At 44.2% G+C, this 71,810-nt stretch overlaps 2 protein-coding genes across 3 annotated transcripts; both read right to left on the bottom strand.

Annotated features, from left to right (window-relative positions):
- Positions 1 to 12,549: 12,549 nt before the first annotated feature.
- TMEM170B (transmembrane protein 170B) lies at positions 12,550 to 42,912 on the bottom strand. 2 transcript variants are annotated; one of them, XM_077353203.1, is made up of 3 exons: positions 42,148 to 42,912; positions 33,266 to 33,436; positions 12,550 to 22,856 (listed from the first exon to the last, which is right to left on the bottom strand). In XM_077353203.1, exons 1-3 carry the CDS (start codon positions 42,410 to 42,412, stop codon positions 22,726 to 22,728), a joined length of 567 nt encoding a protein of 188 aa, XP_077209318.1. In that variant the 5' UTR covers positions 42,413 to 42,912; the 3' UTR covers positions 12,550 to 22,725. The 2 variants fall into 2 exon arrangements, with proteins under 2 accessions (XP_077209318.1, XP_077209319.1); XM_077353204.1 differs by lacking the exon at positions 12,550 to 22,856 and adding an exon at positions 28,607 to 31,776.
- A 21,086-nt stretch (positions 42,913 to 63,998) lies between these two features.
- LOC143845118 (uncharacterized) lies at positions 63,999 to 67,680 on the bottom strand. Its single transcript, XM_077353200.1, has 4 exons — positions 65,715 to 67,680; positions 65,164 to 65,247; positions 64,901 to 64,984; positions 63,999 to 64,621 (listed from the first exon to the last, which is right to left on the bottom strand). Exons 1-4 carry the CDS (start codon positions 66,334 to 66,336, stop codon positions 64,068 to 64,070), a joined length of 1,344 nt encoding a protein of 447 aa, XP_077209315.1. The 5' UTR covers positions 66,337 to 67,680; the 3' UTR covers positions 63,999 to 64,067.
- Between the last annotated feature and the right edge of the window lie 4,130 nt (positions 67,681 to 71,810).

Raw genomic sequence — 71,810 nt, 5'->3', positions numbered from 1 at the left:
CAAGACTGGAATTCCATCTAAATGGATTCGACCCCTTTTGCTAAACAGCTAAAACGTGTTTCCATGATTACGATATTCTTTGGCGGGGGGGGGGGGGGAGAGAACAAGGCCTCACGAATTCCCTACTAATAAGCTTGGCAATTAGGTTGGGTTTTTCTGCCAAGGGAATGTTGTTGTTGTTTTTCCTTTTCCTCAGCAGAGCAACAGTGCAGCCGTCTGGTCAGGAGGAAAAGGGGCAGCTTGAGAACTTGATTTCGGTGGCAGGAAAGGATGAAGTCCTGCCTCAGTCAAGTCAGAAAACTTTTCTCCAGTACTGCCCTTATTATGAATCCACTTTCTTCTTCTCAGCTTTCTTCCTCGTCCATCTTTCACACCAATATGTAGTCATGGAGAATACTATGACATGAATTATCTTGATTGTGGTCACCAGTGACCCATTCAGTTTGGTGTAGTGGGTAGGAGTGCGGACTTCTAATCTGGCACACGGGGTTCGATTCTGCACCCCCCCACATGCAGCCAGCTGGTTGACCTTGGGCTCGCCGTGGCACTGATAAAACTATTCTGACTGAGCAGTGATATCAGGACTCTTTCAGCCTCGCCCATCTCAGAGGTCCCCAACCCCCGGGCCGGGGACCGGTACTGGTCCGTGGATCAGTCAGTACCGGGCCGCGGCTCCTCGTCCTCCTCCCCGACTGTTGCCTCGGAGGCTGCCCTGCCACTCTGCTGCCGACTCACCTTTGGTGCTCTCCAGTGGCTGCCAAGGGGCTCCCCCTTGGCGTGGCAGCTGCTGCTGGCAGCACCCCCCCAGCAGGCGGCAGGAAGTCAAGAAAGCAAGTGGAGCAGAGGCTCAGGCGGCGATGTACCTCAGTAAAAGACTACCCCCCGGGCTCCAGTAAAATTGTCAAGCGTAGACCGGTCCCCGGTGATAAAAAGGTTGGGGACTACTGACCCACCTCACAGGGTGTCTGTTGTGGGGTGAGGAAAGGAAAGACGATTGTAAGCCACTTTGAGACTCCTTCGGGTAGAGAAAAGTGGCATATAAGAACCAACTCTTCTTCTTCTTCTTCTTCTTCTTCTTCTTCTTCTTCTTCTTCTTCTTCTTCTTCTTCTTCTTCTTCTTCTTCTTCTTCTTCATCCTTACATTTCTCCTTATCAAGAAGGTCTGTAGTCTTCCCAAAGCTTTTCTACTGTTAGCCAAACACCCAAGCTCCAAGCCCATGGTTTTCTTGAAGTTCTGACCAAAGGTTGCGAAGTCAAACAAGTTAGACTCTCCATCATCCTACGTGCTATGCCCACACCCAAAAGCATTATTTCACTGTCTAGTTGGACCAGGGAGTGTTTTCTTTGGTGCTGCACTGGCCTTTGGTCAGTGCCTTGTAGAAACCCGAATGCAGCTTTATTTCTGTAACATTCCAGTCAGAAAATCTGACAAGACAACCCCAACCGTGAGTTTTTGTAGACCAAACACCGTAGTGTCCAAAGGCGGCCATTATTTCAATTTTTTGGATTGGCGACTCAAACTTTACCTCAGATGGAACCAAACAAAAACAAGAGATAATCAGAAGAGCCTGAGCCTTTTTCTTCTTTTACTCTGCAGAACAGACTTTGATGGGTTTTGAGTCAGCTTTCTCATTCTTGTTGCCAGGGTGAAGTGCAGAACACTGTCTAAGGTTGCCATCTCTGGGCTGGGAAATTCATGGAGATTTTTTTTTGGGGGGGGGGAGCCTGAGGAGAGCAGGATTTGAGAAGGGGATGGGCTTCAATGCGGTACAATTTCATAGACCACACTTCCAAAGCAGCCATTTTCTCCAGGCAAAACAACCCCTGTCACCTGGCCATCAGTCGTAATTTCAGAAGACCTCCAGATATCACCTGGAGGTTAGCAATGCAGACCGTGTAGTTGTCTCTGTTTTGAAATGACTTTACAACTTTGTTGGTTTATTTTTGATGGTTCAACCGACAAGCATAGTCCATTGACAAGAGTAGCCCCATGAAACTGTACTCAGCAGTCAGAAGATCTGTGGCTAGAGCTATCCTAAGCAGAATTCCCCCTTTCTATGCCCATTGAGTTCAATGGACTTAGAAGGGTATGATAACTCTGCTTAGGATCCCACCGTTGATCTCCTCCTGTTTTAATGCAGTTGAATAGCCATGAGGAGATGAACACTAGTGAGGGCTGTGGGTTTATCTCTTCACCTGTGCACAATTTTTGCAATCTCAATTCCCACTCCCCACCACTAGGTCTACTTGCAATGTGGGAATACATGGGGCTCTGTAGGAGCATACGTAAACTCTGACTTGAATAACCCAGGCTAGGCTGATCCTGTTAGATCCCAGAAGCTAAGTGGAGTCTATCTTCATTTGTACTTAGAGGGGAGACTACCACCAACATCTAGGGTTCCTAGGCAGAGGCAAACAATGGCAAACCACCTCTGGCCATCCCTTACTTTGAAAACTCCATGGGGGGTGGGGAGGCCCATCACAAGTGAGCTATGGTTAGATGGCCTTTTGCACTCACACATACAAGCACCTGTATGTTTCCCTCAACAGGGTGAGAGCAAGCAGCAGTCTGATGGGGCAGCAGTCTGATGAGAGCATGAAGATGTTGTGTGGAACAAGCCCCAAACTTCTACTCCCAGCACCTTCAAGGGCTATATACCTTTTTCACTCTGCAGGAAAAGGTCTGGCAGGAAGCAGAAGGCACTGCTTCCTCTTGAACTCAGGGCCATACGCTCTCACAGTAATACATTTGGTCCTCCGCTTTTCCACCTAGGCAACAACAGAGCCACAGAAAGGCCTTCCCTCTGCAATGCCTTGCCTTTGGTGGGTTTTCTAGTAAAATCCCTACCGAGGTAAGGGCCTGCCCTTGTGGATCAGGGGAGGTTGTAAGTGCAGATCATGTTCTCCTTTGCTGTCCATTTTATTCTGATGTTTGCAATAAGCTAATTACTCTTCTCCTGGACAATCGTCACTCAAACCTGGAAAATCCCCAGGTAGTTACTGGAAGATGGAAACCTGCAAATTACAGGGCCGGTAGCAAAGTTTATCTCTTTAGGTTTTAAAACCAGCCGACTGACAGTGAATCCGGAGATAGGATAAAGGTTTTATAATTTTAAACTTACCTGATGATTTCATGGTTTTTATGCTAAATAGAGTTTCTTATATTTCTCTAACACTGTAATGTAAATCTTTGATTGTTGGATCTCATGACTGGATGGTCTTTGACTGTATAAGAAATCTCTATCAACCACCTTCACACAACAAGTGTGAGCCAAGGATGTGTAACCAGGCCAAGACCACCCAGCATAAACAGGGGTTAAACACTGCCTCAAATAAGACACCGTGAGTGGCAGTTTCCAAACAGCCTGGATTTTTAAAAAATGCCCTGTCCCTTTAAGACAGGCAGGATGGAATGTTATTTACAAGAAGATGCTGTTACTATGAAAAGCTGCACCTGTCCATTCCCCCACATTAAGCCTCTATTAAAGGGGGGAAAGCATTTCGCTATAAGAAGTATCTAAGGGACAATTCCCAAGATGGCTTGGAAGTCACCAATCAACACATTAATTTGACTCAAGACAGAGGAGACAGACAGGGCATTGGGGGGAGGGGGGGACTGTGGCTGCATTTATTTCTTCCCAGCAAGATGGTTTCTTTTATTCTGATCGCTTCCCTCTTAATTCAGAGAGTGGAGCCTGAAGAATGTTCAGGTGTTTCTTGCTGGTAAAAAAGTTGAGAAAGGCTTCTTTAGAGTCTGGGTTTGTTCTACAACCCTAATCCTGTTGACTTGTGGATTGAATGTTAAGGTGACCAGATTTTAACATTGGTAAAGTGGGGCACCATTGACGGGGGGGGGGGGGGGTTGATTAAAAATTTGGTCTATATGGAGCAAATAAATTTTTCATAGCTCCTCCCCACAACAACCAACACTAATTGGTTGCCCACAGGGTCCAGTAAGAGTTGAACTGAGGCTCTCACAATTTCTATTTTATGGTGTTATTGTTATGATCTTGTTAAGTTATTATTGTTATAATATTATTGCTGTTACTGTTGCCTGTTACCATGTGTTAATTGTATCCTTCGCTGTTTTCTGTAAACTGCCCTGAGCCCTCGGGGAGGGTGGTATATAAATATAATAATAAATAAATAAAATGAATAGAAGGCATAGAACGCAAAAATAGTATTGTAATATATATATTTTTAATTTCAACACAATTACAATTTGCCAGGTGCCCCAAGATGTCCCTCCAAAAGTGGGACAATCTGGTCACCTCATTGAACGTCCCACCTGTAGGTTGTATTGTTGACTCACTCTGGGTAATCTGCCTGGAGTCCAAGTGAGAAAGGCAGCTTATGAACAATGTTGATAACTTCACATTTTGAAAGTTCGTTTGTTTGCAGAACCTCTCGCTTCACCTCCTAAAATGATAAGCTACTTCATATGGGGAGCCCCTCATCCCCCCTGATGGTGCATCTTTTGCTCTCCCACCCACACTTTTGTTTGGTTTACTATGGAGCCTAAATAAAGGCTCTGTGAAACTTGGAAGCTAGTTGGCGCTTTGGGGTGTGACTAAAGATATGAGTCGACTGCTCCTGTTTGGGTTTTTAAACATGGAGCCTACATTGTAGTGTGCACTAGTAAAGATCTTCTGATTCCGATTCTCCATTATAAAAGTAACCTTGATAACTGGTGAAACGTTGCGTCCCAAACCATTCATGGGCTTGGAGGAGTTCCATGAACAGAAGGGGGGAATTGGGATTTCCCCTCCTACTGAAGCCCCAAACATCCCCTCATGCTGTTCCATGACTTCCCCTAACCCCAAGAAGCTGCAGAAGTTTTGCTCCATCGATGGAAATCCCTTCCATCTGTGGACATTTCCAGGGGATCAAAGCCATTGTTTCTTTTAGCTACCAGGAAAAACAAAGAGACCAGCTGTTAGAAGATGTTAAGTGTAATCCTATGAACATTTTTTTCCAGTAGTAGCCCAATGAGACCAATGAGCTTAGAGTCTGCAGTAAATCCATCTTCGATTTCTCAGAATAATCCTGTTCCTTTTATTCAAAATGCTGTTCAATAAATGTTCCCTAGTGGAAACAAGCATACTGTATGCAGTGGTTCTGTCCAGTCTAGGGTAGCAAAAAATCCTGCATCGATAAAAGACGTCTAAAACAATTCTTTAAAAGTTTAGGTATCTAGTCTCCAAAAGTGCAGTCTGAATTTGTCTGGCATTGTAACCTTTTGGGATGGCTGGCAACATCTTGGCAGGGAAGGCTACCCTTCCCGCTCCTGTCTTTGCTCAAATGTTCTGTGCTGCCATCGCCTTGTGATAAATGGGCTTCTGACACATCCACTGAAGGGGCTAGAGCAACCTGATGGATCCAGTCACCTCCCCATTGACAGATTTGAGGATTTAAAAATCAAAGGGAAGGTCAGTTTTCAGCTCCCCTTCTCTAATGGCCAGGAAGAGATCAATCGGTTTAACCTGGTCATGACCTGCCTCCAGTTTGCCGGAAGTAATTTGGCAGCTAGTGTTCCAGGCGGCCAGACTTCCACACAGGTGCAAAGCCATCTGCCGAGGTCGCTCCCTGGCTGGGGTGCAGCTCTCAGACTCCACTTCAAATTATTCAGGCTGAGAGGCCAATGCAGAGGTGGCTTAGCAAAAGAAAAACCTGAAGATAGCTTCTTTCTTTGCCCAGAACAAAATGATAGGAACAGTACTGGTGAGTGTGTGTAGTTCTTTGATTGTTAATGACAATAGTTACAAAAATGGGGTTTTCATAATTATCATGATTAGTATAAAGCAAAATAGACTCCCGGCCTAGAAAGCTTATGGAGGAAGGGTGTGATTTTCTTTATTTATATTTTGGTTGATATGCTGCCCCTCTCCGGAAGGACTCGGGGTGGCATACATCAATCAATAAAAAACCCTTACAAAATTAAGATTAAAATACAATAAGTCCTATAAAAACCTGATGCTCCTGCAACCTGGCCATTAAGATGTCCCATTATCGGCTAGGCACAGAATGGAGGATGATGGGTGTTCAGCTGTGGGGCCCAATGGATGGTAATGGTAAATCCTGGCATCAACCAAATGCCTGGCCTCACCTGTCAGGTTTCTTCAGTTGCCCAGAAAACACAGTCTTAGACTTGGCACAAAGATAGGTTTATTCTAAAGCAAGAAAGAGAACTCAACATATAAATTGTCAGAACTGGGGTTCTGGAAATTAAACACAGCATATATCCCTTTCTATTCCCACCCCCACCTGTGAGAACCCAGATAACACGGGAAGCTTAAAAGGGAAAATAAACTAGACATCTGGGAGATAACAGGGGAGCCCAAGGACAGAGAGGATAGGGAAGAGTGAGGAGGTGGGGAAAGTGCGAAAAAGGAGGAAAGAGCAGTACATTTTCTAGTCAATCTAAACATCTAACAACAATAAACCAAATAGCATAGGCATTCTGATGAAGAAGAACAAACATTCAAAAGGGTTTGTGATAGTGGCCAGACTCGGAAATCTCCAGGCGAGAACTGGAGGTTTCAAAGCTCTTACAGTCCAGTGCATCAATGATCCCAACAAGATTTACAACACAAACGCAGTTCTCCACAGGAAGGCATGGCAATTAACATATCAGTTGGTTCAAAGATCAGTAGTAGTAACTATATGCAGAATAAGGTGGGTGGTGGGTGGAATGATACACATTGGAACCACAACAATTTGACAGAACCAAACTGGTTCGGACATAAGCACTGTTTCCAGTTTTCTTCATGCAATGACATATTCTTTTTAAATATGAGAAATATTCAAACAGGCAGTCCCCAACTGCTGTTTGAAAAGAAACTGTCCTAGTATGGCAGACTTTGTGATATTCATAGAATGAATGCAGAGTCACAGTTGGGCTAGATTTGTGTTGGTTGGGTAACTATAGGGGTTGCAAATGCTATCTGTAACCATTGAAAGTGCCTACCACCCCATCAGAAAGCTCCGTCATTCAGGTCCATATTGAATTCATGTAGGCCATACTGATTTTAGCAGAGAGTTTATAGGCTAAGAGACTCAGTGTCTTAATGGGCGAAGGGCAGGGTCAGTGGAAGACCTCTTTCTTCAAAAACAAAATGTTCCTTGCATTTAAATGTTTCATCCATTTGTCATAATAAACAGGTGATTTTGCAGGATCTGTCAACTGTCACAACATGGGCCTCCCGGGCAGATCAACGCCACGGACGAGTACATCGAGTTCTTAGGTTTCCCCGAGTACTCAAAGGTTTTATTCTGCAGTTTTATACGAGGTGTCAGCCTTGTTCTGCTGTCATTCTGTTTTCCAGAACTGCCCGTATCTCAATGGGTTTCCCCTGGAAGTTTCCACAGGAAATATTCCTGATGTTTACGAAGTAGATTTTACAGCTTGTCCCTTCCAAAAACTCAAGAACACAGCTTTGGTAATAGATGTGCCTCACGAAATCTTGAAAAAACAATACAAGGTGCCACACCATAGGAGGGGGTGTGCAGCTCAGGAGCAGAGCATGTGCCCAGCATGCAAATTTCACCTTCAATGCCCACTATTTCCAGCTTCAAGGTTCAGGAGGTTGGATGTGAAAGACCGCAGCCTGGGACCCTGCAAAGCTACTGTCAGTCAGAACAGACAATACTGACTGGGACAGATGAACGGTCTGACTGAGTACAAGGTGGCTCCGTGTGTCCCAAACCATCCTGAGAAATAAGATGACTTAGGCAGGAGGAGCAATAATAGTATTTGCTGTGACATGAAGAAACAGATGAAACGAATAAAAAGACAAACTTTCTTCTGCAGGCCAAGAGACACGCTGGGGAGTCTGGACTCAAATTCTGTTCAATTTGTTACAACCTCCCACTGTATTCAGGAGGGACCAATTCACACCTGCACATTCCTGATGCTGACTTTGGCATTAAAGGAGGTTGTCAGTGTGAATAGGTCATCAGAATACAGAACTTCCTCGTTGCCTATCCTATTTACCTTTTATCTGTACCTCATTAGAGGCTGCTTTCATTATGGCCTATGGCTAACAAACAAATCAATTCCAGCCCCTTACTTAGGGAATCTCACTTGAAAAGATGAGGAACAGGATTCTTTCCTGCTCCATTCTGCCCCGCCCATGATTTTCTTATCCATTTCTCTAAAATAATAAGCATCTGACCCGAGGGTGCTGTTTGTGGCACCACTGGACATCCATTTTATGAAGCCACCAGCTGCCTATAATTACTGATTTTAAGTTCACTAGTTACAGTGAGCACACAGGACATTCTTCCATGAAAAGTTTCAGAGGTGCATCTTGGACTGCAGAAGAGGGATTAGGTTCAAGTCCAGGCTGATTTTAAAATGCACACCTTTTGCATGGGCTCTTTAACACAATGGTCCCCAACCTTTTTATCGCCGGGGACCAGTCAACGCTTGACAATTTTACTGAGGCCCGGGGGGGAGGGTTAGTCTTTTGCCGAGGGACGTCGCCACTGCCACCTGAGCGCCTATTCCGCTTGCTTTCCTGCCGGTGCCCCTGACTTCCAGCCGCCCGCTGGGGGGTGGTGCTAGCAGCAGCTGCACAATGCCACGCAGAGGGGGAGCCCCAGCCATGGCAGCCACCGGAGAGCACCAAAGGTGAGCCAGCATCAGAGTGGCAGGCAGCCCCCGAGGCAGCAGCCTTGGAGGAGGAGGAGCCACGGCCCGGTACCGACTGATCCACTAACCGGTACCGGTCTCCAGACCGGGGGTTGGGGAGCACTGCTTTAACACACCATGTAACTCAAGCTCACCCAAACCCAGCTTAAACAAATGTAAGACTGTTGCTCCTGTGCTGCCTTGTCATAGTTCTGCACCCAGATTTCCTTGACAGGAAGATTGTTGTAAGAATCCTGAAATCTTGGAAGGCCTTTTTTTTGGGGGGGGGGGGAGGAGGAAATGGAAGTGCTGTTGTAACCTTGTACATTGCAAGTTTAAGTTATCTCACATGGTCAGAAAGCCCTGGATCCTTCTCCTCCCTCTGCCTTGCGGTGCTTGGCTTTTTGTCAGCAAAAAGAAAGGACTGTACAATCATCTTTTTTAGGGCATCTAGGTCTGCGATTCCCCGAACAGCTTGCAACTTTAATTATACCAACCCAGTTCCCTGTCATCTCAGCACTTCCAAATGTTCCGGATTGGGACCTCAGCACTTTTAAGTGCCCTAAATTGAGATTTTGAAATAGCTCTTATGGTACAAGAGACAGATGGGGGGAAATGCCTGACTTCAGTGGTATTAAAAAATTAAAAACCATATGACCAACAAACAAGCACTAGTGTTGGGTTTATGTGAAATTCATAAGCTAAGTCTGCCACCTAGTGGCCTATTGTCAAACCATAATAGACGATAACAACCCTTCAGATTTTATTTGAAAAATGCCCGCTAAATGAGCTTTGTATCTTTATGAAAACCATCAATGGTCAATGTTGGACCAGATTGTCTGAAACAGCCTAATTTCAGTTTCTGGCTGTTTCAAACACAAGAACATCTCATTGCACGCTTCTGAGAGCGTATGAGATGGTGGAGAAAACGGCAAAGCGCGATTACTTCACTGCAGAAATCGCATTCGCTAGCTCTCGCCCAGCCCAATTGTTTAGGGCAGTTCGGACTCCCAAGGAAGGGCGCCAAAATAGTAGTGAACTGAATTTAGGCGGTGAGGCTTTAGCGGGCTTTTTTGTGGACAAAGCCTTGTCGCTCCGCCATGAACTTACTGCCATGGTTGATACAGAATGTGAAATGGAAGCTCCGTGGCCATCGTGGGGGATTAGGTCTGATGGCTCCAGATGGCTTTCTTTATCCAAACTGGACAAATAGCTGAAGTCAGTGAGGGCGACTACTTGCTCCCTTGATCCCTGTCCGTCTTGGCTGCTCAGATTGGGCGACCAACAGATAGGTGATACCCTGAGATTTTTAACCTCTTGCTTTCTTCGGGAGAGTTCCCTCAGAGGTTGAAGGTAGCAATGGTTCATCATCTTCTGAAAAAAAACTGGATCTGTGGGACCCCGACAACTAACGACTGGTATCGCATCTTGTGTTACTGGGTAAGGTGGCTGAAAGGGGACCAGCTCCTGGCACTTTTTGGAGGAAACTTCGGCCCTGGATCCATACCAGTCTGGCTTCCGTCCTGGCCATGGGGTGGAGACCGTGCCGGTCGCTCTGATGGATCATCTCCAGCACCAACTGAATCGAAAAGGGTCAGCCATTCTCATGCTATTAGATCTATCAGCCGCATTTGATGTGGTCTATCACAGGCTCTCGGTTGGCTGTCTTGCTGAAACAGGGGTGGGGGTACAGCCTTGAATTGGCTGACCTCCTTTCTTAAGAACAGGTCGCAGAGGGTGGTGGTAGGGGTGAAGTCGTTGGATCCCTATGCAATCCCTTGTGGGGTGCCACAGGGGCGATACTCTCCCCTACATTATTTAACATCTATACGTGCCTTTTAGCCCAGTTGGTCCGCAGTTATGGGCTAGGGTGTCATCAGTATGTGGATGATACCCAGCTCTATCTCCTGATGGACAGCCGGCCAGATCTCCCCTTAGAAACATTCGCCAGTTGTTTGGAAGCAGTGGGTGGATCAGGAAGAGACGCCTGAAACCCAACCCTTCCTAAACAGAGGTCCTGTGGGTGAATAGAAGGGGGCATGATCAGAAAGCACGATTACTCTGCCTGAACGGGGAGCAACTTACATCTGCACCACTGGACAGGTATTTGTGAGTGATCTTTGATGCCTCACTATCCATGGAGGCTCAGATCACGAAGGTTGCCCAGATGGCATTTTTTTCACCAGCACCAGGTGCAGATACTAGCACCCTACCTGTCCTCAGAACACCTAGCCACAGCAATCCATGCAATGGTGACTTTTAGATTAGATGTCTGTAACTCACTCTACATGGGTCTATCCTTGTCCTTGACGCAGAGATTACAGTTGATACAGATTGTGGCCGCACAGGCCCTTACTAGATCATCATAGAGGACCCATGTTCAGCCACTGCTGAAGCAAAAATAATGAACTGGGAGAGGTGGGTCCCAGTAAAGAAACAAATATAGAAAAATACAGACACACTAGGAAACCAATATGGCAATAAAATATCCAAATTGGACTTATGTGATCGTCTCTCTTCAGTAATTCTTTTATTCTTATTTCACACAAGTCCCAACGTGTTTGGCCTTACAGCTTTTTCAAGGGACGGTTTTTATATTTAAGGACCAACTTCAACTTATTAAGGAATCTCTTGATAGAGTATAAGGTCATACAATAGCTAAAATTAGCTTGTGGCGCTTCACCCACAACTTCCCCAGCCTCTTCTGGCATCACGTCCATACTCATTTTCATCCTAGGGGCTGCACCAGATGTGTCCCACTTCAAAAATTTTTTAAAAACAATGTAGAAACGTCCTAACATAACCACTGAGGTGTTTTTTCTTAAAAAAAAAAACATGCACTATTGGGGGGGGGTGCTTGCCTCTTAAAACAAAGGTGCAAGCAGGCACCATTTTTCACAAGTTGATTTTGAATTTGCATTCCCCCTGAGAAAAGGGGGAAATAAGCCATGCAGCGTGGGCAACTTTCACACAGGAGGGGAAGGAAGGGAAGGTGAGGACAGCAAGATGCAAGAACAAGTGGGAAGTAAAAGCAGGCATTTTTGTTTTGATTGCATTAGGATGCCATTACATTATTGTGCATGCTTGGAATTTTTTTAAGAAATGGAGGCGAGACAGGAGCCAGTAACACTGACTGTCCTGACGGAAGTGTAAAATGCAAAATACAAACGGACTCTTGGATGGCACCAGAGAAAACCACAAATGTAGAATGCCAGCTGTAAAATTATGGTTGGCATTCAGAAGTCAATGCAGTGAGAACATGTTAGCAAACAACAACTGCAGAAACAACCAGGTTTTAGCAGGGAGTTGAACTAGGTGACCATCAAGGTTTCTTCCAACTCTGCTTCTATGATGTAATGCTCAGAGATAAGCGTTTTGGGAATGCTAGCCTAGAAAACAGGAATACAGAGGTTGCTGTTGCAATTAAATTGAGAAGGCTGTGCGTATATTCTATGGTGTGAACATTCTTTTGTCTACTGAAACTACAACTTCCAGCTCCATATTTAGGAAAAACTGCCACCAGCAACTGGAAAAACATGTACAGTTAAGCTTGCAGCATTTCCAAATGGTCAGCAGACACAGTTCTAGCAAGGATAGGGTCATTCCATTCATCCCCAAGTGGGAGGAAGAAATTGCAGGATCTGATTGCAGTGTCTTTCAGCAGCATGATGGGAAATACAAATCCCCTGTTTAGGTCTCAGGAGAGCAACCTGCAACCACTGGCTGCTCTCCATATTGTTTCATTGAATTTAATTCAAATGTTTCATAATCATCTTTAGTACCAAGTTTCAGAAAGGCAATTCATTTTAAATATGTTTGACAGATATATTTTCAGCAAGAACAGTGAGATTATTTCAAGAAAATCAAAGTGCCATGGAAAATACCAAGGCCTCTCTTCCAAATCACAAAGGCCATCATTTCAATGGAAAACATTTATTTTGTACTAGAAGTTATTTACAGTGAGGTTTGTACATATTTTGAGAAATTAAAAAAGCTGCTTTTATAAAATTAAAAATAGTGTACAATATTTACAGCATATTCTACACACACACAAAAAAACGTCTTAACCCTTTTCAGTAGATCTAAACTATTATACAAAACATGCAATATATACCAGCACATTATTTTGCAACATACATTTTAGGAGGATAATGAAAATATTATCATTGAACAATATATTCTTCTACAAGTACCAAGTCTCACATCAACAGTACAATCTTAAACAGAATTACACCCTTGTAAATTCACTGGCTTTAGTGGGCTTGGGTTATAACTCTGTCTAGGAATGCACTACAAATTATGTTCCCAGATTGGCATAATCTGACTGTAAAGTCTTGAGTGAGATTTCTCAGGGTAAACCAATGTAAGAATGAACACTGCATGCACTTTACTACACATCCTTGTACATGCAGAGTTCTGCATGCACATGGGCACTCCCCGCACACTTCAATGGAGGGAACCCCCTTCAATTGGATCAGAGCTACAGTACTTTATCCTCATTTTCCAAACATGTCTGTAGTTTCATTCACAGAAATGTTGTTGTCCAGACAGCAACTTTCATTCAATTTATTAATCCCTATTAATTACCAGGTTCTCCTGGGAGTTAGGCTTTTCTACTTTTTATGCTTCTCTTGTGGGATGAAGAGGAGCAGTAGAATTAAAAAATGAACTTAAAAGACCCCAACCAACAAAAATAGTTGGGAACACCTTATTGTAAAGAGCATCTTGAATCTCATCAGGCTCTTTGCATAGCCAACAAACTGCTTTATATGTAACTATTCCCTAAGTAGTATCACTTCCCTATAAGCAAAGTGGCAAATGTACATGTGAAGCAGTCCACATAGCATTCCACACAGAAGTAACACATACAAAGAGGAAATGTTCCCATGTAAAGCAATCCTGAGTACTCCAAGTTCCATGAAACACACTGAATAATTGTCCTGCTCTCATTATTTCAGAATCAAGTAGATTGGTTTCTGGACCACAGTGTCAGATACCTTATACAGTATTTGACAAACTTGCCATTTTTAAAAAGCAGCATGTAACAATTGCACTTTTAGAAGTCACTGGAAATTAAACAGTTTCAAAAAGAACACTTGCAAATGATGGAGAATTTTAGCCAGCAATACACTGCCTTAATAAACTTCAGATGCATTATTTAGAAAATTGTCTGTGTAACAGCATCTCAGTTCTCAGTTCTGCTGCAAAGACAGAACTGTACTACCACATAAGCAATATCAGTGGTGAAAAGAATTCTCAAAAGAATTCTACAGCATTTAGTTAACCACATGCTTAATTCTTTTATTTTTAAAGCAAGTGTTATTTTGCTTAAGGGTACAACTGCCCACTCCATTGATAGCAGTTTAGGACAACTGCTAAATAAATTTAAATTTATTTTAGTTAAAAATGAGTGTTCAGACTTATGAAATATCCCAATTATGTTACGTAGTATTTCACAATATATGCATATAGAAATGATCAGGTCCTTTTGTTCGGCATCACTGACGCCCTATTTCAATGGTCACTTTGAATATATCTCTTTGCTTTCTCCCACATATATGAATTCCATTTATTCCAATGTTAAATAAAATGCTGAAGTTGGAAATAATGTTGCATTAAATGCACTACTGCTGATACTGCTCCACTGACAGGAACCTCATTGGGGAACACTATCTGTTTTCACTACACACAGTCCAGGAATTGCAGCAAGAAATTTCCCTTCCATCTATGCACATCCCTTGCCCACTGAAAGGCATTTTACCAGTACTAGAAAGGAAGGGTCTGCCTGCAATACGGGACACACATGCTCCTATCAAAGGCATGGCTCCTTGAAACAACGCTACACAGAGTTTACCCTTTACACTTGTTAACTCTGCAGAATGCAAGAGTCTTTCATCTTACAGGATGAAAGATTACTGTGACTGAACAATTAAAATCAAATTACTGTTCTGATCAACTCTGTGCACAGATAGATTCTTTAAGTTTGCAAACCTGTCAGAAGATGCAACTTTTGAATGAAAAAATACTGCAAGAAACAGATACTTGTCATGGTGCCTCCTACAACTATTTACATGATTTTCTGTACCAGATCATGAAGAACAGCACTGCTCTAAACACTTTTTCCCTAATAAAACCAAGCACTTTTAAAATAGAACTCAAGAGAACTAAAAAAAACTCCAGCATTTCGGCTGCAGTGTGTTTACTAGCAGTGGAGAGATCTTGGTTTAAATGTATGCATTTCAGAAATTGAGTACAAAGTGTAATAGTGGTCCCCCCCCCCGAATATTAATTGCTTATAGATTCACAGTTGTTTCAGAATTCTAACGTGAACTGATCTCTTAAATTATAGGTGTAGGCTTCAATATCATAGGAATACTTTGTATAAATTATATTAAAGCCTCACAGACTTAACAGAACCCTGATTCTAAATACGGAATAACATTACACAGTGATTCTGCCCACAGAGATGTAGGTTATGGTGGACATGGTTCTCCTGTATACCCACCAAGAGGTACCACAACTGAGCATATTTCTTTTGAACTGGAGCATGGTTTGAAAAAATAACCAGGGCCCCTGGACTGGACAGACTGTAGGGAATTCCAGAATGGATGATAAGTTTGAGTAAGTGTGCTTGACTGCAGTCCTAAGGAGTCTCCAACTAAAACCCCCAGTTTTAAAAAACATTATTTAAAGTTAGTGTATATAAAATGAAAAATATCCCAAGGAACAGGAGACCTCAAAGTGTATTTAACAAGTATGTTGTGAATTAAAAACATTAATTCATTTTAACTACAAACCAAAGATGCCATATTCCTCCCAATCCCAGAGGGATATCTGTGATTTATGAACAAAATGATAGATATTACCAGAAAACAGGTAATACTGAAATAATTTTATCATATCAGTTGCCTAGTTTAATTCAAAGTTAGTGGGAAATGAAATCTAGATAGATAATTGAAAGCTTTCAAGTCTCTTTCAGACTATTCGGATAAGCCTCTGAGCCTTGATACACTTTATGTTCATACAGTGGGTCCTCCATTATTGAGTCACTGACTCAGCAGCTTACTGTGTAAACCACAGTATTATCTCCTTACAAATGCAATTTTTTTGAATGGCTGTGTTTGTATGGCAACAGTTTTAATCTCTAAATTAAGCCACTGAATACATTTTGTTTGCTGTGTGGAGGCAGGCACTATGGCGAGGAATTTAAAATTGTCTCCACACAACAGCCTCACGGACTATTACTTCAAAGCAATTTCCCATGATTCCTCGGCACCTGACAAACTTCAGGCATTTAGAATGGTGTATCTTTCTCTTTTCATTCATGGAAAACAGTGATGCTGCCAAAACGAACACATGACTTTAGGGATCTGAAAACAGGTGTACATAAGAAACAAGTAACTGTTTCTTAAATTACACAAAGACCAGTGAGAGAATGACTGCTCTGTGGGGGTAGTATTAATGTAGAAAATATGATAGTTTGCTGGGTTGTTGTTGTTTTTTTTAAAAAAATCAGTTTGGATTTCTTCATTTTGGTCTAAAACACAATCAACTACCCCAAAACCTCCCCCCCCCCCGAGAATTACAAATAAGTCACATGGAACTGGAGTTTTTCAGAATTCATTCTTTCCCATCCCAACTTTGATCAGAAACATGATGAAGCTTGGAGCAGCACTATACAATGAACACATACAGTGGCTTGCATTCACCTCCCTTGGTGTTTGTCTTGTTTTGTCACATAACAGAAGTTGGGTTGTATGTGTGTTTGTTTTTTTATTGTGACACAAACAGTACCCAAGACAAGAAAAACAGAAACCATAACTGTGCGTAAGTGTTCGTCCCCCCCCCCCCCAAGTCAATACTTTGTAGAGTCACCTTTTGCTGCGATTTATAGCTGCAAGTCTCTTGGGACATGCCTCTGTCAGCTGAGCACAACTAGCCACTTTGCCGATTCCTCAAGGCAAAACTGCTCTAATACCTTCAAGTCAGATGGGGTAGTGTCAATATACAGCAATCTTCAAGTCATGCCACAGATTCTCAACTGGACTGAGGTATGGGTTTTGACTCCACTATTTCAGGACATTTAACATTCTTCCCTTTAAACCACTTTAGTGTAGCTTTAGCCATACGTTTAGGGTCACTGTCCTGTTGGAAACGTGAACCTCTGTCCCAGTTTCAAATCTCTGAAACAAGTTTTCTGAAGGAATTGCCCTGTATTTAGTGCCATCCATCTTGCCTTCCTGTCCCTGCCGATGAAAAACATTCTGATATGCCAATTTTTAACCATGCATCACTGTGAGAATGGTGTTCTTGGGGCTGGGTTTGTGCCACACATGGAGCATTTCCGCACATTGAAAAAAATAGTGTTACACCAGCAAAATGGCGTAGCGCTAAAAATTATCGTGCCCCCAGCCATTCCTCACCTTCTGGCTCTCTCGCTTACATCTGTAGCCTTCTCGCGCTTCTTACTCTGCAAGCACTGCTTGAAATGGCAGAAGAGAGCAACATGCTTTACACACTTTTTAATCAAGCCAGGCAGCCAATCCCCTTTCACAATATTTTAAAAGGTCCGCGATGCCCACTAATTTTTTTAAAAGTAAAACTTCTCAATTGAAATACCTACACATCTAATCATAGATGCCTAGTGCTGTTTATAATGCCACCTCTTATGGAATCTTTACAAAATTAATCTCATTCCTGATTTTGGGGGGGGAAGGCTTTAGAGAGGCATGCTTTGTTTGACAACTTTGGGGAAATTTTCTTTTTGGTTTTGCCTGCACAATTGAACACCTATTTGTTGCTCCAGGCAGTTTGCTCTAAAAAAACCAAAACCTGTCCCCAGGAGAAGGGAGAGAGAAACGGCTGCGAGGGCGGGACATTGGAGGGAAAGATAGCACTTCTTCATCTCCATACATTTCTTTAGCATGTGGCCTGCTGGTTGCTCTCCTGTAGCTGGCGCTTTTTACGTTGGGGAATCCACTTTATGCAGTTCCCCAATTAGTGCTTTAAAATGGCGGATGTTGCTTGAGGTTTGCTGGTTGGACAAGGGAGGTTGATGACGTCATGCAAAACACCAAAAATATGGTGTCTTCATAAGGTAAGCATTTCACTATATTTATTGATTGTGGAATTGCTCATGGTGTTACCCAGATTGGCCAAAAAGTTCATTTTTCATCTCATCTGACCAGAAAACATTAATTTATGTGTTTGGGGAGTCATATGTAATTGGGCAAACTCCAAACGTGTCTTCTTATTCTTTTCTTTAAACAATGGCTTTTTTCTCCCATAAAGCCCCACTCCATGGAATATATGGCTTTAAGTGGACAGATACTCCCATCTTCCATGTGGATCTTTGCAGCTTCTTCAGTGTTATCCTTGGTGTCTTTGTTGCAGGTCTGCTAGTGCCCTCCTTGCCTGGTCTGAGTTTCAGAGGATGGCCCTCTCTTGGCAGGTTTTTAGTGGTGCCATATTCTTTCAACTTTGTTATAATGGATTTAATGGTGCTCCATGGGATATACATTTATAATCCTATACTTCTCCACAACTTTGTCTCTGACCAGTTTGGAGTGCTCCTTGGTCATCATGTTGCTTGCTTAGAGGTGCTGCAGAGATAGGGGCCTTCCACAACAGGTCTCTTTATACAGACAACCTATGGCAGATCAAGTGCCAGTCGGAATGCACGGTGATGGATCCTAATTAGCTAATTATGTGACTTCTGAAGTTAAGGGATTGGACCAGATCTTATTAAGGGTGTCATAGCAAGGGGGACCAATACAATATTTTTCTTGTCTTAAGTACTGTTGGTGTCACAATACAAATATTTTGCACCTTCAAAGAGGCAGGCATGTTGTGAGAATCAAATGGTGCTACCCCCCCCCTTCCTTCCAGGTGGTAACATGACAAAACAGGATAAATACCAGGGGGGGGGTGAATATTTTTGCAGCCACTGTAAAAAAAAAAGCTGTAATGAATCAGGGTATCAACTTCTTTTATCATTTTGTGCAATTATGCAAGACTTTGGATTATGGCATGGACAAAAGAAAGAATTTAACAAAATCTGTTCAAATGCATTTGGGGGAAAGAGACCATATAAATGGAGTTATCCAAGAAAAGAGGCTAATAAATTTCAAACATAACTAATTTTAAAAATCAGTTTAATCATACCAAAAGCTGATTGCTTGGTATTACTACAATGCGACAAAAATATGCAAGCTTCAAGTAGAAAGAAGTTCATCATACTAAAACAAAATATAGCAAAGTGCAAAACTGATGAGGAAACACTACTGCTTTCCTCAGATTTACTCAAGAAAAAATATATTTAGGCTGTTATATTACACATAAATACAATGCATACTAACCACCTCTTTGGTCCATATGTTCATAAATGAAAACCAAGTAGATACTATTCGTAGCTCTGAAAAACTAAATAAAAATACCTAGATCTTCATTACTATTTTCTTGAAGCCTAAGATTTTTTTTAAAAGGAAAACCAAAGATTATTTTGAATAGTTCATCTTAAATAGCATGAGATTTTGATCTGTCTTGAAATATCCCTGGCAATTCAGGTTACTGGTTAAACACTAGTACTGCATACATCTTATACTGGATTCCTTTAACAATAAGACAGCTTCTTGAGGAGTTTATTCAATTATTTTCTCAGACTAAATGTCTTAAAGATCAGTATACTAATCTCCATTTCTTTTAGCAGCTAAAGATATCATTTTAATGCCATTCATACAATCATTCTACCCTGACACAAAACGTATTTCTATAATCTTGTAGAAACAAGACTAGTACTGTAAAAGTAACCACTTTCAGCAGATGAAGAACATACTTGAAGACTGAATAAGACTATTGCTATTAGGAACACATTACCTCAGTGATTTTGCTCCTGTTGGATTACAGAGATCAGTTTTAAAATGCCATGTATAATGGAAATATGATGTCTCCCATTCAAAGACTTGAGGCCAGAGACTTCTTCACTACTGGTGCCCATTGTTTCAACATACATTTTAATATCCATTAAAGAACAATGTCTGTAATAGAAAACTTTCCTTACCATCTTTTATAGAAAGCGAGAAGCAATCATAGACATTGATTTATCCTAAAAGTATCTCATGTAATTTGAATGTTACCTGACATGATTGATCTGTGTTAGTTTCCTTTTGTTGCAGTTTCATGTGGAAGGACACTTTTTTTTCATTTTAAAAAGATGCCCATGCCTAGAATCTGTTATACTGTTGGTAACAAATAAATATATTGCAATATTTCAAAACAAAGCATATACTTTGACTATAAATTATTTCCAGCCTAGTCTTAATACTGATGGGACTTCTTTCCTGTGAAAACCATTAGAGCTTTGCCAGGCACTCACAGCTAACATAGGAAGTATCTGACCCTCAGACATAAAAACACATTTCTATTTATAGCCCTAAAGTCAACAGAAATTCACACAGCTTTTATCTTCAGTACTAGGGCCTGAGAAGTGCTCAATCCATCGCATTATTAAAGTACCAGAGTATTATTACACTTAGACATAAAACCACTTCACACATAACATTCACAACAGTGTTGCAAACAGCATGTTCTGATGCTAAAATATGGAAAGCAAACTGCTATTTTCTAACTATAAAGCCCTGAAGATATACAGTGTTTAATATTTGTGCCAAGTAAGAATTAAGAAAGACCTTTCTGCATGGACCTGAACTGGTAGTACTAGAATGAATATGCCAATTTTCATCTTGTCTATTTGTTTTTTTACTATAAACAGCACTCCCACATTGTCCAACAGTGCATCTAACAACAGGGGGCAGAACAGCTATTAGTGGATGGTGAGCTAGAAAACTCCTAATATATACTCAAGGCACTATAAATTAAATATCACTTTATACTACTGTTTATTTATAATGTACCTTGGTATTTACAAAAGGTACCTGATACAAAGATAATGAAATATGTCCATTGTTTCTTTAGGAATCTCAATGTTAATCTGGTCCTCAAAGCTTAATGGCCTTGACTCAGAACATTGGGTAAATACGGAGCTTCCATCAGTGGCTTTGGCAGTCAAAGCTCTGCAAGCTCACAATAAAGCAGCCGCTCCATTTATACACCCACAAAGGCATGCAGGTCCTTAATATGCGGGGGCCTTATCATTATAAAACACGCATCAAGAAGGAATAAAACCCACTTTCTTTTAAAAATGTGATCTCTAAGCAAAGTAAGCAAAATAACATCTAGTGGCAATTTCTTTGTATATGAATATAAATTGCGATGCTTATCACAATATTTAGAAAGGCTGTGGAACAAAGCACTGTGCTGTCAGGAGTATTATTGCTGCAAGTGTGGTTTCTGAAGGCATTAACTTCTGCCTTCATGGCAACATGTGGCCATGACACTGATTTCTTTACAGATGCCTGAATAAGCAGAGTGCCTGTGCTACTTAGGAGCTGATTCACACAATGTCTCTTAGAAAAGGAGCATGGGAAATGAAGCCATCCATCATTACTATTAGCAACCAGCAGGAAACTGCCATTCTTCTGCTGGCAACCAATGGAGGCAATGCTAGCTACAGTTCTCCCCACCCACGCCAGTTTCCACCTCTGCCTTGTTTAGCCCACGCTCCTTTGGTGCTGCCACTCCTCTAGAGAAAAGAAGTCATAGTAAGAGCTAATGAGGTGCTGTTTAAAAGGTGGCTCAGTTTGTGGTAGGTGAGTAGCAGCAGCTTATAAGGATCTGTGGTAAAGGCTGAAGTGGACTTTCCAGTTAGCTTGCTCCCTTCTTCCAGATGATTACATGTGCCCCCACCTAAAGGGCAATATGTGAATCAGCCCAAAGGTATCATTTATTCATTCATTCATTCTCTGCATGCACATCTGCCTATCTAGGTATTGTTCTGTATTTTTTCTCAATTTACTTTTAACATTTAATGTTAAAGACAACAAATTCACACCACCGTTGCCTTTGTTAAAAGAGCAACATACAGAACATATCTACAGGAAGCTAAACATGAAAATCAAATATAACCACTCCAAAGCTATTTAATGGTCAGGAACAGAGACAAGATTCTTAAATTGTGTACTTCTTGATACAAACAAATTTATCAGTCGCTATTTTGTTCTGAATTCTGGTATAATCACATTAACTTTCCCTCCTTTTGAGTTTTCTCAAGTATCCCTTTGGCAGCTTAGATTAGGCCATGTAGTAAACATGTTTTTTCAGCTCTTACTGATCAAAGCATCTTTTTAACAAGAACAATGAAACTGGTTTGCTGAAAGAAAAACAGCAAGTATATTTAGAAAGTCACAGAAGACCTTGGCTAGGGTAAGGGGGGGGGAGCGAATCAAGTTTAAGGATAATGTAGGTTTCATTTTGTAAGCTGTTTTTAATTCATACAGCTGGCGTGTCAATCTATGATGACATTTTGGGATATATCATACATTGACCAAAAAAAATCAACAGCACATAAGCAAATTACTGAAGAGTTCTGTTCTAATGATCTATTTGCCCTTCATAAAGATATCCTGTACTAGGTCAATCACATTCATGTACTTGCACAGTCACTGAATCTTAGCAATGCTCACACACAAATTTAAAACTCAAGTACGTTTTTGCCAGGTACCTTGCTAGTGTACCTGAATTCTTCTGAATTATGTGTGCAGCACTCAATTAATACACATTTAAATTGTCACATTATCTTTTTTAAAAATAAAATCAGTTTCACATTTGGCACATGTATCCATTCTTCAGAAATGCCCCTGTATTTTCTTTCAATATTGTTAAGAACTGTGATCGCATCACCTACCATACGCCTAATTAGCAGCTTCACAAGGTGCTTTTTGTCTTGCAGCTTCACCTAAACTGAACACACCTTGCCTGTGACAGAGGCACATTAGGTGCAGTGCAGTAGTGAATCATTTTTGGACTCTAAAGGAAGTCCTTTCCAAATAGGTGGGACCTCTAGCTTTGCAGGTCACATACCAAGTATTTTCCCTTGCAATCCATCAGCAGTTCGACCCCATCAGTCTCTGAAAGCACTTCTGGGAAACTTCATCACAGACAGTTTCCTGTTTATAAACTAAGTTTTCATAGAATATTCAAAGTGTAGCAAGAATTCTTGAAAAAGAAATAATCAGTGTCAGTACTGTCTGCCCAACTCCGAACACCAGTGCTTCTAATGGCGCCATGCTTTTCCCGGCTACTCTGTAAATTCCAGCTACGGCCGCACCTAAAAAAATCACAAGGGAAAAAAATTACATGATTACAATAATTATTTCTTCAATAGTACTAAATACTTTTACACACATAGCGAAAACCACGAGCTTGCCTTTAAAACTCTGCAACAGCATCATGGGCTAGACCTAGAGGTGCACTATCTACTACTGTAATGCCGCATGCCAAAAAATAGTGCTTCTGTTTTTGAAGGAGGGAGGAAAGGGCTGAAATCTGTGCATACCCCCCCCCGTACCCCCCCCCCCACACAAGATATCCACATGCTTTGCAAAGATCTCCCGATCCAAGGAACAGTAGGGGCTCAGGGTTCTTTAACATGAGGAGGAAGTCGCATTTGGGCAAATACTGTTCTAATCATATTTTCAATTCGAGACAATATAATATTAGTTTCAATGACATACTTCATTAAAGTGTGGCAAAGGCCTCGAAAGTGTGGCAAAAGCCCTGCGGTCTGGGAACCACATACTTGAGGGACCGCCTGGCGCCTTATGCCCCCCACCAGGCGTTACGCTCGGTGGGGGCTAATTTACTGGTGGTTCCTGGCCCCCGGGAGGCGCGTCTGGGCTTGATCAGGGCCAGGGCCTTTTCAGTCCTGGCCCCCGCCTGGTGGAATGAGCTCCCGGAGGAGCTGCAGGCCCTGCAGGATTTACCATCCTTCCGCGGGGCCTGCAAAACGGAGCTCTTCCGCCAGGCTTATGATTGAGGCTGGCGCCTCCCCTTTTTAGATTGCCCCCCCCCTCCCACATCCAGCATTGATCCCTGGTTTCCTCGATAGTTCCGCTGCCATCAGGTGGGGTGAGTTGGGGAGTGTTTTTAGGTGTTTTTATGTATTAGGTGTTTTATGGGGTTTTTACATGTTGTCACCCGCCGCGAGCCTTAGGGGTGTGGTGGGCTAGAAATCCAACAACAACAACATGCTTGCTCACATTATGGACATGACCTGGTCAAAGTTAAGCACTTTTAAGCCAGTGCGATTTCAACTGCTGAGTTAAGTACATGCCTACTTTTTGCCTGTCAGTATAAACCAGAGGTGTACAATCAACTGTATCAAGTTGAAAAAATACCTGGAAAAGATCTCACCAGTATTTTTAGGGTATTTTAAAGCCAAATACAGATCACAGAATCTGACCGGCTACTGGTATAACTGATCCTGAAGGAGCAGTGGCAATTTTGGAAAAAGGATTTTAGGCTAGGGGGAAACACTGCTCTTCAGCCTATCACGGAACATTTTTTTGTGTGTGAAATTCTTCTGTGGATGGGCAAAGAGCCTAAAAGCAAGGACCTGGCTGAGACAGACTCCATTGCTGAAAGAGGTCTGGAGAGTTTGTACTGGCTTTGACTTCAACTGCTACTCTCAGCCTGACTCCTACTGCCTGAGAGACTCTCTGCTATGAACCTCAGACCAGACCCTGACTGACTGGAGAAGAGTGAAGACAGCAGCTGATTTGACGGAATGTTTTTTTATAAGTTTCCTTATTTTACTGTTAAAATTCTGCACTTGACATCAGTCCTGTTGACTGATGTCCATTTGCCACAATGGCACTGGGTTCTGCTGATGAGCACTGGTTCTGCTGACCTTGTAGAAATCCCCCCCTCCTTTTTTTACTGCAGAAATTATCAGATTTGACTGTAGTCCTATTGGGTTTTGGCAATGCCACGGTAGTACTCATTCTGCTGCTGACCTTGCAAAAATGCCCCCCACCATACTTCACTTTCTATAACCAAGATTTTCTGGGACATTCTGCTGGGCTTGTACTAACTTGCTATCCCTCCCCCACAGTGGAAACAACAGAGGACAGTGTTATCTCCTTTTGATGGAATTGGACACTCTGTTCTAATCTTTTTGAAGCTTGGGGGGTTCTTTTGAGGAAAGATTCCAACACTATACTGCAAATTTGGTGCCTCTACCACAACTCCCCTCCCAACCACTGAACAGACCCAGGATAGATTCGCCATTGACTTTAATGAACACACAAAAAAAGATTTCCAAATATTACCAAATCAGAAAACCATACCAATATTGAGATTTGGGAATATCAGGAAATGCCAATATTTTGGGGTTTAATATAATCAACTGTATCAATGTAATTTCAGTGCTTAATTACAGTTGTATTATGCCATAAGAGCTTGTAACACTAACTGGATTTCCATCTTCCTGCCTTACCCTCTGGATTTAAGCAGTAATACTGATTTCCAAGAACTCATTTGCATAATCCAGCCAAAATTAAGCACTTTAAAATTCTAAGGATAAATCTTTTTAGATGCCATCAACTGGGTTATAAGGCTATATATCAGGGGTAGTCAAACTGCGGCCCTCCAGATGTCCATGGACTACAATTCCCAGGAGCCCCCTGCCAGCATTTGCTGGCAGGGGGCTCCTGGGAATTGTAGTCCATGGACATCTGGAGGGCCGCAGTTTGACTACCCCTACTATATATGATTTACGGCTGCTAAATAGTGAAACTGTACATGGAAGACATCACACATATTTTGCAATAAGGAATAGTGAAAATCAGTGACACTAGAATGGCAATTGCACTTTACATAGTGGCCAATTTCAGTTACCTCCAAGATGCCAGAAATAAAGCAATGTGGTTCCTGTCCATGCTGCACTGGCACTGTAATGCAAGAACCCCTAATATTGATTATGAGGAGTTTATGATGCAGCTAATTCTGATACCAATATTGCCCAACCCTGAATTGGCATGGTAACAAGCCACATTGCAGCAGCTTCCATTTAACTGAATGCTTTGCCATCCATCAGAGCTGTGAAATTCCCTTTCCTTTGGATTTCTCTAACAACTATTCCTTCAGTGAAAGAATGTATACATGTTACATTATAATACAAAATGTAAAGATTAATAGCCTGAATTGAAACAAAGGACTTCAGCATAAGAATATGCTTTTAAAGGGTTCCCCAAGGTTCAATATTTGGAAACAATTAGATGTTAAGGTGTTAAAGAACAACTGACTTCAGAGACAATAATGCAAGAGCAGCTATTGAAAACATCTACCGTATTTGCTGGCTATAAGACGACTGGGCGTATAAGACGACCCCCCAACATTTCCACTCAAAATATAGAGTTTGTTACATTACAGTACAGTACTATGGGCCATTATGGGCAGCTATGTCTATCCCAACTGAAGTGCCCCCGGCGTATAGGACAACTCCCCTCACTTGAAGGCATGTTTTTCAGGGGGGAAAAGTAGTCTTATACGCCAGCAAATACTGTACTTCTCAGAAAGAAATGCAAAAGTGCAATGCAATGTTGGTATTTTCATACCCATTGCACACTTAACATTTGTGGGGGTTTCATGCTTCCTTCCGACACTGTATCATGGCATCAAAAAACAGCAACCGGTACAGTTTCATTAAGCATATTATCATACACTAAAAAGTATTTCATATGTATACGTGTATTACAGTATATAACACATAAAAGAACCAGTATTTGGCATGTCTAGCAAGAAAAATTCAAGCTTTATTAAATACTAGACTAGATTCCAAGCCCTTCCCTAAGGACGAGCTTTGAAGGGCTTCTCCCCCCTGCGCTGAGCACAGCCAGCGACCCAGGGAGGGCGTGGGTGTGCTCGGGGGGGGGGGGGGTCCCCAGGCCCCTGCCGGTTTTCTCCTGTTCCCAGGCCCCCTCCCCCCCTGCGGATCTGGCCGTATCCCCAGGCACCGTGGAGTGCACCCACCACCTCCTCGAGGCAGCGGGCATGCTCTGCGGAACATTCTTGGGCCCCACCCCACGAATCTCACCCTGTCCCCAGGCTTCAAGGAGTGCACCCCCCACCTTTGCATGGTGGCGGCCGCAGTCTGTGGGGCCTGGGGAGCGTTCCGTGGCCACCTCCGTCCCTCCCTCCCTGACCCCCCGTGGATTTGCCCCGCTCTGTCAGTGGGGCATAACATTATCTCTGTACCGGCAAGGAAGATAGTCAGCAGCTCCAGTGTTCCTCGTCGTTTCTTGTTCCTTAGGCTGTTAAGGCCAGTGGCGTTGGCACATTTGGTGTGTCCCACTGCAGCCAGCGACGTGAGGGGCCATTGGCAGGCTGACTGGAATTCTGGTGGGTTGGGAGGCACTTTGCACCTCCTGACTGTTTTGTAGTGGAGGCAGTCTGTCGAGGGGCCAATCAGAAGGCGCTTCATGCTTTCCGATTGGCCCCCTCGGTTGTCAGTCAGGGGCCAAGGGGCAAATTGGAAGGTGCCCACTGCGCGTCTTCCGATTGGCCCGTTTCGTATCCCAGATTCAGCTCCCCCCCCTTAAGTGAATTATTGAAACCACTCCCTGAGCAGTTTACAGAAGAGTCCCCTTTTCCAAAAATACTAATTCTATAAAGAACGTGCATAATATATGAACATGTATATATGAAAATAACAGGTTCTATTAACTAGGGATAGGCATGAACTGGTTCATGAGCCAAAACTCAGTACAAACTTGGTTCAGTTTGGAGCCCCTCAATCGATGTTCAGACAAGGTACCTTCCCTGAACATTTACCAAAATTTTGGCCAATTCGCCTCTTAAGACCATTTAAACCTAAAAGCTGAGCACCACAGATCCACAGTTGACTTGGTAGTTTTAAATAGTTATGAGCCATTTCACCACTTGGTTTTGTTTTTCCTGATTTCAAAATGAAGGCATAAGAAAAAGGCCAGAGAAATGGCTGTGAGCTATTTCATTGGTTGGCTTCTTTTCTCCCTGCTTCCCAGCAGAGAGAAACAAAATGGACTGTTGGCTATATTACCAGTCAGTTTTGCTTCCTCCCACTTGGAAGCACGGGGAAGCAAAATGAATGGGTAAAATGGCTGCCAGCCATTTAAAGCCATCTGTTTCATTCCCCCTTGCTTCAAAGTGGGGGGAAGCAAAAAGGATGGGTTAAACAGCTGCCAACCATTTAACGCTCCCCTGGCAATCCACCTGAGTTCATTTGGACCATTTCTGTTTTGGTTCGGGAGCCACCTCAAACCAGTATACATCCATCCTTACTATTTATCACTACTTATTGATATACTCTGAAGACATTCCATTAACAATTTAAAATTGGCACTACATTTCAGCTGGGTGTTGGGCCTGTAATACTAGTATTTTATCCACAAAAGGATCAATTTCTTTTCATGTGTCTAAAGCTCAAGCACAATGTAACATTTAGTGTAAGAGACAGAGCCACACAGTTTTGCCCTGCTGGCAATTCAAAGTTACACCCTACTAATCCCACTGATTTAAACTCACTTAAAAGGATGTACCATCAGAAATCCATTACAAAAAAATGGGGCCCACAGATATTCCATTCCAGGTCTTGCTGGCTCTCAGGAAAATAAACAAAGAACTATTTAAATACTGCCCTCCCTTGCAAGAGCTGAGTCATCAATCCTACTCAAGAGCAGAGAGGAAATATGCTTGCAGCAGCACCAACAGCTGTTCCTATACAGAACTACTGTTCAGCACTATAGTTATACTGCAAATAGGGCTTCCTTTTAAAAGGCTTTAGAGAGACACAGAAGTTTTTATCACATTATGTTCTCTAAATCTGTAAGTACTATCACCATCACCACTCAGATAAAACAAACCTAAGGTAAGAGCCTCTTGTGGCGCAGAGTGGTAAGGCAGCAGACATGCTGTCTGAAGCTCAGTCCATGAGGCTGGGAGTTCAATCCCAGCAGCCAGCTCAAGGTTGACTCATCCTTCCATGGTCGGTAAAATGAGTACCCAGCTTGCTGGGGGGTAAACAGTAATGATTGGGGAAGGGAATGGCAAACCACCCCATATTGAATCTGCCATGAAAACACTAGAGGGCGTCACCCCAAGGGTCAGACATGACCCGGTGCTTGCACAGGGGATACCTTTACCTTTAATGCAAAACACGCTCAGTATCCAAACAAACTCCAAGCCTGAAATTGGGCAAATGGGAAACCTCTGCACTTTCCATTTATATCAGGTTACAATGGTACTGAAGTGTACCATGTTGGCTTACACAATTCCTCGTTTTGACAATGAGATTCTCCCTGCAATTCCTTTCTTTTAACTGACTCAAGTGGCAACACCAACATTACCCTTTAGAGTAGCTTTACAATGAAGGACAAAAACAGTTTTCCCAAGACTGGTTGAGACAAAGAATATAGGAAAATTAACGGTTCCTTCTGAAACAGCCCTCTACATGTCAATAGAAACATTCTGAAACAGTCTGCTGTTAATAGAAAGCTTGGAGGGGAGGGATTTCTGGTTCTCTTCCACAAACCAGATTCTTAAATGGGATTAAACTGATTTTTATCATTCATGTTTGCAAAAAGCAAACTAACTCCAATACAGCCAAGTAGCATCACTCAGACATTGTGGTGAATTAAACCTAGAAGCCTTCAGTCATTCTCTCAGGGAAGTAACATGAGCATAGCAACAAGCTTTTTATTATGATGTCTGAATTAAGCCATAGTGTCTCTGTCAAGTTTAGAAAGAAAAGAAGTACCTAGTGGTGGGAAATACTTATTCCATGTTGACAAACTGTCACCACATAACATGTTGACTCAGCTAAGAACAGTCAACTGCAAGGGAATGCATTTTCCAAAAACACAGGGCCATGATTTGTATTGAAACTGTAATACAGGAAGGAGAGTGGACCACTGGATACTTCTCCTCTGAGGAAAGGAGGACATCTTGGTGGATGATTCCCACCCTCCATTCAGGGAGGCAGGAACAAAATCTTACCACTTCCTGAGTTCTGGTGGGAATCACCCATCAGCTCAGTTCTGGCAACTTCCAAAGCAGTTAACTAACCTAACTATGGAAGAATAACACACATTAAATAAAACAAGAAGAAAACTGAACAATAGCAAGGTAACTAAATAAAAGGAAAGGAAGTGGTCTTGATGGATAGAACGGTGAATACTAACAATGACTTTGGGAGGGATCAAGAAGTCTTCCTTTCCCCAGAGAAGGACCCTTCAGGTAAGTATCCAATGGTCCATTCACCCTCTGAGGCGGAGGACATCTCAGTGGGACCTCCCAAAGCAGTGCCCCACCTGGGTGGGTCAATGTTTTCAGAATGTAGAATCCATTGCAACACTCTTCCAAATGCTGCATCAAGACAACTCTTAGATGTTCATCTTGTGTCTTACAATGACTAGGTGGCTGCCTTGCAGACCTCTTCACCTGTAGCGTTTTTGACAAAAGCTGCATTAGTTGTTATACTTCATACAGAATGGGTGGTAATCCCGGCTGGTATGTTTAGTTTTTGAGTTTTGTAAGCTTCAATAATGTCAGCTATAATGGCATATTTGACATCCTTGATCCATTGTTTAGTGGAGAAACGGAAATGAGTGAGTAATCAGTTTTCCTAATATTTTCTGTCCAATGAATTAAAGTTTTAAGGATGTTTCTTACATCTAATGTTTGACACAATCTTGTTTTGGGATTAGTGGGATTTGAGCAAAACAATGGTAGACAAATCTCCTGAGACCTGCCTTCAAGGCTACTCTGTCACTATGAAACACACATAAATCAGGGTTCACCAATAGCGCTCTCCTTGCCAATGTGATGGCTATAAGAAATAAAGCTTTCTTTCATATATTTGAAGGGATTTCTGCTGAGAGCACAGTGTGTAGCTTCCATCTAGGTAATCTATGTCAATGGTCCCCAACCCCTGGTTCGGGGACCGGTCCCAGTCCGTAGATCAGTCGGTACCAGGCTGTGGCTCCTCCTCATCCTCCTCCCTGGCTGCTGCCTCAGGGGCTGCCCTGCTACTCTGCTGCCGGCTCACCTTTGGTGCTCTCCAGCGGCCACCATGGCTGGGGGCTCCCCCTCGGCATGGCACTGTGCAGCTGCTGCTGGCAGCGCCCTCCAGCAGGCAGCGGGAAGTCAGGGGCACTGGCAGGAAAGCAAGTGGAACAGGGGCTCAGGCGGCGGCGACGTCCCTCGGCAAAAGACTATTCCCCCCTGGGCCTCAGTAAAATTGTCAAGCGTTGACTGGTCCCCGGTGATAAAAAGGTTGGGGACCACTGATCTAAGTAAGGTGGATCTTTTAAAACTGTGATAAAACAATATGTGTGGGAATTTCTGAATAGGCTCATCCCCCAGATTTGAGGTAACACTGTCATCAAAGTTGCAAGCTGACTTCTTAGTGTAGAAGTGCTGAGCCCACTGTCATGTTTGTCTTATAAATATGAAAGAATGGCTTTAATCTATTCTTCTGCACCATCTGACAAACGCCTCCAAAGAAATGTTGTAAATCCTATTAGTAGATTGCTTTCTAGATGCTAGTAGTGCATTTGTCACTTCTGCTGAATTACATAGCTTAAAAAAATTGTGCCTCTCAATCTACACGTAGTTAAATGTAGCCGTTCTAGATGTGGATATCTTATAGGGTCTAGCTGAAGCATGTCTTTCAATTCAGGGAGTGTTAATGATGGTTGAGTCACCGTTTCCTGAAGAGCAGAGAACCATGGACATCAAAGCCAATACTGTGCCACTAATAAAATTTTTGCCTTCTGTTCCTTGATCTTTCTGATTAATTTTGGAAGATTTGGAGCGGAGTGGATATGTGAACAGAAGACCTCTTGGCAACTAGGACATTAGAGTATCTATTGCTTCAGCCTTTGGATAAAAGAATCTGATAGAATGCTCCAGGGGGGTTCTAGTGAATTATATAGAGTACCCTCTGATGACTATCTTGTGCAACTAATTGTCTGTTTGAGAATTCAGCCACATGCCTTGGAACTGAAAAAGATATCTGCCCCACCAGAATCAATTTGTAGTCACACTTTGGATGACTTGTTGCCCAGCGTTGGGTTTTTCAGGTCTGGTACTGAACTGTTTGTTGAATCAATTGGTGAATCTTGGCAGGACACATTGGGAGTGAAAGGAATAATTCTCAAGGCTCTTCTTGTTAGAACAATTCCGTGGCTACCACAGATGCCATGACTCTAGAACAGAAATTTAAGAAGTCAGCCAAAAATAAAGTTGCTTTGAGAATTTTGTTAGCTCCTTCCACCATGTGATGGCTGCTATCTGGAATAAGTTTCCTAATCCAGACTATATCCTTAAACTATTGAAGCTGTGGCAGAAATGTTGATATCCATTGCAGTGGCTTCATGGGCCATTTTCAGTGCAAATCCCCTCCCCCCCAAAAAAAAAAAACTATCACAGATTTTGCCTTCACCATCTTCTGACAGTAGCCCAGATACAATGCTGCTACTGGAGCATCTACTAGAGATATCTGTAAAAATTGGTCAGCAAATCATGGTAAGGCATACAGATATTTATTTATTTGCATTTATATACCACACTCTTTGGGAACTGATGACTGATCACAGGTTTTATCCAATCCATTTTTGGTTGTTTCTCAAAAAATTCAGAGAAAGGAAAAATCCTATCTACTATGCTAGATTCAGAGAATAATTCTTTATTCCCTTCTGACTTCCCTATATTTTCAGAATTAGAAGGATCTGATTCCTCTCTTGAGGTCGTCTTCTATAATTATATGGTTACTATCATATTGGATAAGGGATATTGGTAGTCTTAAGACTTAAAGAAACTTATAGACTATTCTGTAATTTCTATCTGAATATACATCTCTATCCCATGGAGAGATATCCCCCACTTTGTTTTTATTATGAGATTCCTTCCTAGCTGCTTCAGTGGGCTAGCTAGCTCTCTCTTTAATATAATCTGCTCTCCCTGGGTCTCCCTATCTGTAAGGAGAAGGACATGATGGGGAACTAAAGTGTAACCTATTACCGCCTTCCATTACCACCTTGGAAGACATAGGAGACGACCTCAGGAGAGATATACTTTGTTTAATCAATTAAATATCCAAGTTCAGTAGAAGAAGAAATGAAAGAAGAAAGACGAGATGAACACAGTGTATTCTAAGCTGTTCTCCCTGTAGGGGCAGGAAAAGAACTGAGGAGATGGGTGAATCTCAATAGGACACAGGAAGTGTTCCTGCCTCCCTACATGGAGGGTGGGAATCATCCACCAAGATGCCCTCTGCCTCAGAAGAAGAAGGAGTTTCAGTTTCCCCTTCCATGCTGTTTTTATAACCCAAAATGGGTCAGGAGGGCTGCATGCGTAGTCCATATGTATACATGACATCCATTGTAACCGATCAAGTAGCAGCCCCAAGAAATATTTTAGGGAGGAAAGGAATTCCCTTCTTTCTCTGCACCAAGATGAACCATACTTGGAAAATAAGTCATACATCATTAATGTGTGACTGTTGGGGGGATTCAAACACATGTTACAAATTGTAACATGTTGTTTGCTCTTATTCTCAGCCTGCCATCAGCACCCCACCAAAAGCCTCCAAAAACTTAATATTAAGAACAATAAAACAGTATACGAACAGTACCCAGCATAGTTAATAATGACCTTCAAACAGAGTCATGAATGTATTAAAAATTTAAGACTTACTGGTTATCATAGCTCCAGTTACAGAACCCAGAAATCCAATGCTGACCACAATGACAGAGATTACTCTCCCTTGCCTATGCCTCTGCAGCATCACAAACATTAAAACTCCTGCAGCACTGTGGACAAAGAGAGAGGAGAAGAGAGCCCATAGGAAAACCCAGTACCACATTTCTGGAAAAAAAAAGAAAAGGGAAAAAACAATCATGTAGCAGATTAACATTTCTGAAGAATTTTTTCTTGATCAAAACAAAGAAAAAATGCTGACATTGTTTCAGGAACACTCAAATGAAGTAAACATGCACAAAAATCATACTTTAAAAATATTATTTCTATTGCCCTATCCACTATTTCCCGTGTTCTCTAATTTTCCCAATTTTTCCACAGGAAAAACTGAAAAAAATACTAAGACCTTTTCACATTACATATTTTGATTGTGGAAAAACTTTAGCTTAAAAAGGATTTTTCTCACTGTAAAAGAGAAAGTCTATTTCCCCTGTGGTTTGTTAAATTTTCCAGTTTTTTCATTGCAAAAATAAAGAAATAGGGCCTCGGGGAAGCAATGGCACTTCACCTCTCCACTGTCTCCAGACAGGAAGCATAAGCAGCTGAATGTCAGCCAAGGTTTAATTGCATGCAGAAAGACAATCCTCAGTATGTATCAGTGAGACATTACTCAGGTGACAATGAATATTACAAAATTCCTTGACTGGCAGCTATGACAACCCCCATTTTAAGAAAGAACATTGTAGTGATGTCCTCCATGTATCTTAGTAGAAGGAACAACCACTATAAGTCCATCATTCCATTCTCATTCAGAAGTGGAGGGATCTTTGACTGATGGGATGTCAAAAGAAGGGATACACACTCAGAAAAAATTAAGTACTTTTCAGATTTGTGTTTTCCTGATTCGGTGAAACTCAAATCAACCGAATAACTGAATTAGTACATCAATTCGAGTTTGGCCAATTCAGAAAACTTGAATTAATTCAGCTGAATCAGCTACCAGACAGCTGATCCTGTTGTGGAGAGAATCCTCTCTGGAAACAAGCTGTTTGGCGGCTTGGGCGGCATTTAAAGGAACCTCTTTACATGCTTCCAGCCTGCCCTTCCTACACAGCCTGAGTTGTGTGGGAAGGGACAAGTTTGGGGGTCTGCTGAGACCGCCCAACAGGGACAGGGAGAGAGGCTGCCAGGCTGACATGTCAGCTTTGCACCCCCTCGCCCAATCTGAGCCTGCAGGTGATCCCAGCAGAGTTGGGGAGGTTGGGCACAGGACATGTCAGTTCCATGTGCTCTCATCCCTGCTTGCAGCCAGGCAGGGCATGGAACTCTCTGCCCTCTCAGAGGGGTCTGCGGGGAGAAAGACCCCACCAAAATATAATTAAAAAGGGCTTTAAAGGATTTATGTCAAGAAACAAATAGGCAATCAGTGTAGCTCTTCCAGCAAAGTCCCTGTGTACAGTCCCTGTGAAAAAGACAGACTATAAATAGCATAAAGAAAAAATAAATAATAAAAGTATCCTAGTTGCCTTCCATTTAAGCATCTTTATTCAAATTCTGCAGTATCTTATACACTGTTTACAAATTTGTGGCTGTGAAGAATATTGAATATATTCTTGAAAATCTCTTCTGTGATAGAACAGTCTATTGTTTCTGAACATAAACTGGTTGACACCCTGGTATGCAACTCATGCTTGTGAGGTTGCAAAGATGTAAGGAAAGCCAGGAACCAGCTATGGGGCAATAAAAAATACTATGGACCAAACTGGCCTGAGAGGAGCAGATTTCATGGTTCAGATTCAGAGGAAAGGGGTAGAATACATCTTCATCTCCCTCAATGAGCCCGTATCGCTCAGGAGGAGCTGCACAGTCCTGCTTTATGAGGAAATCTCTATGGTAATACTTTAAATAACATTGTGAGAAAAAATATTTTCCTTTTCAGCCTTTTTATTTAAAAGTATTCTCCAAGTTTAGGCATACTTCAGTGTGCATTAAGTTCCATTTCACACCGTGCTAACTCATCAAGTATTTTTCTGGACAGGCTTGTGGAGGTAGAAGGTATTGTCCATAGAAACAGCACCAGTTATTATGAACCTACTTATTTGTGCATCTTCACAGACCATTGGAAGTGAGAGACTGTATCAACAGTTTGGTCCATATTGTTCTTTTATTGTTCCATATCTTGTGCTTTCCTTACATCGTTGCAGCATCACAAGCATGAGTGGGTACTAGGTTCAGTCAACAACTTTATGTTCAGAAGCATGACTCTGTTCTATCACAGAAGAGATTCTTGAGAGTATACTAAATATATAAAGGTAAAGGTAAAGGTATCCCCTGTGCAAGCACCAAGTCATGTCTGACCCTTGGGGTGACGCCCTCTAGCGTTTTCATGGCAGACTCAATACGGGGTGGTTTGCCAGTGCCTTCCCCAGTCATGACCGTTTACCCCCCAGCAAGCTGGGTACTCATTTTACCGACCTCGGAAGGATGGAAGGCTGAGTCAACCTTGAGCCGGCTGCTGGGATTGAACTCCCAGCCTTATGGGCAAAGCTTTCAGACGGCTGCCTTACCACTCTGCGCCACAAGAGGCTCTTCGCCACAAGAGGCTCTTATAAATATAAATTTATAAATATATAAATTTATAATATAAATTTATAACTAAATATATATCCACTAGTTATTAATAAGGTGTTATTTGAAACTCTGTCTCTGTACATGTAGATTTTTTACTTAACAAGAAACCTAAAATGGCTGGGGGTGGGTGGGAATAATCAAGGTTTATATAATGGAGAAAACCCATATAATGGAAAAAAACTGTTTCCTGTACAGGAAAAGAATTGGATGAGGGGGGTGGCCAGAATTCTTTTTTTATGGAAGGCTTGGATTAATAGTGGGATTTTTACACTATGATGATTAATTTTGATGATTTTCTCAGCTGATATCTAGATATGACTTGTCAACTTCTGTTGAATGGTAATATTTACATCCGCAACATCTGTTCATATCTAAATATGGTCCAGCAGCATTAAGTATCTTGGCTCTTGGAAACTTTAACTAAATCAACAAAGAAAATTAATATTTGTCTATACAATATTTGTCTATAAATATTTGATGATGATTAATAACTGTGATATGTTGAGTATCAGGAATGAATTGAATAAGGAATTAGATCACCCTGTTTTGCCAAAGCAATGCAATGATGGCCTTGAACTGTATACCTGCTCTCTCTAAAGATCCTAAATTGTGACTTTTTCAGCAAAAAAAAAAGTTTAGGGTATGCTAGACCCTACAATGATTCTTCAGCAAAATGTCTAACTTCAGGTATGTTGCTCCAGTAAAGTAAGTCTGTGTGTAAGATACCTAATGTACCCTGTAAGATTTAGGGCATGCTGGTTATTGCAGTTCATTCGCCTGTCACTGTGTCAGTCAGGTGACCTTGTTTCCTTTCCTCATTGGAGAGTTTATACTGATGTTCTTTGGCTGCTGATTTAGTGTGGCAAGAGAACTTTACTCTATTGCTAGTTTTGTGCAAGACATGCATCAAGCTGTACCTCTGGGGGAAGTCTTCTTCCAGCATCTTTCCAGAGACTTTGTTTCTAGCTGTATTATACAGAATATGAGTTTTGAGAGTGTCTGTGCTTCTTTATAAAGAATGTCTTAATAAAGTTCTTATCAGAGAAAAAGTTCTACATTAACTAGCTTTCTACTGGGGTGCACTTTTGCCTTAGCACCAAAAATAGCTGGCATTGTGACTCACAGGACATGTCCCTTAAACATGTGCATATCCAGTCATTCAGTTTTTCTACGAAGAAGATATCAGTTCTGTATTAGAATGTTGATTTTAAGGATGGTTCTGCTTGTCTCTTAAAGGCTAACTGATGGTCTATGAAAATGGAAACTCCATGCCCTTACTGCAGCTAAAAGACTCACAATGGTAGATCAATGGACTGAGGACCTTAGAATTCTTTCAATATTTTAACACACGGCATATAGACAACAATTGTGTATGGATTTATTTTTAGATATTTGGAAACTTTTAATACAAACCTAGGTGTAGATTTGCCACTACGGTTGTTATGCATTTCTGTGTAGTTTCTTCCTTTTTCATTCTATTCAGCTGCTGGATTTTGAGTTTTCCCTTGGTGTTTCTTTTCTGGTCTCTTTTTCTCGCTTACACTGAGACCTTTGAATGGACAGCCATTGCATTAGCTTGGCCCAAAACTGAGTGGCTCATCATCTTAGCACTTCATTTGACTGGGATGTCTTTGTTGGTATATTGCTTGTTAAATACTTAAGATGTTGAGGACTATGAGCAGCTGAAGAAAGTCCTGTTCCAAAAGTTTCATTTATGCTCACACTCCTACAGAAAGAGGTTCTGCCTATGCTCCTCCAAAAGCACTATGCTCTGCTGCCACCAACCGGCTAATGATCCCTGGCCCTAAAGAAGCCCGCCTGGCATCAACCAGGGCCAGAGCCTTCTTTGTCCTGGCCCGCACCTGGTGGAATGAGCTCCCATAGATCAGGGCCCTGATGGAGCTAAAACAGTTCCGCAGGGCCTGCAAAAGGGAGCTCTTCCACAAGGCATTTGGTTGAGACCAGGCACAACCAACATCATCTACACAGGGCCCCTGCCCACTCCCTCTCCCCACCCCCAGAAATCCATCAAGGCATTCTGCTGCTAGACCTGTTGTATTACTGTTTAATGTTGTTCTGTTACCCTGTTGTCAGTTAGTATTATTGATGTTACTTTGAGACAGCATATGCCCTGGAAGAACTGGCCTACAAATGGCTAGTGCCTAAAGTCATTAAGTAGTTTCTCTAAGTAATACCAGACAACCAGAGAAACTGGCAAAATTGATGGATGGTTATTGAACTAGTGAGGCAGCATAGAAAGGTGGGCATAGAAAAGGTAATGCCTAAAGCCCAGGGTGAAAGAAAAACCCAGCTAGGGTGATGAGAGGGTCAGCCCCCTGCACATAAGGAGACTATGGACTGATAGCCTGCATGTGCCAATCCCAGGGAACAAATGGGAAGGGACAGGAGTAGATTTTTATACCCTACTTTTATCTACAATAAAGAGTGTCAAAGAAGGAAGTGCCACCAACATGGGTACTGGGTCAGAGCATGCTGCTAGGGTCCTGCCCTGAGCAGGTTGTACAATAAGGTAGCAAGGAGGCTAGAGGCCCTGAACAAACAAAGGGCTCCAGATCCCCAGGGGTTAAAGTGGAGAGCAAAGGCTCCTATTTCTCCTGTGGGCAAGTGTGCTATTATCAAACAGACTGCCCATTTATGGAATATGATGATTAAACCCTTCCAGTTGAATTGTCTTTGAGAAAAACCTATGACCTAGACAAGCCCCTACCGGTAGTGTAGTGCTATATGAGAAAACAATGCAAGCTTTGCTTGACCTCAGTAGTTCACTATCCATCATGCATGTGGAAATCATATCCCTGAGATTCCCCAGATAATTCCCAATTAAGTGTACCCACAGAGGGCTGACCAAGAATGAGGGTGGTACCCTATACCTCCACAGCTACATAACACTTATGCCAAATATACTAATGCATATCCTGATTGGGTAGGGTCTCAGACACTTGGAAATAAACAATATGCTTTCAGATGCAATACTGCAGCCTACTCACTCCTGAGTCAAAGTAAGCTGTTACAGGAGCCACTGCAGCCAATAATGCCAGTGAATTCTCGCTCCCACTGGTAGGAATCTCAGAATGGCTACAAGATCCTGACTTTGAAGCAACAGAGGACCCCACACTAGATAAGGTAGGAACTCACATAGCAATAGAGAAGGGGACAGTAGTGCTACCTCAGCATGGCTATGGCCATTCTTTGAGAGGAAGGTAGCGTAGTACGGAGGGTTACTTGCCTAAAGAAATAGCCCTCAGAAGAAGAATGGCAATTGGTAGTACCAACCCAGTAGTAGGGACAGGTCCTGAGGGAGGACTATGATAGCAACTGGCTATGACATTTGGGGACAGCCAAGACTCTGAGCCCACTGTGAGCAAAGATGTAGCAACTTACTGGCAATGTGCGACAAGACACCCATTGTCTAAGGCATTGTTACAAATCCTGACCATAATCATACCCTTTCTGATATGTTGGAATCAATGTATAGAGCTCTTAGAATAGACTATTGGTGGAAATTGCCTTATTTCAGTGATCATTTACTATGTCTATTGGTTTCCAGAAGTCATGCCACTGAGGTCAATAAGGGATACAACTGCACCCACAGATAAATACATCTAGAAGCCGAGTGAACAGTTACACCAGATACAAAAATGGGTGACAGAGCATTTATAGAAAGATCATAATTATCAGAAACAATGCCATGAACACAAAGCATGGGCTTGGTCCTTCCAGATAGGTGACTATGTATTAGTTAATGGCCAAGTATTGGCGGTAGAGGGGTGGCCTTGGCTGTGGACCATATGAAGAGGAAGAGCACTGGGACCTCAAATTGTATGGGTTATTATCATAAACAGGAAACCCAAGGATTGTCTGGCAACAAGGCAGGGAGATGCCTGGAGGTGGTTTGTCACTGCCTGCCTCTGCATCATGACCCCTAGTGTTCCATGGAGGGACTATCACCCAAATATTTGGAGGTCTCCCATCAAATACTAGCCGGGGTCAGCCTTGTTTAGCTTCCAAGATCTAATGGGATCAGACTTGCTTGGGCTATCTAGGTCAGGTACAAACAGGTAGTTCAGAACATCTACAAAGCGGCTCCATAACAACCATTTGAAAAAAACAATACAAATGTATTATCTGCACTTGAGGAAGAGGAGGGTGAGGAACATTTGGCCAGAGTACCATGAGGAGACAACCCTAAGCAGCAGCACACTTACCAGAAACTTTGCAGTAGGACTTAGTACTGAGGAATCTGAGTCACCTCTTTTTCCAGTACACCTGACCTAACATTATTGATGAAGTAGGACATATGAACTGAACTGGGTAAAGTAATCAAAATTGCTATGAGACCCCTATCACAGAAGTTATGAGAGCTGATTCATCAGGAAAACACTTTTTATTATCGGTGCTGTAGCATTCCCAAGGTCACCCAGCTGGTTGCATGTGGGAATCAAACCCAACTCACCACATTAGAAGTCCGAACTCCTAACCACTACACCTAGCTGGCTCTTAAACAAAAAAAAACTAAACAAAAAAGACCATGTTCCTTGGATAGCCTAGGTTAACAAATGAACTTAGGCAAAGAAAGACTGATCTTGAAGTAGCATACAAGCAAAGATAAAGAGCATTAAAGTCACCCTAATAAATGTCAATGGATTTCTCCCCCAGTTCTTATGCAGATTTTTGATCCTAAGAATTAGCTGATGTGTGTGTGTGTGTGTGTGTGAGGCATAGATCCCTCCAGTACACAGAGGATCCCCCCAGGTATACTTGAAGCTACTTGTTTATCAACTTAATTTATTGCTGTTTTTGATTCTATATGGGAATTTATAGTCCAAAGATGCTCTTAGTATATTTTTGCACCTTGGTGTTTTAAATTTTTGATAGCAATCCTGAATACCTTGGTAGAAGCAGAGAGTATAAATAAGTTTTTAAAACCCTCCTAAGTGCCATGGTTCTAACCCATTTTGGCTGCTCTATGTTTGTTAGAGCCAACACCAAAAAATTCCCATCACTGAACATCTCACATGTTCAATCAGTCACATTAACATATGAATAGAATAGTTCTGAAGAACACTCATGCTGCTATAAACACTATTTCAGATTAAGCATTCCCTCTTTGACATGCAGCAGGAAATGACTCCTAACAAGATGCCAGCTTGGAGTTTTTATAAGTGCTTACATTTAAACAAAAGTCTATTTTTAAAAGTTTGCTACTTAATTGGAGAGGGCACTTTACAGTCAGCCAAGAAGCTTTCAATCAATTACTATTGTGGACCTATGCAGTAATGAACATGGAACAGTAGAAGACTGGGTTCTGCTCCTGTACCTTGCAGCTACATGGCTCTATGTAAGATAAGGCAACATGTAAAATTACAAAGGCAGGGATCACATCCTAGAATGTGAAAAGAATCTCTGGAAAAGACAAGCACCCTTTTCCTACATGACAGTCTAAAAATGAGCACAGAATAGCAACTGCACCATTCCTGTGCAATCCCATCCTTACCTGGTCATCTACATGACCCTACCAAGAACAAGGCACTTTGAAGAGAGACAGGGGGGTGTGGGGGAGAGACCCATCACACTCACCTCTGTTCTTCCTTCAACTAAATCCTTTTCAACTTCTTCACTTGAATGGCGCTCTCTCTCTCTCTACAACCTCATACCTGACTTATGGGGTTTTCAAGGCAAGAGACGTTCAGCTGTGGTTTGCCATTGCCTGCCTCCACTTCATGATCCTGAAATTCCTCAAAAGCCTCCCATTAAATACTAGTCAGGGTTGACTCTGCACAGCTTCCTAGATCTGTGCTGTCCAGGCCAGGGTCCTTAGATCCCAAAATGCAGTGATGAGTAAGAATGCTGCTCCACTCAACACACACCACCTTTACCTGTCCTTGTTGTCCTTTTACGTCCCTCCAGCATCACAACCCATCATGGATGTTTGGATTCAGCTCCCGACTCCTTCATTCTGCACATGTTGGATCATGCACTTTCAATGCACTTTAGAAAAAAATGTCCTGCTTTGCAGAGGGGAATACAGCTGCAAAAGCACGCTGGAAGTGCATGATCCAACATGTGCGGAATGAGTTGTACCATTTACTCCGAGCAGCAGCCTGGCACCTCGGGCATGCATGACTCTCTCAGGGATCTAAGGCTCCCCCGCCCCACCCACCCCCGGCCCGTCTTGAGTCCCCTCTGCAGCGCCCACCGCCCACTTCCCCCCCGGGTGGGCTATGTACCCGTCAGGTGCCGGAGCGAGGTCCCGTGCGCCCACAGACTCAGCACCTGCTGGACCGACAGGTTGATCATGCTGCTGTCTCCCGCCTCCGCCTTCATCTCCGCCGCGGCCTGCCGGGCTCCGTGGCTGTCAGGCCGCTTGGCGGGGAGTCGCGCCTGGCTGCGCCGCCGGTCTCCGAGTAGGGGAGGCCGAGGCCAGGCTGCCGGGAGGCTGCTGCGGGCCGAAGGGGCGAGGATGGGGTGGGTTCCCCGCGGCGGGGGAGACATTGAGGACGGCGGCGCGACGGGCGAGGAGGCGGCGGCGGCGGCGGCGGCGGCGGCGGCGGGGGGGGGGGGGCACTGCTCGCTCTTCGCCTCCCTCCGGCAGCGGTGGGCGCCGGGGCCTTGCTCAGAGTTGGCCGGGGCGAAGCAGGTGGTGCCGGGTGGAAGCGGGGAGAGGAGCCGGAGGCAAGCGCCAGGAGGAAGAGGCGGCGGCAGCAACGGCCATCCCCACCCGCTTGCGAAGCCACCTTCTCATGACTCCCTCAGCCGCCAGCAGCAGCGTGGGGGGCGGGGGAGGGAGAGGAGGCGGCACCCGCGAGACGCCAACGGCCGGCAACCGCCGCTCTCCTCCCAACGGCCACTCCGTCCGTGCGTGCTGGCGCGCGAGCTTGGCCCTCCTCGCGCCCCTCGGACGACGCGCGCGCACGGAAAGCGAGTCGCCGGGGCCGTTGAGGGAAGGAAGGCGCGGACGAGCGACCCCACCCCCGCTCTCGTTAGGCGAACGCTCACGAAGCGCGCGCGGGGCCGGCCACGAGCGGGGTGACGTTGATAGGAAGGGGGCGTGGCCACCTCACCAGAGCGCTTGGTTGTTGTTGTTGGGGGGGGGGGGGGTGTTTGGTCCAGCTTAGTTTTAAAGCAGCCGCTTTCTGTTTGGCCCGGCTGCGGCTGCTGCTGCTGCTGCTGCTGCTGCTGATGATGATTTGCTAGTTGAGTGTCACTCTGCTGAGCACCTATGGTAAAGAGTGGCTATGAAACATTTCTCTGCCAGCAGAGCCAGTTGTGTGTTTGTTTCTGCTTGTTTGTTTATCAATTAACATCTGGCAGAGTTACACACAGGATTAGGGATGCCAGCCTCCAGGTGGAACTTGGGGAGCCCCCGGAATTACACATCACCTCCAGACTACAGAAATCGGGTCCCCTGGAGAAAATGGATGCACTGTAGGGGAGGGAGGCGGTTTAGAATAACCGTAATCATGAAGATACTCTGCCCTCCCCAAGTTCCACCTTCAAATCTCCAGGAGTTTCCCCTACCTGGAGCTGTGGCCAGGAGGGGCCTGCCAACGCCAAAGCATGTAATTATAAAATATATAGCCAAGTAGGGTCAGCAGTTATGCAGACAGATTGGGCACGCCCCTTAAATACTAATATCTAAGTGTTCAATCCATTCAGTTGCAACTGAGGAGTGTGGAAAGAGCTCCGTTACATCTCCCTGGAAAGCACAATGATCACATTCCTGGGACAGGTGGAAAATAGTTTGGCGGGCTGCACCACAATCACATTTGGGACCTGGTATTTTACCCCATTTAAACAACAGGGCCAGTGAAAAGAATAAAAGTTTCTTCTAATTTTTAAATAATTTACATACTGTAAATCTGAACACAATGGAAAAATGGGCAAATTAGAACAAGATGCAATTTAATAAAGATAAGTGTAAAGTTCTGCATCTGGGTCAGAAAAATGAAAAGCATGCCTACTGGATGGGGGATACGCTTCTAGGTAGCACTGTGTGAACGAGACCTTGGGGTACTTGTGGATTGTAAGCTAAACATGAGCAGACAGTGTGATACAGCAGTAAAAAAGGCAAATGCCATTTTGGGCTGTATCAACAGGGGCATCACATCAAAATCACAAGATGTCATAGTCCCATTGTATACGGCACTGGTCAGACCACCCCTGTAGTACTGTGTGCAGTTCTGGAGGCCGTAGATAAAATTGAAAGGGTACAGAGGAGAGCGACGAAGATGATCTGGGGCCAAGGGACCAAGCCCTATGAAGATAGATTGAGGGACTGGGGAATGTTCAGCCTGGAGAAAAGGAGGTTGAGAGGGGACATGATAGCCCTCTTTAAGTATTTGAAAGGTTGTCACTTGGAGGAGGGCAGGATGCTGTTTCTGCTGGCTGCAGAGGAGAGGACACGCAGTAATGGGTTTAAACTTCAAGTACAACGATATAGGCTAGATATCAGGAAAAAGTTTTTCACAGTCAGAGTAGTTCAGCAGTGGAATAGGCTGCCTAGGGAGGTGGTGAGCTCCCCCTCACTCGAAGTCTTCAAGCAAAGGTTGGATACACACTTTTCTTGGATGCTTTAGGATGCATAGGGCTAATCCTGCGTTGAGCAGGAGGTTGGACTAGATGGCCTGTATGGCCCCTTCCAACTCTATGATTATATGATTCTATAGTCCACCAGTCTCACAGATTACACATAGTTAGCCAATAGAATCACAGAAATGAGACATTTAATAGCCAATGCATTGAGTCCGGAATTCAATATGAGAAATTCATTATCATCATCATTATTAATATTATTATTAAATATATTAATCACCGTTGTCAATAAAGCTAGCTTATGACAATGTACAATAAAACCGTAATATACAATAAAAATCAACCTGGATATACAATAAAAGAGCAAAACTTACTAACTCCCAACAGAATTCCAGCCTTGGCTCACAACCCCCCTCCCCCCACATTCGCCAAGGTGTTTGGAACTACCAGTAAAAGTGCAGCATGACCAAAGTAGTCACATGTCAGGTTAAGCAGTGCAGAAATTACATAAATAGGATCCTCCTTACAATAAGCTAAACACAGCTGTATAGACCACAGGCTCATTTATCCATGTCAGTTTGTGAAACCATTTTGGGCAGTGCCACCCTATTACCTGTGCAGAAAAGCCCAAGTTTGCAGGGAGTGTGGAATGCCAGGCAAGTGGGAGCTTTCTTGGCCTGTTCAGGATCACGCCCAGCATATTGTAAATATTACCTCATTGCTTTAATATGAACTGTCTCCCCAGTTCCACAATAACTACCACACTCCACAGACATCGTTACAATCACGAAGTTGGGTTAGATTCTCCAGTCTGCAAGAACGAAAAGTGCAGTGCAAAATGAAGTATAGTGTGGATATAAAGGTGGGATATAAAGGCAAAGATAAATCCAGTCTAGATGTTTTTGCAGTTGGTACATGCTTGTGCATGTAGTGGAATTTGCAGTATGGAATTTGCAGTATGGAACGCTTTGTCTGCCCTGTACTTTTGAACACAAGTGCTGAAAAACAGGGACAGTTCCTAATAGTTTGCAGGGTAGCTTTGTGGATATGCATATGAGTGCATTAATGTTGCAGGTGCTGTGTGGATCAGCCAGCCTAGAGTGAAGCTACCGCTGTCGCTCCACACTTCTTCAAACGATCTCTACCCATTCATCCTAGGTTACCTGCCCTCTAGTCGAGAACCCACAGTGCCTCTGTAGCCACAGGAAAGCAGTCATATGTGAGAAATGAGACTACATTGTGCGTAGCTGAATTTTTAATGGTTGTTTATCAAGCCAGAATTAAGATGTTTTAATCAGCCAATTTTACTCTGTTTTAGTTCATAATATGAGTTTATTTTACCCTATTATATTTTTACCCTGCTTGGCTGTATTTGCCTCTTATTGTTTTATGCCAATAAAGGTTTATTATTATTCATTAAGAAGTCACCTCCTGACTGGGCATGCCTGTACTTGAATTCTCATTCAGCCGCGGAGAGAGTTTCAGGGGGGAGCCATCTTGGTCTGCAGTAGAACAGTTAGGGCTAAGCCCACTCACAACTGGGAGACCAAAAAGACTTTCACGGTATCAGCTTTCGAGAGGTAAAGCTCCTTTTGTCAGATGCTGCTGAGGAGGAGTGTAGATCTGAGTCCTTTTATTTTAGTCAGTCGTTTTTCTCCTAACTTCTGGAAGGACTCAAAGACTGTTTATGCACTGGAAGTTTCATGCCAGGCTGCAGGCTGGAGTTTTAGTTGTGGCAGGTTGCCCCACCTCTTCCTGCACCCACATGGGGGAGCATTTGGCCTGGTGCACCTCATCCGCCCCCAATTTGTGCTCCTGCATGGGAGCTGGGGCAGTGAAGATTCCAGAAGCATTTCTCTTCTGCTGTGTCTGATAAAAGGTGCTTTGACTCTTGAAAGTTTATCCCCTGAAACTGTTGGTCTCTAAGGTTGTACTGGACTTAAATCTAACCATTCAGCCCCAAAACTCCCTGGCAGAGCTTGGACCAGGTATTTTTCTTTCAGTCTAACTTGATGTTAGTGGTTAGGAGCTTGGTGTAGTGGTTAGCAGTGGTGGCCTCTAATCTGGAGAACTGGGTTTGATTCCCCACTCTTCCACATGCAGCCGGCTGAGTGACCTCAGGCCAGTCACAGTTCTCTCAAAGCTTTCATCTAACTCACAGGGTGTCCGTTGTGAGAAGAGGAAGGGAAGGCGACTGTAAGCCACTTGGAGACTCCTTTGGATAATAAAAAGCAAGGTACAGAAAACCAACTCTTGCTAACAAGGCCCTTGTGAGGATAAAACAGGGCAGGGGATAACCATGTGCCCCTTGAAGAAATGATGGAATTTAAGAACATGCAATCCTGTGGGAGTGGCTGGGATGTGATGACAAAATTGGAAAGGGCCATGTTTCTTATTCTCTTCCTTGGTCCAGTGCTGGAACAGAACTGCTGAAGACTTACTGCTGTATTTGCTGAAGGGCAAGGATCAATTGGCTGCTGGCAAGTGTTAAGCCAGGGATGCCCTAACAGGACAGAATGTTCCATTCTCACTGCCAAAATGATTAAATCTTTAGGGATGCTTCCCAGCTGTGTTATCTAAGAGAGTCTCTTTTCTGAGCAGAGTTCCACCTTATTTAGCTCATTGATTTCAGCAGATATAGAAGGCATAACTCTGCTTGCACTGTTATGTTTGGTTACACTAGCCTTTCTCATTTTTTTTACTGAGAAACCCCCTGGAACATTCTTCAGTCTTTGAGAAACCCCAGAAGTGATGCAATTGTGCAGAATATGGTTGGGGAGCATAGCTGTGTACATGCCCACCCAGGGCCCTGCCGCTTCCTACCCATTCCAGGCCCATCAATGGCCATTTTGGGAGGGGGCAGGAAGGTCCAAATGACAATATATGGTTATATCACTGACACATTTTTAACAAATGTAAAAATATATATTAAAAATTAACTGCCACCCATTTGGGAAACCCTTCTGGGGCTGTCAAGAAACCCCAGGGTTTGACGAAACCCTGGGATACACTAAAAGAAGTACATAATTTAGCAAAAGAGAGCCAGCTTGGTATAGAGAGCCAGCTTGGTGTAGTTTTTAGGAGTGCGGACTTCCAATCTGGCAAGCCAGGTTTGATTCTCCGTTCCCCCACATGCAGCCAGCTGGGTGACCTTGGGCTTGCCACGGCACTGATAAAACTGTGCTGACCAAGCAGTAATATCAGGGCTCTCTCAGCCTCACCTACCTCACAGGGTGTCAGTTGTGGGAAGAGGGAAGGGAAGGCAATTGTAAGCCGCTTTGAGACTCCTTCAGGTAGAGAAAAGTGGCATATAAAAACCAACTCTTCTTCGTCTTCATCTTCTTCTTCTAAATAATAGCAGATAGGACAAGATGGGTAGCCACATTCGTCTGTCTGTAGCAGAAGAACATAGCAAGAGACAATTCAACCACCTGGACTGAATTGAAACCTAGGCTTCCTGTCTCATTACCAGTGTTGATCTCTCCACACTTGCTACCCCTGTGCATATTACACTTAATCCAATCATGTCTGCTGTTGTCATTTGCCTGCTAATTTCATTCAGCATCTGAAATCACTTCACTTTCCATTATATAGGTAATAGATGGACTCACATTCTAGCTGTCTCGGAAGAAGTGAGCGGTAACTCATGAAAGCTCATACCTGCCACAAATTTTCTTGGTCTTTAAGGTGCAACTGGACTCCTTCTCCTTTCTAATGGCACACAGTTATACTTAAAACTCCAAATGAAATGGGGGGGGTAGATCACATCTGCAATAAAAACAAATCTATCTTTAACCTGATGTTGTTATTCTGGAATGACCAAGACCATGAAACCTGGGCCTGTTCTGCACACAATAGATAATGTACTTCCAATGCACTTTAGAAGTAGATTTTTCAGTTCCGCACAGGAAAATCCAGCTGCCAAAGCACATTGAAAGTGCATTATCCTATGTGTGCGGAATGGGCCCTGATTTCCAGTGATGCCCTCTACTGGCCAATGCCAGGAATGGTGTGAAAAAGAGATAATAGTGCCGAATTATAGCCACTTCTCTGTCTGTGCTGTTGTGTTCTCAGGCAGTGAAACAAAAGAAAACCATTGATCTGAAGCAAATGCTGAAAGAGTTTCTGAAATCCTATGTTGTGTAGTTAATTGCCCCCACTGAGACACAAACAAAACAAGAAGCTCCCAAACTAAAAGAAGGGAGAAGGTAAATTGTTGTACTAATTATTAGAACTGGGAATACACTGTGAAAATATGTTTGCTAAAAGAAGCCTGTACTGACTCTTGATTCGTATCGCCCTATGAATCACTCTCTTTGAAGATATCAATGGAGACAGTCATTTAAAGAGAACATCTCCTGAAACATGACCTCTTAAAAATACAGAATATTATGTGTTTGTATACTAGTATCAGCAGGGTACCAAACTTTAATTTGTTCTTTGTCAGTGATACACAATCTGAAACTCACGGTGGGAGGAAATAGGAATACAGATGTAGTACGATTTGTAGTCTGGAGGTGAGCTGTAATTCTGGGGAATTATCATCTCCCATCTGTGTTGCAGAATGAAAAAAGGGTCTTTTTTTTTCAGTTTCTCGGCAAGAACTCCAAGACATTTCCTTTCTCAGCTTCTTCAGGGATTTCAACCTTCTCATTTGCTTCCCAAGGGTATCCCAGGCTAGTATCGCAATATATAAAAGCGTGTGTGTACCTCCGAGGAAGTGCTGAACATCCCAAAGGCCAGGGCAAAACTGCTTGTTTGGCCTTCAGTGGGGCATATGGAACCAATAGGGAGACAGCCTCCCCCACCCACTCAAGGCCAATAACCAGTCTTCCTTCTCCTTCTCCCCCTCCCTTCCTTTTGACTACTTACCAGGATGGGAGAAGAGTCAGCCCTGCTCCATGGCAAGACGCTGAAAGTAAGCCAGGACAGTGGGTGGAGGACCAGCTGCAGTGGCCCAGCTTGAATGACTGAGCTACTCCAGTCCCCACACATCTTCCCCAGCCGTGCTTGATGGTGATGTAGGAGGAAGGCCATCCCTGGCAGCCCTGTTTGCTGGCTGAGCCATTCTGGTCCTGAAGCCACCTCCCACCCCCTGGGGAGCAGGGAGAGGAGAGTTATCTCTGCGCCTCGGTCAGAAGGCCAGTCCTGATGTCCCTCCTTGGCAGCTGGGCCACTCCAGTCCAAATGCCACCTGCTGTTCCCAGGGGATCTAGGGAGCAGGAGCCTGGCCACATCGGCTAGCACCCATTGCACTCCTGAATGCAATAGCTTTTGCTGCTAGTCTTAATATATTTCCCTGCTTGAGAGCCTTTATGCTGTCTAAGCTTCCTGCCTCCAGCTCTTATGAGCTAACATTTGGACTTTCACTGGCCCTGAATAATTCCACAGGATCAAAGATCTTTTTTCTCCCCAGCAAAGTACCCAGAAGTACCTTCTCCTTCAGAGCTGGGCCACTGAAGCTTTAGAGATCTTCCTCCCCTTTCTTTCAATCATTCCCATAGAACAGAGGATCATAGAAATCCAACTAATTGAATTGGCTGTACCAGGGATGGACTGAAGTAGCAGATAGGTGAGTAGCCAGGAACTGCTTTTAGGGTGACAAGTATCTCTTGCCTTCAGACTTCTTCCAACCTGTGATCCTTCCAGCAAGTCTTCCTTAGTTCCATCTCTCACCCATTGCTCTGTCTGGTTTGCTGGATCTTTACAGAAGTACTGAATCTAAAGAACTTGTACTTCATGCACACCTACATTTTACAGTTACTTCACATTTATTCAAGTGGATAGTTGTGTTGGTCTGAAGTAGCAGAACAAAAATTGAGTCCAATGGCAACTTTAAGACCAACAAAGATTCGTTCAAGGCATAAGCTTTTTGCGTGCATGTACACTTCCTCAGACAATGGAATAGGGATCATAAGAGTATAGAAAGAAGGAGAAAGTAAATTAGTAGAAAATTAGCAAACAGCATCACAGTATCCTAAATATGCAGAATGACAATTCTTTGCTAGAAGAGTAAATCAGTCCTTTAGGTTCAATTGTCATTCACAAAAGCAATGAAAATGTTAAGGTTATTGATTAATGGCAGACACTTTCCCAGTGTGAAGTAATCAAAGACTTGTTGCTATTCCCATCCATCTCCACCCCAGCATGGAAGCATCCCCACAAATGACAAACCATGCTTTGTTACCCTATCCTGAGAACAGAGAGTTAGATTCTAAATGACATTACATACTTACATCACATAATAGTCTCTTTGTTCCCCCCCAAAAAGAAAATAAAAGAAAATAAAAGGGGATTCTAAGGAATGTAGATGTAAGAGTTTAATGAGGTTAGCATACGAAGAAATCAATATCCTTGTTGAGTCCTGGGGATTTCATTGTTGTGACTGTTGTACTAACTTGCATTTCTGCAATCTCCTTTTCTAGTTTGTTCTTGAAGTTCCTTTGCAATAAAACAGTTAAAGTACAAGAAGGCATAAGATCTCGACAACCCAACAAAGGTTTCCACATAAATGTCAAATAAAGCCAAACTTAAAATAGGAGAATTAATGAAATATGAAGTTAAAATTAGCTGTAACTGATCCAGCTTTCACCATAAATTTTTCAACCTTAGTAGTAATTTCAGGTTGTAGTTGTTCAGTAAATGCTGGCATACATTCTCTTTGTTCACCAAGCTTGGGTCACTAAACTGTTTCCTTAGACTTTCATCCTGCGATAGGAACCTACATTTTCCAGCTCTAGCTTTCCCTGTTTGGATTGTCCAATTAATTCTGCCTGATTCATAAGGAAATATTTTACTAACTCCAACAGGACTGTAGTCATCCAGCTGGCATCATATGGAGAAATGGAGAATCAAACCCAGCTCTCCAGATCAGTGGCCACCGCTCTTAACCATTACACCAAGCTGGGAATGACAAAGATATTCTGCGAACACATGTCCCCAATAAGGTTCCTTTTCCTCCACTCCCAGTTTTCTCAGGGTATACTGGTACCACCAGCAAGGGCTGCCCACTCTGGTTTAGGACGTTGCAGGAAATTAGAGGATGGAGCCTAAGATGGGCAGCATGAACCTCAGCAGGGAATAATGCCATAGCATCCGTTTTCCAAAGCAGCCAATTTCTCCAAGGACACTGATTTCCATCATCTGGAGATCAGTTGTAATTCTGGGTTGATCTCCAGGCCCCACCTGGAGGGAGGGAACCTTGCCAGCAATTCAACCCTCAAAGATTTTGCCTAGCCCAAGGATATGTGCCCAGGCTCCTCTTGCTTTTAGTCCTTTTAGAGACCAGTTTCGAGTCCCTTTCTTTCTCCATGTCTCTACAGAGGGGGCCAACCCTCACAGGGCTCAGCCTCCTTTCCCTGTCCCTAGTAAGAGGACTGAACAGGGCTTCATGTAGTTTGCAGAGATCATATGGACGGCAGGTAGCCAGCTTTAAGCTGGGAAATTCTTGGAGATTTTGGGCCTGGAGCCTGTGGAGGTCAGGGTTTAGGAAAGCTCAGTGGGGTACAATGCCATTGAGACTATGTTGCAAATGATCCATTTTCTCCATGGGATCTGACTTCTGTTACCTGGAAACCAAGCTGCAATTCTGGGAGATGTTTGACCACTACCTGGCGAATGTCAACACAAGACTAACTTGAGCCCCACCTACCCCCCGCCCCCGTTAAGGCCTTAAAAGGTATTTATTAAATTGTAGTAAGGACATGCTCCTGGAAAAACCACAAATAGTTCAAATCCTTTGCATAGTATAGAATGTTTATGTTGGTTTGTTTAGCTTTCCAAGCAAATTGTACTTAGGTAGCCATTTGGCAAGCATATTCTAGTAGGATCAGTTCTCAAAGTTTAGCCTCATGAGGCTCTAAGTATGAAGAGTGCGGCTTCCTTGCCCCAGGCAGCAGGGATGTTCACATCAGTTATTCATATGAAATTTCTGAAGCACGTTATTGAAGTTCTGTATGGTCACGGCTGAAGTTGTGTTGTTGCACATATGCCAAATAGACTCCTGCCAATAGATGTCACTGTTTCACATTCTATAGCTACAACCAAATGGCTTCGGAAAAGATTCTTCTGCTGTCCCTGATGTGGAAAAATTTCAGCATTAAAGACACACACACACACAATAGAACTCAACTTCAAAATTAATCTGGTCAATTCCAAGTATGTGATGAAATCTCACTGCTCAAACAAGAACTGAAGGGATCCAGTTAATCAAGAAGTGTGTTTTGAATGCTTAGTTCTAATCTGTGGATGATGGAGTGAGAGTCAAACAGTGAAGGGAAAAAAAACATGTTTTTTTTAAATATATATAAAGGGAAGGGCCCAAAATATGCCATTCCCTGCCTGCTACTCCCTGTTTTCTCTTAGCCTGGATAGGAGAAATGTGGAGTTCTCTTCTCCCTCAAGTCTGCAGAGAACTATAGGTCCAGTGAATGGTTGAAGGTTTGTCCTCAATCCTCTGAATTTCCACCTCTTTCTTCCCCTTCAGCTGCTGAACTACTTCTGCCTAACAACAATGTGATACTTTGTCACAACCATGCACTGGACTGCACACAAAGGTGCGGGATATACAAAGGACAGGCCATGTGAGGAAACTGGATAGAGAGAGAGAGAGAGAGCGAAGGATTAGTTCATGCCCTCACAGATACAGAAGCTTCCAACATGTGCAGGGTACTTTTGTTTCCCAGCAAATGAAAAATGCCTTCTCTCAGAAATGAGCCATGGCATTCAAGAGCAATAGACATGCTCAAAGACAGGGAACGGGAACTATTTACGGAAAGGAGTGGCTGAACATCCATCATATACCATAGAGCAGGGGTAGTCAAACTGCGGCCCTCCAGATGTCCGTGAACTACAATTCCCAGGAGCCCCTGCCAGCAAATGCTGGCAGGGGCTCCTGGGAATTGTAGTCCACGGACATCTGGAGGGCCGCAGTTTGACCACCCCTGCCATAGAGGAAAGCAGATAAGCTGAAAGTGAGCACAGGGGGGGGCATGCTGCTCAGTCACCATACTGCAAAAGATGGGGGCAAGAGTTGCTCAGCAGAAGGCAAGATTTCCACTTGGCCCACCAAAAGAACAGTAGCCCATGGCAAAAAACACTTGGTCCATTAAAATGACCCCCCCAAAAGGAAAGCAAATGGCAGCAAACAATTTGTGACTGAAACTTCATGAGCATGCACTTCTGAAAATGTGCACTGAAATAAAGGAAGGTTATGGTGTGTACAAAAAAAATGCAATCAGAAATTGGGGGGGGGGGGCAAGGTTAGGAACGAAGTCTGTGAAGGGAGCCCCAGAACAGTGGGACTGGTCAGATGAACCATGGTTGAGGAAGAAAAACCATCACACACAAACCAAAACAGGAGGTTGCATGAGGCTGCCTTATACCAAGTAAAAGCCTTGGTCTATCAGTTATTTTTTCGTTCAGTAGCTGCTCCCTTTTTTGGTTGCTAGAACAAGAAGTTCTCTAGTTGTCTGTTAATGATTCTGATAACATTTTCTTCTTTTCCCTTCTCTTGATCCAGGGAAGCATTGAAGCTAATTCCATTGCTGCTGTCTTAGCAACCACTTTCATTCATTCATTCTTTTCTTTTCTTGACAGATATTATGTTATCCTGCTGTTTACTTATTTACTCACAGTTGGTTTATCCATGTAGCACATTAGCACATGCTGTGGGCCCCGGGCTTCTAGAGGCACCCCACACTGTGCCTTCCCCTTCATGGAACCTCTCTCCTCCCCCCTCTCTCTCTCCTCCTGCCTTTTCCCTCTTTAAGGACAACTGGAGTGACACCCCTTTCTACTGTGAGTTAGGGTTGCAGCTCCCGCTGCAATTGTACTCTGCTAAAGGTAAAGGTATCCCCTGTGCAAGCACTGGGTCATGTTTGACTCTTGGGATGATGCCCTCTCGCGTTTTCTTGGCAGACTCAATATGGGGTGGTTTGCCAGTGCCTTCCCCAGTCATTACCGTTTTACCCCCCAGCAAGCTGGGTACTCATTTTACTGACCTCAAAAGGATGGAAGGCCTTTTACCAACCTCAAAAGGATGGAAGGAGTCAACCTTGAGCTGGCTGATGGGATCGAACTCCCAGCCTCATGGTCAGAGCTTCAGACAGCATGTCGGCTGCCTTACCACCCTGCACCACAAGAGGCTCTTGTACTCTGCTAGGACCCCACAAATACTTATACTGGCTGTAGTGTTCTGGGCCCTGCCAGTCCTTAAAGCACTCCTGAATTTACTGCTAATTTACTGCTACCCTTATATAGTAGACTAGTGATTTCCGATTCATTTTCCAAAGAAGTGTGCGTGCTCACAAAAGCTCACATCTCGAATACAGCTTTGTCTAAAAGGTGCCACTTGGACTCAAACTTCACCATGTTATCAATGTTATTCATTTCTGGATTTTAATTTTAAAGATAAGACAAAAGAATTCAGGGCTGTACTTAACATATTTTATTGATTGCAGGCTACAGAATGGTTTCCATTTGCATTCCTGGCATTTTTCAGGCCGCTTTAACAGGCTCTTGGATTCTCGCCGTTCCTTTCTAGTTCTTCTCGGAGGTGTGATCTAATCAGTTCAGCTTTTGTTATCCCCACTAACTGACTGGGGCAAACACCAGCACGGATGTCTATTTGGAAAGCTCTCATTTGAAGGGCTTGTTTACTTTGTTAATTTTAACCATTGACAAGAATGTGGTAAAGCCCTAAGGCAGCCAGCAGCTCAAGAGGAAATGACAGATTTCCCCAAGTGCCCATTAATGAAGGAGAAGTCAAAGAGTTTATCAGGCTCTTTTCATTGTCAAGGATCACCAGAGGATTTTTTAAAAAATGTCTACCATCATAAACTCATGGGCGTTGGGCTTCAGAATGCATGACTGATAAAGTTTCTGTTACCCAACCAATTTGCATTTTCAAAATAACTTAGAGAAAACGATATTTTTACAGTCCCCTCCTAAGAGTGAGTCTACTCATAATTCTACTTAGGCCTATTTAAAGGGGCTTGCTCCCAGAACAGTGTTTTTAGAATTGCATTGATAATCTAGTTCTTCCTTAATAGCAGACCGTTTGAGCACTAATGACAGTTGAGTACTTAATAGCATGCCAATTTACCTAGATTTTGGTTTACCAGAAGATTTTGCATTGCAGTTTGTCACTTCTATTTAATTTTTGTTTGCCTGCTACCCTTTCTCAAAACTTCAGAAGTCCCCAAATCCTCAACAAGGTTTGAGAACACTGAATTCATCTTTCAACCTCCACAATTTCCCAGTATATAATGATCCAAAGGAGCTGTTATGTGTCCTGTTGTGGAAACATACAGAGCAAACAGTGGTTCTTATTTGAGTGCAGAAAAATAACACAAGTGTTCCAATTGGAATCGGTTGCAATTAGGATTGTGCATGGTTGTGTTTGAATCGGCTGTTCCAGGCCGACGCAGCCAGCACTGTGTCACACTGAGGAGGGGAGGCGTGGGCATGGGTGCATCAGCTGGTGCACACATGCAGGCATGGAGCTCCGTGCCTATATGCGTGCGCCAAGTTGCAACAAGATGGCGGGATAACATGGGAGGGGGCTCCCGGCAGGAAGCACGCAAACACACAGCTTCCTTTTGCACGTTTGAAAGCAGGAGGTGGCTTGTGTTTTACACCTCCATGCTGAATCAGTTGAAGATTTCCCCAAAGGTCTGTGATAAAAACCATTGGGAAAATTCCTAGAAGAAGAGTTTGTGCTTTACTCTACCCGAAGGAGTCTTATATGCCGCTTTTCTCTACCCAAGGAGTCCCAAAGTGGCTTACAATTGCCTTCCCTTTCCTCTCCCCACAACCCTCCCCTGTGAGGGAGGTGAGGCTGAGAGAGCCCTGATATCACTGCTCGGTCAAAACAGTTTATCAGTGCTGTGGCGAGCCAAGGTCACCCAGCTGGCTGCATGTGGGGAAGCGGGGAATCAAACCCGGTTCACCAGATTAGAAGTTGGTGCTCCTAACCACTATACCAAACTGGCTCTCTGGAATTTTCCATGCTACACCAATGCTACTTCTGGGTTTCTAGCTAGAAGTGATGTTACAGCATGATAGAATGCACATTTGTCCCCATGCTCACACACCCAGTCACTATTCCCTTGAAACCCAATAGAGGGTGGGAAATGCCAATGGGATATGCTCTGCTCCCAGCACACATATGACATCTGGAAGTTAGGAAGATTGGCACTAGTTGGGCAGAAGGGTCTGTTTTAGTGTTTGGTTCTTGTGGCCCTTTCTTACATGCCCAGGGAAATGCCAATTGCCATTTTGGGATCAGGAGGTGAATTTTTTCTAGGCCAGACTGAGGGATTCATATTGGGGAGGGGGAGCATCACCTGAATACCTAGAACTGGCGTCACTGTGGGTGGGCAGGTAATTGTGAATTTCCTGCTTTCTGCAGGGAGTTGGACTAGATGACCCTGGAGGTCCCTTCCAATTCTATATTTCTATGAGTCTGTACTGGGAGACCCGTTAATGCAGCCTTTCTCAACTTTTTTACCATTGAGAACCCACTGAAAGATTCTTCAGACTCTAAGAAACCCCAGAAGTGGTTCAATCGTATAGAATATGGTTGGGAAGCAGAGCTGTGTAGTGCTCTCCTGGGCCCCTCTCCCCCCCACCCCTTCCAGGTCCAACATTGGCCATATATATTCAGGAAACCCTTCCAGGGCTGTCAAGAAACCCCAGGGCTTCACAAAACCTTGGTTGAGAAAGCCTAAGTTAATGCAACTCCCCGTCCCTTGCCTGGTTTGGCCCGATGTAATTGTAGTCCATGAAATGATGTTGACATTATTAGATGCCTCAAAGCAGGAGTAAAAAAAAGGATTTAAATAGCTACAATGTTTTTAAAAATATTGTTGTTCTAGGACTTTCTGTCTCATGCATCTACCCAGCTACACCCCCAATGCACACAATGTTTTCCCTTTCCCTGAATGAGTTCATCAAGGCCAGTTATGGAACTCACCCCCCACCATTGTTTGGTGCAGAGAACACGATGTAGTGGCCAATTAAGACTTCTAATCTAGGAGAAGAAACATCATGAAACAAAGACCCCGGCGTGTTTGCTTCAGACTCGTAGGCTGGAATTTTTTCTCCTGCGGAGCCTGTTAAGTGTCCGAATGACTCCCATTTGTGCACAGTGATGTGTATGCATGGGTTGCCACATTTTAAATGGATGAACTCTTAGTACAAGTCAACCCTGCAGTCTGGAAGAGTACTGTCAATTTACCATAAACAATTTTTTTTAATGACTCTTTTCGAGCACTTGTGGGCAAAACGCCAAATAAAGCACTATTGAAATCAATGTTTTAATTTTCAATTTTTTTAAAAAAAATTAATGTTTAAAAAATATGTTTATGATAAATTGGCACTACTTTACCAAACTGCAGGGTTGACTTGAACAAAGAGTTTCATCCATTTGAAATGTTTAAATTGCTGTTTTTATGTCTTTGTACATATTTTAACTCTGTTTTTACTTGGGTTTGAGGACATGTTTGGGGCAGGGTGATTGTAATGGTTTCAAAATGTGATTTAAAAAAATCATCCTTGTTTTAAATTGATAGCTGCCTTCTTGGCTCTGGAGAGGGCCAAAAGGCAGGGTACAAATTTTGTAAATTAAATTAACCAATAAAATATCGGCATCTCAGACAATTTTGCATGGTTTGCGGAGCCCGTAAAAAACAGCTCTTGAGAGTAATGCTTTTTGACTGCAGTCTAAGAACTCTTTTCTGAGAGTAAGCCTGTTGACCAAACTGGTACTTTTGAGTAGATCTAATTAGTTTCTTCCTATGCTGCTTCTTATGGTACTTCTAACTAATAACACGGGGATGTTGTATTGGACTGGATCCTATGAATGGTGACTGAAAAGAGTTCTTGAAATGTACTGTTCTCAATTCTTATGTAGTCTTTTGTATTTTGTGAAAAGTTCCTTGGGAACAGAGTTGTAGAAGAAGACCTTTTTTTAATACCCCGTTTTCAGTACTCAACAGAGTCGCAAAGTAGCTTACAATTGCTTCCTTTCCTCTCCCCACAACTAACACCCTGTGAGATAAGTGGGTCTGAGAGAGCTCTGACAGAGCCCTGTGAGAACAACTCCAACAAGACTGTCACTAGCCCAAGGTCATCTAGCTGGCTACATGTGGAGGAGCAGGGAATCAACCCCAGCTCTTCAATTTAGAGGCCACTGTTCTTAATCACTATGCTAAGTTGGCTCTCATTATGCGGCATGACTATAGAAAGCAAAGGGACTGAAAGAAACAATTCATAATCACATACAAACCAAGCTGAGTTACTGAAGAGGAAAAAGGGTGATTTCTGCCAACCCCCTGTAGGTGTCGTACTCTGTTCCCACACGCCCACTAACTTTCAGGTGCCAGATTTCAGAACGGAGAAACCCTCTTCAGTGAATTCTCTCAGGAACTGTAGGATTCAAGCTATCGTGAAAGTATGTTGGGAAGCAATTAGCCATGTGCAAGGTTATAAGAGATAAGATATGTAATGCATTCACATGATTAATTGGGTTGTTACAGATTAGAGTGTGAGCTGTGGTGCAGTGGTCAAAGAGCAGTGGACGCTAATCTGGAGAGCCAGGTCTGATTGGGTGTCTGTCGAAGGGAAGGGAAGGGAACAGTGTTTCTTGGCTGCCTTGGGCTTACTTTGGGGAGTGAAAAGCAGGGTATAAAAAAACAGCTCTTCCTCTTCTACTTTCTCTGTATGCTTCCATCTCTCCAAAGACTCTACACAACAATGACCATTTTCTAGTTCCTTCCAACATGCTTGTTCAGAATGCCGGTAGCAAACTTGAAACTGGCTCTTTACGTATTTATTCAGAAGTGTCCCATTGGATTCACTGGGATTTGATTTCAGAGAGAGAAGAGGGTTGCCAGCTCTCCTTCCTCCTTCCTCTAAAGGTCGGGTTGGGGGTTTTCCGCCATGTTTTGGACTGCTGGTTTTACTGTATTGTAGCGGCCCCCAACCTTTTTCCGGTTGAGGACCGCCTCTGGGGGTGGAGGAAAGCTGGTGGCCCGGGCGCCGTGCATGTACGTTTTTGTCAGCAAGGGGCACTAGTGTGCATGCACAGCAGCTCCGCGCGTGCACATTTGCGTCTGCTGGCGTGCCGGAGGCCATGCCTGCCTCTTACCACCCTCTCACAGCAAGAAGCTAGCTGGGCCGCAAGCGAAGTGGCCGCTTTGGCGGCTGCTTCACTCACAGCCTGGCGAGCTTCTCCCTGTGGGGGGGGGGGGAGAGGCAGGCGCGGCTGCCAGCGACCCGATACTGAGGCCTTCGCGGCCCGGTCCTGGGCCGCAGACCGGGGGTTGACCATCCCTGCTGTATTGGTACTTTTCTGTCCATTTTAATGGGGTTTTTAAACTGGACATTCTGTAATCCACCACAAGCCTGCTTGCGAGTGACAGGTAATAAATTAAATGATGATGATGATGATGATGATGATGATGATGATGATGATGATGATGACGACGACGACGACGACGACGACGATGATGATGATGATGATGATCTGTCCTTTTAACTGAGACTTAATGTTGGGGCGTTTGGTGGCATGGAGGTAAATAACATCATCTGGGAAATAACACCTCATGAAGTTTCTGTTAAGGGAACAGGACAATTTCCTCCACAACAGTTGGCAGGCATTTGGGGGAAATATATTCAGGCTTGTAACCTTTAAATGTAATCTACTCACTTAGGAACAGGTTCTGTTTTGTTGATTCTTAACTAAGAATTGTAAGTATGTAGTAAACCATTTTTACTCAAACATAAATCTCAGGGCCATTTCGCACAGAGCTCAAAGTTGCTATTTGGTTGCCGTTTGTGAAAGCGCTACTTCAAGTAGCGAAATGTAACTAGCCGTGCCCGTAACGCACAGCTGCGGTTTTTGCGGAATTTGGCACTTTCACTTCTCGCCACTTTCGTAACCCACAGGCTTCCGGTTCTCCGTCTTATCGCTACAAAGGAGGTCCCTTTTTAGCGCTTCTGGCCTCCCGTGCCCGTCAATCAAACTGCAGGCACACCTTTGACCTCGACCCTAAAGCCGAACTTGTCGGGGTCCCCTTTTTTTTTAAAAAACCCAGGAAACCCCGTAGCAACGCGTTATCGTCCGATCATTGGCGCCCTTGGAACGTGTTTTCTATTGTTTTCTAGGAACCAGATGCATTGACATGTTTGATTGGTTAATCCCCGCCCACAGTACACGCCCACAGGTTACCTGCTTATATGCACCTGGGCAGACACGCGGTCGGCCTCACTCTTTTGTTTGCGTAGCCTACTGCCCGCAGCACAGGTCAACGTTGCAATGGAGAGGCTTATTTTTCAATTGCTGGCTTACATGCTCGCGGTGCTCCAGCGCATGAATACCGCCTTGTCGCGTCGGACGTCTGCTATCGCGGAGTACCGAGAACGGGTGCCCGGAACGCTGACCAGCAGCAGAAGACGTTCTGTAAGGGTAACCATGGCGGCCAAGAAACGCTGGCAAGCACTGGCAGAGGTCCGGTTCCCCAGACAGTTCTGGGTGGACGAACGATCCTCTGACTGGTGGAAGAATTTTGTGTGGACTCGCTGGGATGATGACCACTGGATTGCCAACTTCAGGATGTCGAGGGGGACATTTTTTGAACTCGTGGAGGCTCTACGTGGACGCATGGAGAGGCAAGTCACTGGCATGCGGCGCCCCGTTCCAGTTGAAAAAAGGGTGGCTGCCGCATTGTGGTACTTGGCCACCCCTCAGTACTTCCGGACAGTAGCCCAGCAATTCGGACTCGGAGTCACTACGGTTGGCGATATCCTTAAGGAGTTCTGCCTCGCCATGGAGGCGGAATTGTTCAGCAAAGTCGTGTGCCTCGGAGACCGGCTTGGAGCGGTGAGTGTCATTCTATCCCCTTTGCCCTTTAAATTTTTTTTCTTGTTTGACAGGTCAGCAACGAAGACGCGATACACCCCACGCTGACATGCAATGGCTTATATTCTTTTCTTTCCCTTATTCCAGAGTATGGACGGGTTTGCCAGGCTTGGATTCCCGCATTGTTTTGCGGCCGTCGATGGAAGCCACATCCCTATCCGTGCCCCCGGGGGAAGCATAAAAGAGTACGGCAACAGGAAGGACTTTTGCTCTGTTCTCCTGCAAGGAACAGTGGACTTCTCCGGCCGGTTTATCGATGCCGAGGTGGGGTGGAGTGGCAGGAGGCATGATGCCCTTGTTTTCAGGGAATCCAACCTCAGGAAAGCCATGGACGAAGGGGTCTTTGTTCCAGGAAAGCCCACCGCCACCATTGAGGGCGTGCGTGTGCCGCCGTTGGTGCTCGGGGACGGAGCCTACCCAATACGACGCTGGCTCATGACTCCCTACAAGCGGCCAAGGACAGACGTGCATAGCCACTACAACCTCACTCACTCCCGGGCAAGGAATGTAGTGGAGCGTGCCTTTGGACGTTTGAAGTCCCGGTTCCGTTGCCTGATGTCCCGACTACACGTGCATATAGACAATGTGACTCCGCTGATCATCGCGTGTGTCATTTTGCACAACATATGCGAGGACAAGGGACATAACATCCCCTTCCCTGTGGATGAACCTGATCCTGTTGTCCTTGAGGACACACAAGACATCCCTGAAGCAAGGAGAAGAAGAATCTATGCAGAGGGGTGCAAGGTTCGGGACGCCATAGCCACCCACATCTACAGAAACAGGAGGCGTGTTTAATTGTTTTTCCCACTCTCTTGTTGGTGAATAAAGTTTTGTGTTATTTGTTTAACCTTGTCTTGTGCGGTTTGTGTACTTTGCCAGCAAAAAAACGGGGATTCTCTGGTCCAAAAGCACTTTGACAGCCCTAAATGCTAACTCCCAACTGAAATTGACAAACACAATACGGAAGCGCTGAATGGGGAAAGTTCGGGGAGGCGGGTAGCCAGGAAGTATTGGCGACCCCTGTCAAACCGGAGGATCAATCCACTTATGTTCCAATGAATAATTTTATTGGTGGGCAGCTTTGATACATTTAAAAAACGGGGTGGTCTATCGGAGCAACGCACGTTCGTTCCCTAACCGTCATTCCGAAGATGCCGAAGCCACGGAAGGGCTCCTTCTGGCAGCGCGCCGAGGCTGAGGCACTTCTGGAGCTTGTGCTCCAATCGAAAAGTGTTGGCCGCCTTATGGCCAGCACCCACTGCCACACCAAGGGTGCTTACCTGGTGTTGGCTTCAAAGCTGAGGGAAAGGGGCTACGTCCGGACCTGGGAGCAGGTCCGGACAAAATTCAAGCGCCTTAAGCTGGACTTCCTAAACAGTCTGGAACAGTGGGGGGGGATCCCGCAGCCAAGTGGGAGGACGGTCTTCCACGACCAGATGGTAAAAATATGGGAGAAGGCTGGGAAGCCCCCCCTGGACATGAGGAGGCATATGGGTGAGTGCTGCCCTTGTTGTGTTTTACCCTTAAACATGCATGGAATGACTAGCTGCCTCTTTCCCCTACTGTCCCCAATGAAATTCGAGAAAGTATTTAGATGCTGTCAACCCCCTCAGACTTAGCCAGCCAGTACTGTAGAACCACTTTGGTTATGCGCTTAGACTCTAACTGTGGTGTGTCCACCAGCTGTGTTTCATCTCTGTTTTGTGTGCTTTTAATTATGATTTGTCTTTTTCTTTGCCCAGCCACACAATCACCATCCAAGCTGGCAACAGCACCTGAGCGTGAGGAGGGGGAGGAAGAGGGACCTTCCACCTCGGGACAGGCTGCAGGTGAGAGTTTTATGCCTGTGCGGGAGACCCATGTGTGTGTACCCCCATGGAGCCATATGGGAGCCTGCTGTGATGCTCCCATTTGAAGTGTTATTAAATTCTTTGTTTGATTTCTATAGCTGAAACTGTGGAGGCAAGGCTGCGTGCGATGGAGGCCAGAGTTACTTCCCTGGAGGCTCAAGTGGCAGAGCTGAAAGGGGAGATTGAGCAGCAAAGGCAACAGAGGGAGGCGGAAGAACGTAGGTTATGTTCCCCACTGCCCAACTCTTCTCACACTGTGGCTAAGGCCACTTAAAAGTGTATGCATGTAAACTAAAGAAATTTGAAAATATGTGTGGCACTAATGTGTACTTTTTCTCCCTCCCCACACAGTTAAGAAGAAGGAGGATGAGGACCTCTTCCGCCGCAAAGTCCGGGGGTCCGTGGGAAGGTTGAGCAGGAGAGTGAGGGAGATGGAAGGGGCTGGGCAGGGGAGCAGTGGGACCTGAGTTTTGTTTCCTGTTTGTGTTTTGGGGTAGGGGTTGGGGGGGGGGGCTCCAAGTTTCATTCCCTAATGTTTTTCCCCTGTTAAAATGTTTTTTAAAATAAAATGTTATTGCAAATTTTATAACAAGACTCCAGTGTGACTTCTTAAACTCGCACATATTTAACCCCACACCACACTCCTAAAACTCCTTGAACTAACACCCCTCCAACCTCCAACCCACACAGCAGTACCACAATATAGACAATCACTAGAGAGGCCGCTTTCGGCCTTGCAGATTCTACAGTAGGGTACACAGAGACAGAGTCAAAAATATAAACTTTATTCAACAAACAACAAAACACAGATAACATGAAATAGAAAAAGTGGGCAAAACTAGGAGGGGGAGTACTTGTCTGCTGGTTTTATTTTCCTCTTTCCGAGAATAGTCCTCCTTCGTGTTTGGGTGGAGGCATTCTGAGAGGGAGTCGGTGGGGTGGGTGCTGGAAGTGGTGGTGTTGGTGTGGGTGGTGGTGGGGGTGGTGGTGTGGGTGGTGGTGGGGGTGGTGGTGGGGGTGGTGGTGGGGGGGCGGGGGCGATTTGTGGAGGGTAGGCCCTTTCCATGACCACTACAGCCCTCTCCATGAGTCTCCTTATCAGTCGCACCTCCTCCACGCCTTCGCGTAGGATTTGGTTTGTCTCTCTAAGGACTGCCCTCAATTTTCTCCCCTCCTGGGCAATGAGTGTGAGCATGGCTTGGTCAGCGGCAGCGGCACGCCGTGACTCCTCATAGCAGTGCTCAAGGAGCCTCTCTCCCACGCTTGTCAAGACGGAGACGCGCCTCAGCCTGCCGCGTTCCCTCGTAAGCCTCTCCTCTGCTGGGAGCGCACCTCTAGGTGGTGGGCTGCCTGGAGCCAGGGGTGGTTCCTCCTCCTCATCTGAAAGAACCTCTGTTGGCAAAAAATGAGAAACAAAACTGTTAGTGACATCAATAAAGTCAAAACACACCATGGTGGACATGGTGTTCTTTTTTGTCCCCGTGTTTTCCTGCCAAGAATTTAAACAATCCCCGGCGAGCACATGGCTATTGTTTGTTTGCCCATGGTGTGCTTTTACTTTTGCCTACTTTCACAGCAGGACTCTCAACAATTAAAAGGGAGCACATGGTTAGTGCCTAGCGACATTGTCCTGCAGCTATGGCTCGAAAGGAACAGGTCATGCACGCTCACCATCTTGAATCTGTATCCGCCTGCGCCGTGCAGGAGGTCCAAGCAACCCAGGCTGTTCCTCCTCCTGTGTTCCGGGTATGAAATCTGCAAAAAAAGGAAAAAAAACAGATCTAGGACCAAAGGGTGGCAAAGCCAGCTTCAAAGGCTACACCAGCAACGCAGAGGGACTCTCTTCTTTCTCTTAGCAGTGCTGCTGCCCTGCACAAACAGAAAAGCACAAAGCAGTCAAAACAGCCCCCCCCCCTATTTTAACTAATACTTACCAATGTTAGTTGATGCCCCCGAATCACTATCCACGTCAGGTGCTGCTGGAGACTCGAGGGGCCCCGTCCCTGGCAACTGTGTCTCTGTGGACAAGAGCAGAAAATAGTGAAAAATGAGCAAGCATACACCATGAACCACAAAGCAAGCTCCCAAAGTAGTGAGCCAAAGTACTGCAGAAGGCCTATGGGCGAGGCATGCAGCAAATATTTTGGGGCTGTTGGTTAAACATGACCGTTTCAAATACTAACCACATCAAGCACTCCACAGCCAACCATCTTTTAAAATCTTTTAAAAATTAAAATTAAATTATAAAATTAAAACCGTTTCAAATAGTAAACACAGCAAGCACTCCACAGCCTACCATCTTTTAAAATCTTTTAAAAATTAAAATTAAATTATAAAATTAAAACCGTTTCAAATAGTAAACACAGCAAGCACTCCACAGCCTACCATCTTATGCGTTGCAACGAACTGACGAGAAAACGATGGCCAAACGTCAGAACACACATTTGCTCAAAAGGAAATATAAAATAAAAATAAAATCACTTACCGGAGGCAAGGGGCGTTTGCTCAGGAGCCTCCTCTGGCTCCCCAGGAACGATGGCGATGAGGTCCAGCGTTACCGATTCCGCGGCTCGTTGCTGGACGGGGGGTGGAGGGCGAAAGCTGGACGAGGTGCCCTCGCCGGGATCCTCCTCAGCGGGTGGTTCCTCGACCGGGGCAGCCGGCTTCCGAACCACCTTAAGGCTCCGGCCGACGCGCTTCGGCCTGCCGGATCCTTCCCCGTCTCCGTACAGCTGGCGCTGCTCCTCGAAGTAGGGGCAGGTAACCTTCTCGTTGCCGGAACCCTTATTATGGTTCACGGCACGCATATACTCTGCCCTCATTGTCTTGGTCTTCGACCGGCATTCAAGGCCGGTCCTGTTGTGGCCCAGGGCGCGCATCTTAATGGCCACTTGTTCGAATACCTCCCTATTCCTGTGGGAGGACTGGAACGCGTCCTGGATTTTCTCCTCCGAGAAAATCCCGATCAGGTCCCTGATCTCCGCGTCCCTCCAAGTTGGGCCACGGCCGGTTGCAGGGACGGACGAGGCTTGAGAAGACGATTCCATGTTGCTTTCGCTGGTAGCTGAGCAAAATGGTGGTGGAAGGTGCAGGGTGCAACGGATCATATACCTTCCCGCACACAAAGACAAAGGGACTAGCCGGCTCCTGATTGGTAGAGGGCAGTAGGGGACACGCGCATTGGCCACATTAGGTCACATGTAACGTTCAAAACTCCTCGCGCGGGAACAGGATCTGCACCTAATGGCCAGATTGGCGCCCTTGTTGTTTGACTTAACGCATGCGCTGATTCGTTTACACGAGAGAAGAGCAGTTTGAACATGCAGCGGGAGCCATTTTAGGAAAATGTCCGCCATTACACAAACGCATGCCGGTGTTCAACCGAGAGCAAGTGCGGCAGTACTCGGCAGTTCCCCAATAATATTCACCAGCCACAGCATAAATCAACCAAACATGACATGTTACTGGCGTACGTTCGTTGGCACGCTCAGAGGAATGTTTTTTAAAATGAACGGGGGACGGCGACTCCGCTTGCCGGAGGTATAGCTGCCAATGGAAGGGGTTGTCCGCACCCAAGCACAAGCACGCACCGGGAACCACACAAAGACCCACTACACATAAGCCGCCCCTCATGATATCACCACGAATCATGTCTATTGAACCCCTCTAAGCTAAGCAGGAGACTGCGAGCGGCGACCGTTCGTTGGCACGCTCAGAGGAAAATTTTTTAAAATGAACGGGGGACGGCAACTCCGCTTGCCGGAGGTCTAGCCGCCAATGGAAGGGGTTGTCCGCACCCAAGCACAAGCACGCACCGGGAACCACACAAAGACCCACTACACATAAGCCGCCCCTCATGATATCACCACGAATCATGTCTATTGAACCCCTCTAAGCTAAGCAGGAGACTGCGAGCGGCGAATGTTCGTTGGCACGCTCAGAGGAGAATTTTTTAAAATGCTCCCTGTACGTTGACTCCGCTAGGACTGGCCGATGGTAGACGGGGTTTTAAGCTTTGGCCAAATTTAGGGAATGTGACGGTGTGTGCCACTGTGCTTGTGAAAAACTCTTGTGGTGTCCGGGCAGAATTTCCTAAAGTGATCGTGCTTGAAAGCCAGTCGCTGTCCCGTTGCCTCGTAGATCCCCGCTCGCTCGGAGAAAAAAAAAATGGCGAACAGTTCGCCGGAAGTTTCGAGGACAGGCTCGGGAGGAGGGACTTTGAAGAACCCGCAACAATGGTAACGCACAGGTCTTTAGCGCTACTGTTGCAGATTGGTTGCAGGAGTGTATCGCTATCCGGAGGGTGAATCCAGTTTTCTGGATTCCCCTAAAAGCGCTACAACGAAGCGCTTTTGGCGGGTCGGTTTCAGGATTGTTGCAGATCGTTAACGACGTCGTGCGTTATGGCAAATTAGTAGCGTTTTCAATCAGCAACCATTGTGCTATTTTTAAGCCGTGGGAAATGCCCCTCAGTATCTCAGTGGGGCTGAATTCCAAGGAAACATGCTTCGTAACACAGGCATAACCCTGTAGAAGATGTCACATGAGGCTATGTAGTTCTGAAATCTGGTGCTGGAATGCAGATTATTCAACTTCTTCTGGTTCTGAAGCACCCTTTTAATACTGATGAAATTTTTCACCATTGACTTAATGAATAAAGATGGATCAAGTGTCCATCCAAACTATGCAAGCTCTCCTGTTTTTAAAAGTAGTTTGTTTTGAGATTATCAGCAGGTAAGTGTTTTCATTAGATACCAGTTTTTAAAAATGACAGATTTCTAATGTTAACAGGTTCAGGTGCAAAAGTCAGTTGAAAAACGCGAGGTCCAAAGCAAATGGTTTCAGCTCTTTTTATTGTTTAGGTCAGGTCCCCAGTATGGTGTCCATGGGAGCCTGGGTGCCCACCAATACCTCTTCTGGCACCTACCAAAGAACTAGGTAGAGTTTTTGTCCAGCAGGACTTCTGATTGACTATTGGAGATTTGATAGGTGTGCAGATGTTGTTTTTTTAATGTTATAGCAGCTGCTGCCAAAGCACAAGGATTATATTGTGTTACTGAAGTTAAATTGTGGCAGCCATTTTGTTGCTGACTCCACCTCTTGCACCCACCATGCTGTGTCAGAATTCTAAATGTGCCTGCAGCCCTTAAAAAGTTATAGGTAAAATATAAGCCTTGAATTAGACATTTAAGAATCTCCACTAGTTAGTTCTCGGTCAGTTAGTTTGGTTTCAAGAAGTGCACTAAGGCAGCAGGCCAATCAACCTAGACTAGCATTCTGTTCAACGGTCCCTATTTATCAGGAACTGTTCTCATGATCTTGCCTCTTGGATAGCGATGCTGGAACACTGGTTCAGCTAACATTTTGTTTGCCAGTCAGAATCTGGGAACTAGTTTTTCATCAATCAGTTCTGCCATTTGTGAACAGCTTGAGCCTGTTCATTGAGTTGCTTTAGTGTCCTCCAGGGAAATTGGCAGTATTTTACACATGCAGGGTCTTACACAGCACAGTAGGAGTCCTCCCTCTATCGCAGCCTTTTGCAGCTGAGTGCTGCTCTGCCACCAGGTGCATGAATCAATTAGCTGGAAGGTGATGATAGATTTTTGCAAATCTTACGGATTGTTTTTTTGTTTAAGCCTGTGTTACTGAGATTATTCCACACTTGTGAATCTTCTTATATCCTTACAGGAGTCATTGTTCCCTCCCCACTGCATTTAAATCCATAACCTGAGTATCTATGTTCATCTGAATTCAACTAATTCCAACTAGCTGGTGATCCCCAGCCCCAGAGAGATGTGATTGGCCTCAACCGGAGAGCCCCAGAGATATGTGATTGGCCTCAGCCTTTTTGGCCCTGGCTCCATCCTGGTGGAATGAGTTGCCATTGGAGGTTCAAGCCCTCATGGAATTGTCAAAGTTTCGGTGGGCTTGTAAGGTGACACTCTTCCACCAGGTGTGGGACAGGGAGCACCAGATAGGCTCATCTGAAGTAGAGAGATGTGTTTATGTCACTGCCCATGTAATCTGGAAGTGACATCATCATGTTCAGGACATCAAGACAGTGCTCTGGTATTGGGGATAAAAACTCTATGGTAAATTTTACTTCTACCATAGAGTTTTTCCTCAAATATTAGCATGTTACCTTGATGTCCAGGACAGGATGACATGAGTTCTGGGTCATGTGGGCAGTGATGTAGAAATTACCGCATGTCAGATGGATCACTCTCTTTTTCAGGGCAAGTTCCCCCCGCCAGCCAGCTGATCAGTGTCAGGGAGGTGGGCCCTCGTGGAAAGGTCTGGCAACCTTAGTATTTTTGCCTGATTAGACTATTCTACATTGTTGTTGTTGTTGTTATGTGCGAAGTCGTGTCCGACCCATCGCGACCCCATGGACAATGATCCTCCAGGCCTTCCTGTCCTCTACCATTCCCCGGAGTCCATTTAAGTTTGCACCTACTGCTTCAGTGACTCCATCCATCCACCTCATTCTCTGTCGTCCCCTTCTTCTTTTGCCCTCGATCTCTCCCAGCATTAGGCTCTTCTCCAGGGAGTCCTTCCTTCTCATGAGGTGGCCAAAATATTTGAGTTTCATCTTCAGGATCTGGCCTTCTAAAGAGCAGTCAGGGCTGATCTCCTCTAGGACTGACTGGTTTGTTCGCCTTGCAGTCCAAGGGACTCGCAAGAGTCTTCTCCAGCACCAGAGTTCAAAAGCCTCAATTCTTTGACGCTCGGCCTTCCTTATGGTCCAATTTTCGCAGCCATACATTGCAACTGGGAAGACCATAGCCTTGACTAAACGCACTTTTGTTGGCAGGGTGATGTCTCTGCTTTTTAGGATGCTGACTAGATTTGCCATAGCTTTCCTCCCCAGGAGCAAGCGTCTTTTAATTTCTTTGCTGCAGTCCCCATCTGCAGTGATCTTGGAGCCCAGGAAAATAAAATCTGTCACTATCTCCATTTCTTCCCCTTCTATTTGCCAGGAATTGAGAGGGCCGGATGCCATGATCTTTGTTTTCTTGATGTTGAGTTTCAAGCCAACTTTGGCACTCTCCTCCTTCACCCGCATCAACAGGCTCTTTAGTTCCTCTTCACTTTCTGCCATTAGAGTGGTATCATCTGCATATCTGAGGTTGTTGATATTTCTCCCTGCAATCTTGATCCCAATTTGTGACTCCTCTAATCCCGCATTTCTCATGATGTGCTCTGCATACAAGTTAAATAGGCAAGGCGACAGTATACAGCCTTGCCGAACTCCTTTCTCAATTTTGAACCAGTCAGTGATTCCATGTTCAGTTCTCACTGTTGCTTCTTGACCTGCATATAAATTTCTCAAGAGACAAATAAGATGCTCTGGTATTCCCATCTCTTTAAGAACATGCCGCAATTTGTTGTGCTCCACACAATCAAAGGCTTTAGCATAGTCAATGAAGCAGAAGTAGACGTTCTTCTGGTACTCCCTAGCTTTCTCCATGATCCAGCGTATGTTGGCAATTTGATCTCTAGTTCCTCTGCCTCTTCGAAATCCTGCCTGTACTTCTGGAAGTTCTCGGTCCACATATTGCTGGAGCCTAGCTTGTAGGATTTTGAGCATAACTTTGCTAGCATGAGAAATTAGTGCGATGGTGCGGTAGTTTGAACATTCTTTGGCATTGCCCTTCTTTGGGATTGGAATGTAAACTGACCTTTTCCAATCCTGTGGCCATTGTTGAGTTTTCCAAATTTGCTGGCATATTGAGTGTAGCACTTTTACTGCATCGTCCTTTAAGATTTTGAATAGTTCAACTGGAATGCTGTCACTACCACTAGCTTTATTGTTGCTCAGACTTCCTAAGGCCCATTTGACTTCACATTCCAGGATGTCTGGCTCCAGGTCAGTAACTACCCCATTGTGGTCATCAGGGATGTTAAGCTCGCTCTTGTATAGTTCTTCTGTATAATTTTGCCACCTTTGTTTGATCTCTTCTGCTTCTGTGAGGTCCCTACCATTTTGGTCCCTTATCATACCCATCTTTGCATGAAACGTTCTCTTCATATCTCCAATTTTCTTGAAAAGATCTCTGGTCCTCCCCATTCTATTGTTTTCTTCTATTTGTTTGCACTGTTCATTTAAGAAGGCATTCTTATCTCTTCTAGCTTTTCTCTGGAATTCTGCATTCAATTGGGTGTATCTTTCTCTTTCTCCCTTGCCTTTCACTTCCCTTCTCTCCTTAGCTATTTGTAAAGCTTCCTCAGACAGCCATTTTTATTTCTTGCATTTCTTTTTCTTTGGGATGGTTTTAGTTGCTACCTCTTGTACAATGTTGCGAACCTCCGTCCATAGTTCTTCAGGCACTCTGTCTATCAGATCTAATTCCTTAAATCTATTTGTCACCTCCACTGTGTATTCGTCAGGGATATGATTTAGTTCATACCTGAGTGGCCTAGTGCTTTTCCCTACTTTCTTCAATTTAAGCCTAAATTTTGCAACAAGAAGCTCATGATCTGAACCACAATCAGCTCCTGGTCTTGTTTTTATTGACTGGATAGAACTTTTCCATCTTTGGCTGCAGAGCACATAGTCAATCTGATTTCTGTGTTGACC

Source organism: Paroedura picta, chromosome 9 (genome assembly GCF_049243985.1).
Source record: "Paroedura picta isolate Pp20150507F chromosome 9, Ppicta_v3.0, whole genome shotgun sequence".
Lineage (NCBI taxonomy): Eukaryota > Metazoa > Chordata > Lepidosauria > Squamata > Gekkonidae > Paroedura > Paroedura picta.
The sequence above is the reverse complement of the archived record's forward strand: the minus strand, read 5'-3'. Positions and strand labels throughout refer to the sequence as shown.

Bases quoted from the DNA above. Each gene is read 5' to 3' on its own strand.
- LOC143845118 (XM_077353200.1), bottom strand. From the start codon at position 66,336: ATGATCCGTTGCACCCTGCACCTTCCACCACCATTTTGCTCAGCTACC. The intron at 65,248-65,714 runs GTAAGTGATTTT...TCTTGTCCACAG, and splicing joins GCAAACGCCCCTTGCCTCCG to AGACACAGTTGCCAGGGACG. The intron at 64,985-65,163 runs GTAAGTATTAGT...CTTTTTTTGCAG, and splicing joins GGGGGCATCAACTAACATTG to ATTTCATACCCGGAACACAG.
- TMEM170B (XM_077353203.1), bottom strand. From the start codon at position 42,412: ATGTCTCCCCCGCCGCGGGGAACCCACCCCATCCTCGCCCCTTCGGCC. The intron at 33,437-42,147 runs GTACATAGCCCA...TTTTTTTTCCAG, and splicing joins CTCGCTCCGGCACCTGACGG to AAATGTGGTACTGGGTTTTC. The intron at 22,857-33,265 runs GTAAGTCTTAAA...TGATTTTTTTAG, and splicing joins AACTGGAGCTATGATAACCA to GTGCGGCCGTAGCTGGAATT.